Here is a 72,089-nt window from a genome sequence, read left to right on the forward strand (position 1 = left end):
CCCTACAACTATGATGTGCCGGCACATCATAGCCACTGGAGCTGGGGGCTATTGGAAGGAGACAACAGTATGTTGGATTATGATGTGTGAATAACGATGTAGTAGATATGGAAATGGCTTCTAATTTAGATAAGAGTAGTCATTAAGAGCCATTGAAAAGGGGGAATTTAAGAATGTAAGTAAAACATTAAAGATTGAGATAACAAACATTCTGCTCTCTGGGAGCAGAAGTAAGAGGCCCAAGAAATGGCAGATTCCCCGAGGTGAAGATGCACACCTGGTGTGTTCTAGGAACATCCAAGAAGATAGCTGGGCATGCCTCCAGTGACTGAAGAGATGTCACCCAGAGATGAGGTCAGAAGAGTGATGGCTCAGGAAATATTCAAGCAACTGGATCATTCATTGTAAGTATTTGGGTTTTGAAAACTTTTGAGCAAGATATAATATGCTTTCACTAAAATCAAGAACTGTGTTGCTGTGGGCCCTGGCTGGCGTAGCTCAGTGGATTGAGCGCAGGCTGTGAACCAAAGTGTCGCAGGTTCGATTCCCAGTCAGGGTACATGCTTGGGTTGCAGGCCATAACCCCCAGCAACCGCACATTGATGTTTCTCTCTCTCTCTGTCTCCCTCCCTTCCCTCTCTAAAAGTGAATAAATAAAAAATCTTTAAAAAAAAAAAGAACTGTGTTGCTGTGTTGAGAATAAACTATGGAAGAGGGGCCGGAATTAAAAATAGAAATCTTCTGGGAGGCTACTGCAATAATCCAAATAAAAGGTAACGATGGCTTAAACCAGAGAGGTAAATGAAGAGGGGTTGGGAATTAGTCAGATTCTGGACATATGCTGAAGGTAGAACAATTCCTGTGGTGTTGGACATGATACATGGAGGAAATGAAAGAATCAAAGATGACTCTAATATGTCGACCCAAGCAACTAAGAGAATTTTGTTGCTTGTCACTGAGATGGGAAAACTGAGAAGAGCAGTGCTGCAGAGAGTAGGGAACAGCAGAAGTGTTATTCAAGGCACATTATGTTTGAAATGTCTATTAGTCCTCCAAGTAGATACTATGTCGAATAGGCAGGTGGTATGCAAGTCCGCAGTTCAAGGGAAAGGGGTGAACTTGATAGTGTTGAAGATCATGAAGTCAAGTGGATGTACAGATTAAAGAAAAGAGTCACAGGACTGATCCCTGGGCACTCCATCATATAGAAGTCTGGATGAAGAAGAAAAAGTAGCAGCAGAGGAGTAGGAGGAAAACTAGCATTTGCTGTCCTAGAAGGAAAGGAAGTGTTTAAAGGAATCGAGAGCCATCACCTTTATTGCATGCTGATGATAGGTGGACCAAGGGAAGATCTAAAGATAGCTTAACAGTGTGGAGGTCGGCTGAGTGATGGGAGGTCACTGGGGGCGTTGAACAGAGCACTTTCAGCGGAAAAGCCTGATTGAGTTCAAGAGCGAATGGGAGGAGTTAAGGTGGAGAAAGTGAATCTATTTAAAACTAGGAGTTTTGCTGAAAAGGGAAGGCAATAACGGAAGGCAGAAGCTTGACATAGGAGCCTGATGTAGTAGAATCTTGGACTTTTCAGAGAAAGGTAAGTACCATGTAGTTTTACTTCTATGTGAAACCTCATAATAAAATAAGTGAACAAACAAAATTGAAACAGACTCATGATTACAGAGAACAGACTAATGGTCACCAGGGGGAGGGTGGTGGGGGACTGGGTGAAAAAGGTAGAGATTGAGAAGTACCAATCGGTAGGTACAAAATTGTCATGGGGATGTAAAGTACAGCATAGAGAGCTCAGTTAACAATATCATGGTAACTATGTATGGTACCAGGTGGGTACTGGAAATATCAGGGGAATGCCTTGCAAAGTATATGATTGTCTAACGTGTCTAACCACTATGCTGCACACCTGAAATTAATACATAGTGATATTAAATATAAACTGCAATAGTATTTGAAAGACAGAGGGATTTTTAAGATGGGAGAAACAATAGTATAGGTGTGCACTGCTGAGAAAAATTCAGAAAAGAGGAGAAAAGATTATGGAGAGGAAGAGAGAAGGGAGAATTCCTTAAGCAAAGTCTTTAAGTAGGTGAGAAAGCTCAAGTATTGGGGCAGTATGCCAGTCAATGTTCTCAGACACAGTTTAAAGGCTCAGTGACTTACAAGAGATATAGGGCATTCACCAGTTCTCTGGGCAGGACACCCCACTGCCCTGCTCGGATCAGTCCCAGAGCCTGGATGGGACGGCTGGAAGCTAGGCTACTGTGACCCCACAAAGCTGTCTACCTCTACCAGTGCCCTTGTGAGAGAGGACCCGCAGTGCCTGCTTCACCGTGTGCAGCGCCGCCTGATTGGGTGAGCGTATGTAGCTTACAGGTCCAAACAGCCGGAGAGGACATGACACACAGGCATCTGGCTTCTAATCTGAGAGGTGTGGACCACTCACATGTGGGCAATTTCTCATACTTCGGAAGGATGCTCGAAGATATCAAGCGGTCAAAAACCATAACACAGGCCTGTTCTAGTGTAGTTCTACTCTTTTGAGGCTTAAAAATTTATTGAACTTTTGAACAAAAGAGTTTAAAATATATTCCTAGAAGCCATACACATGCATATATTATATATATGTAGTTACCTCATATGTATTTACTGACTTATTTTAGATTACTTATTTATTTTTAGAGAGAAGGGAAGGGAGGGAGAAAGAGAGGAAGAGAAACATCAATGTGTCGTTGCCTCTTGTGCGCCCCCTGCTGGGAACCTGGTCCACAACCCAGGCATGTACCCTAACTGGAAAATGAACCAGCGACCCTTTGGTGTACAGGCTAGCATTCAATCCACTGAACCACACCAGCCAGAGCTATATGTATTTATATCTCTTTACATATATATATGCATGTGCATGCACACACACATTTTATATCTACATAAGGCTTGAAATAGAATCAGCACTCACACATGAAAGAATAAAAAGGGCCTGAGCAAAGTTTTATCTTGTCATTCTATATTGACGGACTTACGCAATTTTGGTTTAAAGTAAGCACATCATGTTAAACACATTTTCAGATGCAGTGTTGGTGCCTGTTTACTTACTTTATCTCTGACTGATGATCCCTGTTCCTAGAGCAGTTGGGAGGATCTGCAGTCATAGGAGTTGGTTTGCACAAATACATAGTAAAAATATTTTTTTAAACCTACAGGCAACCTAAGCAATATCAAATATCTCATTATTTTACTCAGCAGTCCTTCAACATAAAATTCCTTATTTAAACTTCATTTCTGCTTAAAATCTCCATACCAGCAACTGAATTAATATATTTGCATAATAGAATGCCTCTCTTTGGGATAATAAAACCTTATGTTTTATGTATTCAAACTTTTAAGAAGTCACCTTTTATATTTTACTCGTAGCCTAAAATAAAACTCTAATTAGAATAAAAGTACATTTATGTGCCATAGAATGATGTTTCTGTCAACAATGGACCACATGTACGATGTTGGTCCCATAAGGTCTTAACAGAGCTGAATGTCCTGGGAGAAACGGAAGCCTGTGTGGTTCAGGAGGAGTCTTTTCTTCTGGTGGGATGAGTATCTGCGGGACCTGGCCACAGGTTCCCTGTCACTCACAGCAGCTCAGTTTTGAGTGCACAGGTGCCGTCCCAGTCCGTCAGCACAGCAAAGCCTGTGCCCCCGGCACGACACCTTCAGAGGGCGCTGCAGCCCTCCCAGGTCGGGCTCGGTGGTCTCCAGAGAACACTGCGGTAAATGCTGCGTTGTGGACCTTCGGCCCTGTGCAAGGACACAGGTCCGCGGGAGCTACCTTAACAAGTACTTGGTGCCATCCCCACTTTAGTAAAAGCTTTCTGTGATCCTGTGGGGTTAACCTGTCCCTGTATTTAGGAAATATCTTCTGGCTGTAATCATGTAAATCAAAGATAAGTTTTATTTCTTCCATCAGTTTAAATTCAGAGGGAGCACTTTGTGCCACATATGGTCAATAGAACAAAATATATATATTTCCACAGTAAAAATATGGAGTCCTACATTCTATACCCTCTCCATGTGTAACACCCTCTTTTCTAAGGAAAACCACGGCATTCCTCAACGTGACCCCTGCACCAACATGCAATAGCCAAAACCACATGCTCATCACCATCCCCTGCGTTCCTTTGTTTCTCGATCTTGACTTCTTGTTCTTACTGATCCTCAGGCTGCCTTTCTCTCCCTCCTGACAGTCACTATTATGGTGATCTATGCCTTTCCCAGGCAGGTTCTGCTTTATATTTTCAATCCATTCAGCCCACACCCTTGTTCATGGAGCGGCATTGAGAGTTCTGCTGTTTCATTTCTGACTCTGTCAAAAGGAAGTGGCGGGGGGAAGCTTGCGGAACAGTGTTTATAAAGTCTACAGTAGTGTCCAGTGATGTCCTGGGCCTTCGCACTCACTCACTGACTCACCCAGAGCAACTTCCTGTCCAGCGAGCTCCATCCACGGTCAGTGCCCTGTACAGGTGCACCAATTTTTCTCTTGTACACTGTATTTTTACTGTACCTTTTCTTTTTTTAGATTTGTTTATATAGACAAACACTATTGTGCTGTAACTGCTTACAGTATTCAATACAGTGACATGGCGTGCAGGTGCACAGCTCAGGAGCAACAGGCCAGACCACTGGGCCGAAGTGTGTAGAAGGCTGTACCGTGTACATTTCTGTGAGTGCACTCCACAGAAATGTTTGTGCGGTGACAAAGTTGCCTAATGATAACTTTCTCAGAATGAATCCCTCTTGTTAAGTCATGCAGAACTCTATATTTTATGGTAGACCATTCATCATAATTTGAGCAGGAAATTTATCAGATTCTTAAATAAAATTTTGAAGGGTCAATATATTATTCTGGGTTCCAATTTCATTGTTAATGACTTTTCTTTGGTAGATAAATTCACTTGGCCACTTCAGTTAATTCAAATATTTCTACACAGAAGGACTTTGGCACTGTATGACCAAAGCAGTCAAATTAGCTCTATACATTCCTGAGACCCAACTGGTCCACACAGTTTGGAAGTTAGTTGAACAAGGTTTAGATACTGTGATAACCAGTCTCCAGTGGGGGAAATGTCAACATCAATTATCCCCTGCCACCCAGGGTCTTTAAAGATACAGCTGTACCCTAAACAGGATCAGCGAAGTGCTCTGGACAAAAGCCTAAAGTAGCAGACAGAAATTATTACTCCAAAAACTAACTACTGGAGATAAATCTCAGCAGAATACACATGCAGAGAGTTGGCCTAGACCAGATAAATGAGTGATAAAACATGTCATACGGATTATGAAAGGTTTTCTGTTGTCAGTTGGTGCAGAAAGGAAATTAGGAGAGATTAGGAGGGCCAGGGGCAGCTCAGACTCTGATAATTACAAAGTTCTGTGAATTGTGGACATTGTTAGCCAGACATATCTCTTTCTGTGCCAGAGAGTTAGGAGGTCCCTAATATCCCATTTTCCCCAACTCCAGCTTACACATGTACACACAGATACACTCCACAGATTTAGTCATTCATATTTGTTTTGGGTTAACTAACATAGACCGGAGGTGAAAATTATAGGGAGGACATAAGACAAAGAAATTAATTACAGCATGAAATTTTCTTAAACGTAGTATGATATAGAAGATTAAAAAAGTGAACAAAAGTTAGAATGAATAATTTCCCCTGAGGAGAATATATATATCAATGAGCGGTTGCTGGGGGCCAAGGCCTGCAACCTAGGCATGTGCCTTGACTGGGAATTGAACCTGAGATGCCTGGTTCGCAGCCCATGCTCAATCTACTGAGCTACACCAGCCAGGTGATCTGTTATTTTTTGATAGAACAAAAGTTCATCTGTAAGACAGGGATGAGTAGAAATCTTTCATATCTCAGACATGGCAGCATGTTACTATTTTAATGAGAGGTCCAAAGTACAGAAGGGAAAGGAAACATTTTTCTATGTGTTCTAAAATGGGGATGGAGTTCAGAGATGGTGTTCTATGAACAAACATCAAGAACTAGAACACTTGTGACCATTCGCTCATCCCATACTTGTTAGTCATTTCCCCTGGGCAAGCACGTGCCACGAGCTGTAGTTCCAGGGAGTGGGGGACAATAAGGGCTCTGATCTCAAGAGATCAAAGCCAGTCTAATGGCCAAGCATCTGTCTCTTGTAGGTTTGAATCTTGCAGATGAACATCAGTTTATGTATATAACTTGTATACATGCTTACTTACTCCACCCTACCCTTCCCCACCACCCACCAACCCATACACATTTTTGTATTAGAAAAAGGATCAAGCTATCAGCTACAGAGATTTTTATTAGTTCTCCCTGTATACAGGTCTAAAACACAGAATTTTAGAAGAGAGATGTATATATACACATATATATTTAATATATTATTAGATATCTATTTATAAGATAAATATTTATAAATAATATATGTATATCTTATATATATATATTCATTGTATTGGAAGAAAAGAGCCAACCATGGAATTATGAAATTAGAATAGGAAAATAATACTGAGAGTGTGTCTATGATGATAAACAAGTGCCAGAATTAAATTAACATTAATTTCTTCATCAAGATAATATTGCTGCAAAAAAAAAAAGAATGAAGAAAGAAATCAGCTAAACTAAACAGTTTATTTTTATTCCGTTGCAGCTCCTAGCTCCTTGTCTCATCATGCACTGGTCGCAAAGACTCAGCGGAATGTATTCCTTCCCATCGTAAGTAGTGTAGCCACAGAAGACAAGGCACCAGGGAATTCTAAAAGGGGAAGAGTGGTTACCCATGGAAAATGCTGCATAATTTAGGCAAGTTGAATGCTCAGAATACTTCCCCATACTTGGTAGGTAATGCCTGTCAATCTTTTAAAGAAGAGCTTGGAGAGAGAAGCCATGTCGACAGGTTGGCTTGAAAAGAATAAAAACTTATATGCCATTCACCTCTGTATCTTCTCATACTTGCATGATGACTGCTGGCTGATACACATTAATTACCTGACAAGCATTAATTGAGTGTAGAGGTAAAGAAATAAGAGGGTAGAGAATGGAGAAAAGAGCAACATATAAGTCACAATTTTGACACATGGCAGAGAATAGAAGGAGGGAACGCCTGTTGGCTAGAATAATTTAAGTTCTCTTAATGGAAGTATTTCTGAGCATGGAGGTAACAGAAGTGACTGAGTGACCCTCTTCACAGTTGAAAGCAGAGTAGGAAGCTAAGGGTGAAAATATTAGTTGGAAAAGAGTGAAGTGGGAAAGTGAGAAGAATGGAGTGAGATAATTATGAAGTCATTATTATCTTGCATCTGTCATTTATTAAACTACACAAGAGGTTTAAGAGAATTGGCCAACTGCAACTTTGCATACTATCAGGTAGTTTTGAAATGCAATAATATATTAAGGGTAATTACCATAATTGTACTAGTCAGAGGAAGAACCGTGACCACCCCAACCCCCACATACATGCATACCCAGACTGGTAATCTAGAGTTGGTAGTGGATACAGAATAATTTACTCAAAATACAAACTCAATTGAGCAAAGCAAAAGGAAGGGGCAGACCTTGAACCCCAGAGAGTTTACTGATTGTGCACAGAGCATAACAAATATGAAGGTGAATAGTTAGAGTGCCTCATTCCTTTCTAAGTGATTGATGTGTCTTAGATTGAACCCCAAAACTGATTTAGGTATATTTGTTACTTCTCAGTCTATTATAAGATGACAGTGAAGTGTGTTAATAGCATTCTAGAGCTATACTATTCAGTACGAACCTTCTGGCTTAAACATGAATTGGCCTATGGTGCCCTGGGCATGACTTAATTTATAGAAGCTCTATAAAAAAGGATATGGTTATAAGAGTATCCACTTCATAAGGTTAATGAAATTATTAAATGAGTTAATATATGTAAACACTTCAAAATGCCTGGCACATAGAACAAATTTAATAAAATGTTTGCTATTAAAACTGTAAATTTATAGCTACACAAAGTCAAACTGATCCTAATTAGCACTGCTCCCAGAGATTAATAAAGATGCGTAGAAAAAAAAAACATGATTTACCAATTCCCTGATCACCTCTAAATGCTTTGGCGTTCTTTATACCTACTGAACTCCTTTCTACCTACTTAAAATCATTTCAGAACATGGCATATTCCTTTTTTAAATCTCCCATTTGATTTTCTGAAGATATTGAAATTTATTGGATTTTCATTAAGAACCAGTCATTGCAGCTATAAAGCCCTGGTCAACAGCATGGATTTCATATTATCCTCATGAGCGGTAAAGAACTGTGTGTCAGAATGCCCTGAACTGAATTCACATGATGTTCCATGGTCGATTTGTTTTTCTCCCTACCAGTTATTCGAGAATGGACATATGTTCTCTAAAATTGATTTATTAATGAATGTTTCTCAAAGGGGTCTTTGAACATTAGGTGATACAGGCATGAAACTAACAAGGACTTCAACATTTTTAATCTCCTTTCCATTGCGTTCCAAAAACAGCACAAGGACAAGTGATGGAGGCGGGGTGGAAGGCAGTCAGAGAAGGCAAGAAAAGCATGGCATAGTTTTCAGCTACTTTAAAAGATTTGGTAGAAGGAAAACATCTGCAGAAAACCACAAAAATGACACAGCTTTTATTCTGTGTTTTGTCATTGTAATTAAATGAGATCGATGAGCATATTATTGCCTGGCCTGGAGAACTTAAAATCAAACACAGGATTGCAACCCTCTACAATCTTGGAGTAACAATTTTGACTAAGGGGGACAGGCAGGCTAGGTAGCCATCCTTATCACAGAGCCTTCCTTAGAAGAGTACTATGGAAGAAAAGAAAAGAGAGTTCATGTGCTTTAAAATATTAATCGGTACTTTGACATTACTGAGATGTGGCAATGTTTTGCAAATGCAGAAAGTAAAGACAAGAAATAATAAATGATTTACTTCAAGCCTCATAGCTATTTTATATATAAAACTAGTACTAAATCCTTTCGACTCATTAATTTAAAAATGATTTTTCATGAAATTTGCATTTAATTATTTTCAAAATCATTGCTACTTCTTTTATCCTCAGAAATCTTCATTCTTAATTTTTATGCATATCTCAGTTACCAAAAGAATAGTCTTAGTGTTATTTTCAAGAATATAATTAAATGTTATATTTTCTGAATGCTTGCAAATTTTCCAATCTTCTATATGAATAGCTATGTATAAGTTTCGTTTAGCTTCTTTCTTTCAAAATTCTGTTCATACTGCTTCACATATTTGTAGTGTTGAATCATTCTGAATATAATTCCTTTGTAGTTATTATGTTTCACTAACTGAATGCTTGAAAGGTTATTTTTTCTTTTCCCTTAAATTAAAAAATTCTCCAGGCTATAAATTGATGGTGTTACCATGGTATTAATATTTAATAACACTCTTATGAGTTTTTTAATTGGGACACTCAAGCTTTCTTTCATCAGCTCAAGAAAGAATTGTTTCAGTAAATTTTTGAATGATGTTTCTCTTCCAATTGTCTTACTGATGTATCATTATAGTTCTACTTACTTAATCCATGTTTTCTTTCACATGCTGAGAGAGTTTAAGCTTTTCTTTGAAAACTACTCTTTTCCTTACATCTATGGCTGTTATGGATGAAGATAATAAGTCTGTTACTCTTTTTAAATTTCACATTCAGTTTTTAAAATTCCTTCAAAATAGATCTTCTAATTTCACTTCCTGTTCTCTCCTTATAGCTTCTCCAATTTTGCATCATTTTTCTCTATATCAGGAACACATCCTCTCCAAGTGTCATCGCTTTGCTTGAGTAAATCATTTTCAGAGATCTGCTCTTCAGAGAGATATTCGTCAGTGGAAACATCTGGACAGTATTTATTATTCCTTTTCATTCACCATCATTTCAAAGACTTAGTGCAGCTTCTGTTTTCTGTTTACTGGTTCTTGAGTGGTATGGGATCTGTTTAGCAGTCGTCACTCTGGCTAACAGAGTGCCTTTTATCTCTCGTTAACATTGAGATGAAAATGAGATGCTTCTCCTCCTCACCTTCATCGTCTATGATGATGCTGTCATGTCTAATAGTCACCCAGGCATGTTAGTTATCTGTAGGATCTCCTTCAGTTTGAATTTTCCAGTCCTCTGACAAATCCCTTTAGTCAGGTAGAGGTGTCCACTGTCCAATAGGAACTGCTCCTAGTGTGCCTGTCTCCACCCCCAATTGTGATGCTTTCATCAGTCCCTAATCATCATAGACTCACGTGCCCACATCCATCCCTTCTAACCTTTTGCCTGTGTTGCATATTGAGAGCTGTAGTCAGGGGAAAGAAAGAAGTGGTAATTTAAGTTATGCCTTGTATAACTTAATATATATAAAATATATATATTTTAGCAAATATATATATATTTGCTAAAATATATATATACATATTTGCTAAAATTGTTCTAGCTTTGCCATTGATGGTTCTTTCCATCAGGCTCCTATGTCCCTTTAATATGTCTCCAATCTTTCATTTATTTGAACCTTCCTTAGTTTCTAGCAATAAAAGAGTCTTAAGACTCATTTTGTATATTTCCAATCTCAGCCTTAGAATCAATCATTTCTCCAAGAAGCCTGGTTCCTTTTATTGGAAATCCTATTTAGAAACCAAGACACAGGTGCTAAGTATAATCTTTCTTTAAAACAAAAACAAAAACAAAAGCCTATGATAATGAATGATGCTTGCTTTTGTGAATATCTGAAATTCATGTCAGCACAGACTCATATTTTATTTGTTCTCCTGCTAAGCTAGTCAATATCATGTCTTCACGTAGCAACAATCATGAGAGGTGAATCTTCTAGTTTAACATTTTCAAAAAGAATGTGATATTTTACTATTCCACCTAATTCAATTATTATCATATCGTGAGACCTGATGTGAACAAAATAACAAATGTAAAACATTTACACAAACTGAAATTAAGGAGTATAAATTTTCATTTTAAAATAATAAACCAAGAAATAATATAATGCTATTTAAAATGTTACGTATTTAAAATATCTTTATGTCTTAGTTTTTGAATAAAAGACCAGAAACAGAAATTTGAACTTGTAAAAGGAAGGATTTTTGTTTTGTTTTAAATTTGGCATTTATAACTTGACAACTATATCACAAAAATAACATAGCACAGCTTTTTTAGTATTTTTTATAAACCAGTAATAAAGTAACTAATGGAATTAGAGAACTATATAGAATCTAGAGAAGAGAATTAAAGTGGAATTAATAGAGCAAAAACTACTTTCATGGGAAGTTTAGAAGAATGCATGAAGCTCTAAGAAAAACCGTATTGTACTCGGAACTTAGATGTATGGGTTCAATTGCAACTCCACGGGCAGCTGTCTGTGTAACCCTGGGCCAGTTAGTTAACAAACCTGACCTGCCGTTTTCTTATTGAAAATTGAAAAGAATTCCCCATTCAGCTACTTCCCTGTATTCTTATGAGATCAAATAACACAATGCACATGTGAGCTATTTATAAGCTGTAAACTGCTATGCAAATGCAAATTACTTTTGTTAAGACGTGTTGAATATGTATCATTGCATTATAAATAGAAACTGAAATTTTTGTCCTGAAAGACAAAGTGTCGATAATAAAGTGACAGTCATGGTATGTCCAGGAACTCACAGCTCGTCTCTCTAATCCTAACAGTTTAACATAGTGTACAAGGCGGGACACCCCCAAAATGGAGGATATATATAAAAAATGTGTATTTATTCTCACTTGTTCAAACTTCGGTTACCTTCAAGGTACTCTCCATTTGATGCAATACACCTATAGAGATTTTTTTCCACTGCACAGAGTTTTTGAACTTGTTAGTTTTGATGCCTTCTAGTGCTTCTGCAGTTCTTGTTTCACCTCTTTCACATCGGCAAAATGTTTCCCTTTGTGAACTTCTTCATACAGAGAAACAAAACCAAAAATCGCTTGGGGCCAGATTGGGTGAATAGGGAGGGTGGGGCACAGGTCTCAAGCCCTTTTTGGTTAAAAATCGCTGAACACTCAGCAAACTCTAGGCGGTGCGCTCGTAAATCACCCGTCCTGAAATGAGCAAACGTGTTGAAAGAGTCTTCAAAAAATTCACTGAAGTGGAACACAGCAGCTCACAATGCCAACTGGTGCACTGATACCGATGGGTTCCCAGAATGTTCCTCTAGTGGGGGAAGCCCATACTACAAGGGGCCTGCCCGCCAAAAAATAATTCCATTTTGGAGGGGTTCTTCCCTCACAGCACTGATTCCACTTAGTAAATGCCTGGATAAAAGTGAAGAACATCAAAAATTGCAATTCTTCTTTTTCTGTTTGAGTTCACTGCAAATGTCCTCATTCAGCATGACCTGCTTTTGCAGTCTTCAAACCAACTAGCTCCTCCCTGTATTCCAACCAAGCAGCCCAAACAGTACTGAAGGAGTTATCTTTCTGAAGCCCAGAATTAGCCATGCTGTTCTATTGCTCTGCAATAATCAATGTCTCCTCATTTCTATAGAAAAAAATCTAAATTTATCAATAGCACATTAAAACTTCCAACTTACCTTTCTGCCTTTATTTCCATTATTCCATCCCACAAAAGTGATGCCTAAACTAAAATTGATTACTCCATTTTTGATGAATATACACTGCTTAAAAATAATAGGTAGTATTTATCACAAGCAAGGGACAAGTATGCATTTGTATCTTGCTAAATAGCACTACATCAACAATTGTACTTGAAAGAATGGGAAAGGAAGTTTAAGCAAATATCCTCAAATTACAACACCTGTGTCCACAGGTATGCATGATTCTGAAGCCAAAAAAAATAGGTAATTACTGGTTTAGGTTAAAAAGTTCATTGGGAAATTTAAAACGATTGCTGAATACTGAGAGGAAGCTCAAAAAGTAAATGATTTGAAATGGCTCCTGATTGATGACGGGAACATGTCCATGTGCTGTCCACGTCCACATGGATGTTCTCTTCAGAAGAGAATTTGGGAGCCAATGGGTGAAATTATTGTAGTGAAGAACATCTCACAGTTTTTATTTATTAACCTTTTCATTCATTCTTAATTCAGCAAATATTTAGTGTGCACCTCTTATGTGACCCTTCTCGTCCCACTAGAAATAAAGAAGTAAACAAACAGGCCTCATTTCTCAAAGAACTTCTGTTTTACTGAGGCAGACAGATCAAAACTAAGAAGCAGATAATATGTAATATGTCAGGGAACGTCAATACTATGAAGAAAGGTGAAGCAGAGGATGGTGATGGAGAGCATTGCGGGCAGCACAGGGTGGTGGCTGTTTTACACAGGGAAGTTGTCCCTGATAAGTCACCTCCCAGAGAGAGACAAAGAGACCTGCGTACTTGAGAGAGTGAGTCTTGTCCACACCTGGGAGAAGGTCAGTCGAGAAGAGAGGAAGTGCCAAAAACCCACGGCAGGAGCACACCTGAAGAGTTCTTGAACAGTCGCAAGTCTCGGTGACTGCAGCAGAGAGGGCCAGGGGAAAGAGTGTTAGGTGGTGAGGTTGGAGATGTAGCTATGAACACAGTCATCCAGGGTGTTCTGCCCAGCTGGTGGGCTTCGGATGCTATTCTAGGAAAGACAGGATGTTGGTAATTGGCACTGAGGAGGCAAGTAACACCAGCCTGACCTGAGTTTAAAGCAACCCCTCTGGCTGCTGCTGAGAATGGACCTTGAGAGGGGCAAGGAGAAAGCAGGGAGCAGTGAGGAAGACAATGAATTCAGGTAAGGCAAGCTGGGGTTGGCCCGGTGGTACCTGCAGAGAGGGTGAGACATGCCCCCCAGCGGTGTCCTGCTGCCTTTTGGGGTAAAGCAAACCTCCCACACTCAGTCTAAAAGCCTGTGTCACAAGATCCCTCCTTCTGTCAACGTATTTGTCCACTGCTCTTCTCATTGCTCTCCACACTACGTTATTGTGGCCAGTCTTCTAATGCAGGGTGATTTTATAGGTTATTTCCTCTACCAAATACTCTTCCTAGTCTTATTCACCTAGTTGATTATGCCCACCTTTTAAACTTTAGTTTTTCAGAGAAGTTCTCTTCAATTGAACTGATTGGGTCAACTTCTCCTCATCCAAGCTTTCATCCCATGTTGTATCTACACTACAGAGCAGTGACATGGTTGTAATTTTCCATGTATTTATGTGACCTTTTTTATTACTATCTGTGTGAGTCAGCAAAATGTGAGTACAGTTAGGGAAGGAACCACACGGTTTTGTGTGTGAAGTTAACCAACTTAATTCCTAATGTAGTGCTTTTATTTGTTGAGAAAGAAGGAATCAACCTCAAGGAGGGAGATGAGCCAAAGTCACATGAATGAGAATAAGTGGGTTAATATCAGTTTTTCATGTTAAAACCAAATGGCTTTGTTTTGTTCATTTATAGCATTTAGAATTTTTATGATGAGCACGTGGATTAATAGACTATAAGTTTACTCTAGCGTCTTTGATTTAAGATAAATAGCATTACTGAAAAACATTAATTATCTCTTTTGCTTATAGCATAATGTTTGCATAATTCTAAGGAACTAAATAACTGCAATTACATTTTTGTCTTTAGATGAAGAAGAACGAGTCTCAACATACAAGAATGTTAGAATTAGAAGAGGTTACCAACTAAAATGGATGCAAACTTTAAAGAGCAAATTGAGATAGGAAAGTTTGAGAGAAGATGGATCTCGAAGTTTTGGTAACTCTACACGTAGGTAGAACTGGCATCTTCATCTGGTGACATGAAGCATGTGGGCTAAGAAAACAGGATTTGGTGGCCCCCAAACAGTCTTTAGTGGATGGATTTGGGAGAATATCAGTGAGCTAAACAAATTTTTCAACAGTGGTCCCATATTAGAGCAAGCCCCTTGTGGCTTATTTAGTACCCAAGCAAGAGGTTGGTTTAGGGGCTTACCATGGAGACAAGGAGAGGCATCCACTCAGTTGTGTTCGAGTATATTAGAATCACCCTCAAGTTATGCTATTAAAGTAAAAACAGGACAGGAAAATATACACTGCAGATATTCCTCAGATTAATACCCTTTGGACATACAGGTTATGCTGGTGTGTGTTTGGGAGGAGGGTGATAATATTAAATGGGACAACAAATAAGTATTTGCTTCTAAACAAAAGTTTGAAAAGTGCCGGGATGAGGGAGACAAAAAAGAAAAATGCTTAAAAATACACTAGATGATTTTTTTCTTCTTCCTTTTTAAAAACTAAAAAATTTAACTATTACCCTAATATATACTATAACACCAATTGGTGGACACCAAACATCCCTTCTCTCATGCAGACACAGAAATTTCCCATCTTGTCAACATCCATTTCTACCAATGCTACTTGAAAAACTCATTGGCAACACCTATAATATAACACGTTCTCTCATTTGGAGAAATAAACAGTGAGGGTATCCGAACAAAGACAAGGAAATAGCAGCAGGATGATTAAAGGTGTGCACCCCTTTGGCATGTGCCAGGCTTGACAGCTAAGCTGAGTATAGGATATAGGAGTATAACGTATACATTAGTGCTACATTAAAAATGTGATAGTTTTGTGAGTAGCACCACAGTTTGGCCTTGGAGCAGGGGTATCTGTGTATGTTTAAATGGTGGCACATAATCTATTTAAATGAAAGCAGAGAAAGCAAAATGAGTAGCCACCTATGTGGCTTATCTCCTAGCAGTCTTGAGAAGGCTGAACAGGGCCTTGCCTTGGACTAGCACAAGCAGTGCCAGGTTTCAAGCAAGTCTGCCCACTTACGTGGCTTCAATTGGAGTTTGTTTCCCTATTTGCTCCAATTTCCAGACTTCCTGACTAGTTACTGCTGGGAATTCAGTAACATAACCCTTAGAAACAATATCAGGGACGTTTACTTAATATCCACAGAAAAGAATTCTTTTTGAATTGAGCACACTCTTTTGACCTCCCCTCCAATTCCTTTTTTCTCTCTCATTCAAACTATAGATTTTTTAAAATTCTACCAAATTTCTTGAGGAAGAAAGCTCAATGAAATTCTCCACCTGGCAGGATAACATTTTGAACCACTAAGCAGCAAACCATTTTTAGTTTCCAAGCACATACTATATATTCTTGTCATCGATACATTGTTATTGATAATGATGGTATGAACCGCATGAAACTTGATATTACCCAGTGAAATAAGAAAGAAAAAGGAAAGGAAATGACTTTAGCTGGAGGCCAAGAAGGGCTTCCTGTGGTTTTATAGAACCGAACACGTGGCACACATATTACCGACTCCAGCCGAAGAAATCTTTGTCTGGAATTTTCAAATTAAGATTATTTATTTATTTATCTATCTATCTATTTATCTACTTATTTATTTATTTATTTATTTATCTATTTATTTATTTAAGCACTACAACAGTCTTGGATTTACCAAAAACCTAAGGAAAGACACAGGGATTTTCCACGCACCTCTGTTCCCATTCATGTAGAGCTTCTCCCATTACCCACTTATTCAACCCGAGTGGTACATCCCACACAACTGATAAGACTACCCTGACACGTCATTATCACCAAAAGCTCATAGTTTACATTAGGGTTCACTCTTGGTGTTGTATGTTCTGTGCACTTGAATAAAGGTATAATCGCATGCCACCATTGCTATTATATGCAGATTATTTTCACTGCTCTATGCTCTAAAAATCTTCTGTGCTCCCTTTATTGGTTCCCCACCAACCCCTGGAAAACACTCATGTATTCCTGAGAGGTATGTCTAAGATTTTTTTAAAAATAACGAATGTTGGATTTTTTTCAAATGCTTTTTCTGTATGTTTTGATATAGCTGTGATTTTTCTTTTAGAGTCTGTTGATGTAATGAATTGCATTAATTTGTTTTTGAACGTTGAACCAGCCTTGCCCACCTGGAATATATTCAATTTTGTATATAATTGTTTTCATATATTATTGAATTAAATTTGTTAATATTTTCTTTAGGATCTATGTTCATGAGGGACATTGGTATGTAATTTTCTTCTTCTGCAATATTTTGTCTGGTGTTGATATTAGGATACTGCTAGACTCATAGGATGAGTTAGGAGGTATCCTTTCTGCTTCTATCCTCTGAATGAGGTTGTTAGAGAATTGGTATAATTTCTTCTTCAAACGTTTGATAGAATTCAACAACAAACCCATTCAATGCTTTCTGGGGTTTTTTGAAGGGCGTTAGGTCAGCATCTAGCTTCACGTTTATGCACATGGATGTCTATCTGTTCTAGCACTGTTTGTTGAAAAGACAATTTTTGCTCCATTTTGTCGCATTTGCTTCTTTGTAAAGATCAGTTGACTATATTTGTATGAGACAATCTCTGGGCTCTCTATGTTGTTCCGTACATCTAGTCATTTCTTCTTTTGTCAATACCACATTATCTGGATTACTTTAGCTTCATAGTAAGACCTGAAGTCAGGTAGTGTCTATTTTCCAACTTTGTTCTTCTCCTTCAATATTCTGTTGGTAATTCTGGGTCTTTGGCCTCACTATGTAAACCTCAGAATGATTTGCCAATATCCACAAAATAGCTTGGGATTTTGACTGACATCACAGTGGATCTGCAGATAAAGTTGACAAGAATTGACACCTCAAGAATATTAGGTCTTACTATTTATGAATTTGGATTAGACCTATATTTTTTAGTTATTTTTGTTTATAAGAGTTTTATCATATAGATCTTACATGTATTTTGTTAGAATTATACGTAAATATTTCTCTTTGGGTGGTGCTAATATAAATAGCTAAATTAAATATTGTGCTTTTGAATTTCACTTACTCATTGCTGGTTTACACAGAAAAATAATTAACTTGTGTATCAACCTTGTGTCCTGCAATCTTACTACAATTGCTTATTTCTTCAAGGCAGTTGTTGAGTCTTTGGAATTTTCTACAGTTATTTATTTTTAATCTTTAGTTCTATCTGGTAAGTACATTTAATTCCATTCGTTTCTTTTGTATATGATCAATGAAAGTATATTTTATTGATGCTATTACAGTTGTCCCAATTTTTTTCTCCCCTTTATCCCCATTCTGCCCTGCACTACCCTACCTTCAAGCATTCCCTCCTCCTTAGTTCATGTCCATGGGTTGTACGTATAAGTTCTTTGGCCCCTCCATTTCCTATACTCTTAACCCCAGCCCCATCTCTTTTATGCCTACCAATTATGCTTCTTATCCCCTGTACATTTTCCACCCCATTCTCTCCCTCCCCCTCCCCACTGATAACCTTCCATGTAATCTCTGTTTCTGTGATTCTGTTCCTGTTATAGTTGTTTGCTTAGTTTTTGTTTTTTAGGTTCAGTTGTTGATAATTATGAGTTTGTTGTCATTTTACTGTTCATAGATTTTGATCTTCTTTTCCTTAGATAAGTCCCTTTAACATTTCATATAATAAGGGCTCAGTGATGATGAACTCCTCTAACTTACCCTCGTCTGGAAAACACTTTATCTGCCCTTCCATTCAAAATGATAGCTTTGCTGAATACAGTAATCTTAGATGCAGGCCCTTGCCTTTCAGGACATTTCCATCTAAGCACTGATCTACTGTGTGCCTTGTAACTCTGTAAATCACAGTGAGATGTTATCATCGACATGGTTATATTTCTTGATTTATTTTGTCTTTTATTTTTAACTGAAGAGTCACATGGTTATACATTATTTTTAAAAACATATGCTACAGGTCTGCATTATTGCCCAATACATAACTTATTTGTTATAAATGATGCATTGAGCTTAAAACCAAATTAGTCTCTTTGATCAGTGTAGTTCTCCTCTGTTTAATACTTTGCATGTATTCATTACCTTATTCAGATCCTTAGTTTTTTGGCTTTTTGCTTCAGCTATCATTTTTTGAAAAGAGTTGTTCAAAAATCAAATTATAATAGTTGTATTTTAGGACTTCACCCTGCAGTTCCATCAGTCCTTTTTGATATTTTTATGTTAGATTTTTAGGTGCATATATTATGATAGCTATATTTTTATGGGCTATTCTTTAATTTACTAAAGTGTAACAATTATCTTTTACTCTTATCTTTTTTGTTTTTAATTCACTTTTTTAAGATATAAAATGGCCCCTGGCTGGCGTAGCTCAGTGGATTGAGCACGGGCTTCTAACCAAAGTGTTGCAGGTTCGATTCCCAGTCAGGGTACATGCCTGGGTTGCAGGCCATGGCCCCCAGCAACTGCACATTGATGTTTCTCTCTCTCTCTCTCTTTCTCCCTCTCTTCCCTCTCTAAAAATAAAGAAATCTTTAAAAAATATATATAAAATGGTTATCCTACTTTGCTTTTGGTTTCTATTTGGCTGAGGTATATTTTTTCCCTCTTTAATTTTTAACCTTTTTAAATTTTATTTTAGAAATATTGTCTGTAAGATTTGTTTCTATCTTTTTTAAATGACTTTTTTTCTATTTTATTTATTTGTTTTTAGACAGAGGGGAAAGGAGGGAAAAAGAGAGGGGAGAAATATCAATGTGTAGTTGTCTCTCATACATCCCCGAGTGGAGACCTGGTCTGCAACCCAACCATGTATCTTAACTGGGAATCAAACCTGTGAACCTTAGGTTTGCAAGCTGGCATACAATCCACTGAGCCACACCAGCCAGGGCTTTTTTTCTGTCTTTTAATTGTTTATATTGACCCACTTAACCCTCATGTGATATTGAATGAAGCCATGTTATTTGAGGACCTAATATAGATGTGGTTTAGGAGCCTCTCTGCAAAAACCTATAAATTCATAATTATCTAGTGTGTTACCAACTACCAGCATAAGGAGTATTTGCCATAATAGAAATAAATTTATTAGCTATATTCTGTAATCTGGAGTACATTTTAATATCTCTTGCTCTGAAAATATTTTGTGAGAGTTTTATGGACATGTATAGCTATTTTTAATACGTAGTTCTGATATAAGAAGTTATATAAAGGAAGGCATGGAAGTAGAGAAAAAATTTAAGGAAATACAAACTAATTGATATATGATAGATGATACATACACACATACATACATACATATGGGGTCTAGCAGAAATAACACCTGCTTGAGTGTGGTTGGTTATCACATGGGTATAATAATTTATAGTTTTAATTTGAATATTTCACTTGAAATGTCATATGGTGTGCTTGAGTGTGATATTGTCATGTTACAGAATTACATGCTTGTGATTTTGTAACTAAATATTTTGTAATAAAATGCGGCTTTATTTGTATGGGGCCATATCTATATCTATATCTTTATCAATTTATATAGATAAAGATATAGATATAAAACATGTAACACATGTTATGGATCATCTTCCTCCCAATCCCCTTTCTGCCATGCAGAGACTTGTAAGTTGTATTTTTTAAATAAAATTTAATGAAAGTAATACCTGGTAAGGCTTTTCAGTTCTTACAAGAGTTCCTTGAATGCCACTTTCAAGGCTTTGACTGGGACTGACACCAGAGAGATCACAAAACCCACATTAATGCCCCATTAAATACTTTTTCCATGCTTCCTTAGTTTCTGTGGTTCTAAACACGTAAATAAAAACAAGGCCCTGTGCTCTCTCAGAGAGTATGAGAATTTCGTCTAGATGCCTACAACGTGTAATAACAATACAAGGAGTGAACTACCCATTCTCCCTGCCCTTCCTCTGCAGGCTGGACCTCACATCTATGCACTTGAGCCCATCATCAAACAAGCAGTATTTTGATCTCTTTAGATTCTCGAAGATTCACATTTGTGGTAGATAGTTGAATTCATTATTGCAGTATATGTCACTGCATTTAGTATGATATAAAGGGAGTGAGATCTTTTGCTTGGTTTCTCTACTTTTTATAAGTTATTTCCCTCCGACTGCCTGCCAATGACCCAAATTGCACGCCGGCCCAGAGAGAGGAAGCAGCTCTCAGCTTGACAGACGAATCAATAATTTAAACATAAGTAAATAGGTACAAAGGAGAAAGAAGCAATAAGGCTGGTAATTAGGCCGAACACTTGGGACAGGTTAAAGGTTACTGAGAAGGGATGAGAAATTTCTTCAACAATCAGTGCAAAACTTTTGAAGATTTGTTACACAAATAGAACAGCATGAATTCTGCTTTAATAATTCATATAATGCAAATTGCAGTGTACATGAGATGTGTCAGTTTCACATTGCCCATGTTGTCATAGAACTAAGTATATCAATTAAAATGTATTAGTTCAGTTTGTTAATAAAAGCCTTCTTTATTAATGAGCGTGAAGGACTCAAATGCCCGAGTCAATGGTAAATCCAGGGCATGTGAGTAGGAGGTATATTACAGAATTGACATTAAATGTGAAATTTTGTTATTTTTTTTAGTTCTGTTGCAAGTGTAGAATTTTAATTTTTTAGCTCTGTTGTTTGTTTTGCAACTCGGTTAGTATTCTTATCATATATAATTGAAGTGTAAATGTCACAGTGTTTCCTTAAAAACAAATGCCAATTAAAGTGAGAGATGCTGGCAACAGGCACAGCTCACTTCATTTATTATAACACATTCTGACCTTTTCATTATTTCTGTGGTGATTATTCCATGTTTTTGCAACCAACAAAAACTCAGATGGATTATTTCACACAGCTCTCTTATTTAATTCAGAGTTCACACTTTTCCTTCTTCTCCTAGAGATCGCTGCTGACTTTCTTAACTGTATTTCCAAGGCTTCTCTAAACAGCACTAATGTATAGGTCTGCTCATTTAAATTTCAGGAAAAATAAAACAAGTTGAATGCCTTAAGTTCTCTCTCTGAATGACTGATTTACTTCTATTAATGCAAGTGTTGATATTTATACCGTTGCAATGTTATTACAGCTTTGGCCCTCTTTTCTGTAGCATACAAAGGAAAACTACTCATATGTAAGATAGTATCTTTTCTTAAAATTTTTTATTGTTAAAAATTTAACAATAAATAGTCTGAAGAAACTCTCACCTTTTACAATAGCATGGATGGATCTGGAGAATATTACGCTAAGTGAAATAAGCCAGTCAGAGAAAGATAAATACCACATGATCTCACTTATATGTAGAACCTAATGAGCACAGTAAACTAATGAGCAAAATAGAAACAGAAGCACGGATACATGGAACAGACGGGCAGCTGCCGCAGTGGAGTGGGCAGAGTGGATGAAAAATGGTGAAGGGATTAACCAGAGAACATTGATGGGTGACACATGGGCGTGAACAACGAAGATAGTATCTCATTCATCTTTTTATCTTCAACATCTAGGGCATTCACTGTTAGAGACAGGCATTTATTTAAATTAAATTAAAGAAGATATGCTTTTATCTGCATTCCTCTATATAACTGTTGCCAGAGGCCAGTTGGTCAGAGCCCAGGGTGTCTCCCCTGAACCAAGATGGTGGCAGGGGAGATTCTTACACTGAGAGTGAAGAAACCCCTTCCCCTCCTCTCTCTAGTACCACACTGCGGGTAGAATCATGGGAAGGCAGGTGTAAGCACCATAGAAGTCAAAATGGTGGCCGGAAGAGATGCTAGACCAAAGACTCCTGTCAGTCTAGCTTGGGAAAAGGACGGATTGGAGGAGAGGTAAATCAATCTGAAATGCATGCAAGTCCAGGAAGCTGATTGGTCATTTTGAGAAAGCTCCTGGTCTGTCCCACACCCAAGCTAATGTACACCCAGGGGAACAAAGAAGGTTCTCTCTATTTCTGGGTACTCTGACTCAGGACCTGAGCTCACATGCTATATTCGCCTGTCCTCTCCATGGGCCATGTGGCCTTAGCAGCTATGTGACTAATGGCTTCCAGAAGGGAGTGTCTTTCTCTCATATCTATCTATCTATCTATCTATCTATCTCACTCTTGCTGACCTGGTGATGTATTCCCTTGAGTGTTTGCATGACCTTGCATCTCTAGCCGCCACAGTGGCCCATGGCCATGAGTGGTCCAAATGCAGACTCCAGGAGGAAGCAGGAAATGGACAGCAGCTGGGAACAAGCTAAGCTACCCCACTGACTGCTTAGAAGCTGCCTGCGGGCTTCAGAGACTGTATTTTACGTGGGAGCAGGAACTTTAGCCACTGGCTTTTATTTTGATCTTTCTGAAGATACATGGATTTTCCCCATGGTTTTGCTGAGGAGATGAGTTTAGTGATGGGGAGTCCACCATTTTCCCAGATTATGCAGCATCTGAATTAATCCTCTTTCCCTTTTTCATCAACAACTGCCTCATGAGTATGGTTTTTGGTGGCAGGAGGCAGATGAACCTCATTCTTGGTCAGTAACATAACCATTTTTAGAATGCTGTGGGACCTTATCGAATACTTTTTCCACATCTGTTGATATGATCATGTGATGTTTGTCTTTCCTTTTGTTTATGTGATATATTACATTTATTGACTTGTGAAATTGTACCATCATTTTATCCCTGGGGTGAATCCCACTTGATCACGGGTGTATAATCTTTTTAATGTGTTGCTAGATGCAGTTTACTGATATTTCCTTGAGGATTCTAGCATCTATGTTCATCAGTGATATTGGCCTATAGTTTTCTTATTTTGTTGTGTCCTTATCTGGTTTGGGGATTAGGATGATGCTGGCCTCAGAAAAAGAGTTTAGGAATCTTCCTTCTTCTTGGATTTTTTTGGAATAGTTTCAGAAGGATAGGGATTAGCTCTTCCTTAAATGTTTTATATAATTCTCCCATTTATGATAAAAAACACTCAGCAAAGTGAGAGTAGAGAGAGCATAACTCAACATAATAAAGGCTACATTCAAGAAAACTACAGCCAACATCATACTCAATAGGAAAAAAAATGAAAATCCCACTAAGAGCAGGAATAAGACAAGGATGTCCACTTTTACCACTCTATTCCACATAGTATTGGAAGACCTAATCACAATGATCAGACAAGAAAAAGAAATAAAAGGCACCCAAACTGGAAAGAAGAAAGTAAAACCATCATTGTTTGTAGATAATATGCTAGTGTACATCGAAAACCCTATAGACTCCACCAAAAAACTATTCGACTTAATAAGTGAATTTGGAAAAACAACAGGATACAAAGTCAATATTCAGAAATTGAAGACATTTCTGTACATCAACAACGAAATATCAGAAACAGAAATCAGGGGGGAAATCCCATTTGCTTTAGCAACAAGAAAAATAAAGTACTTAGGAATAAATCTAACCAAAGAGGTAAAAGACCTGTACTTAGAAACTATACAACAGTGAAGAAAGAAATTAAGGAAGACACAAATAAATGGAAGCATACACCATATTCATGGATTAGAAGAATTGACATCATCTAAATGTCCATACTACCCAAAGCGATTTATAGATTCAACACAATCCCTATTAAAATACCCATGACATATTTCACAGATATAGAACAAACATATCAAAACTTTACATGAAACCATAAATGACTATGAATAGCCTAAGAAATTTTGAGAAAGAAGAACAAGGTAGGAGGGATCACAATACCTGATATCAAACTATATTACAATGCCACTGTAATCAAAACAGTCTGGTAACTGGCATAAGAACAGATATACAGATCCGTGGAACAGAATAGATAACCCAGAAATAAACCCATGTTTCTATCATCAATTGATATTTGACAAAGGGGACAGAAGCATAAAATGGAATAAAAATAGCCTCTTCAACAAATGGTGTTGGGAGATCTGAACAGCTACCAATAAAAAATAAAAAAGAAAAAAAAAACTCAACCGCCAACTTCCATCATATATCAAAACAAACTAAAGATGGATAAAAGATTTAAATATAAGTCATGATGCCATAAAAATCCTAGAGGAGAACATTGGCAAGAAAATTTCAGATATTCCACACAGCAATATTTTCACTTACATGTCCACTAGAACAAGGGATATAAAAGAAAGATAAACAAATGACATTTCATTAAATTAAAGAGCATCTGCATGGGAAAATATATTTGTCAAAGGTACCTCAGACAAGACTTTGCTGTCCAAAATATATAAAGAACTCATATAATTCCATACCAGGAAAACAAATAATCCAATGAAAACTAGGCAAAGGGCCTAAACAGACACCTCTTCAAGGAGGACATACGGAGGGCCCAGAGACATATGCAAAGATGCTCACCATCGCTAGCCATTAGAGAGATGCAAATAAGAGCTACAGTGAGGTACTACTACAAAATGGCCATCACGAATAAAACAACAGACCACAAGTGCTGGAGAGGAGGAGGAGTAAAGGGAACCCTAGTGCACTATTGATGGGAATACAGACTGGTGCTGCCATTGTGGAAAATGGAATGGAATTTCCTCACAAGGCTAAAAATGGAACTTCCTTTTGACCTGGCAATTCCACTGCTGAGATTGTAACCTAAGGATCCTGAAACACCAGTTCAAAAGAACCTATGTACCCCAGTGTTCATAGCAGCACAATTTACAATAGCCAAGTGCTGGAAGCAAACTAAGTGCCCATCAGTAAATGAGTGGATCAAAAAACTGTGGTACATTTACACAATGGAATACTGTGCAAAAAAAGAAGGAACTCCTACCCTTTGTGACAGCATGGAAGGAACTGGAGAACATTATGCTAAATGAAATAAGCCAAGTGGTGAAAGACAAATACTATATGATCTCACCTATAAATAGAACATAACTAATAAAACAAACAAGTGAGCAAAATGTAAACAGAGACATGGAAATAAAAAAACAAATGGACAGGGACCAGAAGGGAGTAAAGAGGGGGTTAACAGGGCAAAGAAGGGGAAGATTCATCAGTCAGCTCAGGGGAGTATTGAATGTGGGAGGTGAGGGTGAGTTGGGAGGGGGAGAGTAATGGGAGGAAAATGCAGACAGCTATAATTGAAGCACAATAAAAAATAGAATGCTGTTGGACGTTTCTAGAGAGTAGTTTTTCACCTATAGCCATGATAAAGCACTTTGCCTGAAATAAGTAAAATAACATTATTTAAATTTTTTTTTATTTTCTAGTATTTCTTAGCCTGACACTGGATAGTTCTTTTTTTAAAAAAGATTTTATTTGTATATTTTTAGAGAGAGGGGAAGGGAAGGAGAAAGAAGAAGAGAAACACCATGAGAGAGCAACATGGATCAGTAGCCTCTCATATGTGCCGTGATCAGGGGCCAAACTTGCAACCCAGGTGTGGCCCTGACAAGGAATCAGACTGGCTACTTTTCACTTTCTGGGATGATGCCCAATCAACTAGCCACCCTGGTCCGGGCTGGATAGTTCTTTTAGACCCGTGTGCATTAAAGCTCATAGAATTAACCAGTGCATTGCATTTTTAAAGCAGCAAAACTAAACAAAACAAACAAATAGGAAACAACTCCTAACAGAAACAAACAATTCTTTAGTTTCTGGGTAAAGATAAAAAATTATTTCAATGTGGTTTGCTGATTTAATAACCATTATTTAACTCTAAGGAACGCTGGCAATAGGGTCTGTCTGGATCCAGAATAATGAAGAAAACCTGTTGTGCAGAAAATCAGTACTAATTTCTGATTTCTGTACACATTATTGAGAAAACATGTCACAGAGATGCTAACTTTTAAGCCAAATAGAAAGCCAGTATTGCTGGAAGAATACAATATGCTCTAATGAAGAACAAATTCTAAGAGGGGAAACAAATCACTGGTTATAACTGGTAAGTGTGTGTATATGTGTATGCCCACAAGAACCAGATATAGATGGCTGTAGTGTATCCCAAAGGCTGCAATAAGACAAAAGCTGTGAGCAGTGAATGGGCAGCTGCTTAGCTAATAACAGTTAGGGGGTAAACCACTTGCCCACAGAAAAACACAAGGATTGAGAAATGCCATCCAAGTTGGGAATAGGTATACGGCACACATGAAAAATGCAAATCTGATCAGAGCTTAGAAGGAAAACAAAAATGCAGTCATTGTCCAGTAAATAACAATTTCCTTAAAGCAGTGAGGAGAAACCTTGGATTGTTATATTCGAGGTGGTAGACAGCACAGATGTGACCTGAGAGCACCCGGAGCCGCCCCCCCCCCCCCCGCACCCCCCAGTTAAGGCTGTGAACCATCTGTGGCAACGGCATTAGCTCTGATGAGGTTTGAGCTTCTTTTGTCTCTCTCTCCGCACTCCGTCTCTTTGTGATGCCTGGGGAAGCTTCTCACTATCAGTTAGAGACTCAAAACCCCTAGAAGAGTGTTGTTTTGTTTGTTTGTTTGTTTGTTTCATTATTCTTTCGATCTGACTGGGGCAAATCTCATAATTCATTAAAGGAAGTAGCAGGGACCAACAGAGATCCCATGTAAGCATGTAAACTTAGACACTGAATTTTGCTTTTTGCAGCTTTATATCAACCTACTTGGAAGAAATGAATGAGATAATAGAGGAAGTTTCAGTAATTCCGAGCTGTGGCCGTATCTTAGGTCAGTGCCTGAGCTTTGTGACATGAGGCATTGCGTACTCAACAGACTGTGCTCTCCTCTTTCCGCTCAAGCTTGATGAAAATTCGCCCCCATGGTGATGGTGTTACCTTATGCTGGAGCAGGCAAATGAAATAACGGTGCCAATTATTTGCATGATTTTGTCAGTATCCACATATGTAACTATGTATCTCAAATGTTCAATTAATAATCAAGAAATGATTTGACACATATGAGAAACACATTTCTTTAAACCAGGGGTTGGCAAACTTTTTTCTGTAAAGACACAGATAGTAAAAATGTTTGGCTTTGCAACAGTATAATTTCTATGGAAACTCTCAATTCCACTCTTTGACTGAGAAAGCAGCTATAAACCAAATGCAAATAAGTCAAAGGACTGTATTCTAATAAAACTTGATTGACAAAACAGGTAGTGAGCAGAATTTTGTCTAGGGACCATAGTTTGCTCAATCCTCTTTTAAATAGTTACTAAAATTTCCATTCAAATTCTTAACTTTTTATACAGGGGGGAGGGGGGCAAATAACCGGAATTGTCTCCTGGAGGATGGGCCCCTTTTAATTCAAACTTCCCCCATTAGGTGCGTGTTGTATAGAAACCCATCTGTATCAGTGTACCAGCTGGCATTGTTGTGAGAATCTAGTGAATATTTTTTGAAGACTCTTTCACTGTTTTTGCCCATTTCATGATGAGTGATGTACGAGCACTCCTGCCCACACCGCTCTGAGTGTTCGGCAATTTTTATCAAAAACAGCGTGACTCCAGTGGCCCACCCGCCCTATTCACCAGATCTCATCCTGAGTGACTTTTGTCATTGTTGCTTCCCTGGGTGGAAAAGTCCTCAAAGGCAAAGGTTATGCCAATGTACAAGAGGTGAAACAAACAAAAAAAAAGGCAGAAGCACTAAAAGGCATCAAAATTGATGAGTTCAAAAACGGTTTTGAGCAGTGGAAATAAACGTCTTGATAGGTGTATTGCATCAAATAGAGAGTACTTTAAAGGCGACTGAAGTTTAAACGTGTAAGAATAAATACACAGTTTTTATAAATATATTCCATTTGGGGGCCATCCCCTCTCATACTTCAGGTAACTTTCCATAATACTGTTTTCTCTAAGGTCACGGCAACTTTTATGTCAAGAATCATTCTCCCAGGACCAAAGGATACTTAAGGATAACCATTTAGGATGCCTACTCTGGTTCGTGTCTGTCCCCATGATTCCACATGAGAAGTGGGAAGTGTGGAGCATCCCACTCTCGGTCAAATGATGGAATAAGAAAGGAGAGAGTCAACAGGTCCCAGATCACCTCCCCATTTCTAATGAATCTGCTTGATTTAAGTGGAGAGGGTTGCCTTCACTAGTTGTAAATCCTGGCCTAAATTACTTTTAAACTTTCCATCTCTTTTTAAAAATTCTCGTGATGTGTTCTGTAACATAGATGTCACAGAAATAAATAACGTTTATATAATGGATCATTTGTTACACATAAATTAGTTCATCATTACAAAAGGAATCTAGAAGAACAAAAAAATGCAGTTTGTATAATTGTCCTGCATGCCCCATTTGATTATTTATTAAAAGAAGCATATATGATGAATTCACCCTGAGATATGTGTTGAAGTTAACATTTCAACAGGTGCTCTGCTAAGTACTAAGACATATGAGTTTTAGCCTCATGAAATTGCTGTTTTGAAGTGAAAACATAAAATATTGGCAATTTCATAAACCTAAAATGACAAAAGAGGATTGCCTTTGACTCTTTATGCAGAGCGTGTATAGTCTATCTTTTACAAGTAGCCATTAATATACTTAATTAATGTAATTAATGCTACCAACAAATAACTGTAGGGTGCAATGGGAGCTTAGAATGACGGGATTTAACTGGCTCAGAATATCAGAGAAGGCACCCTGAGTAGGGAGTGTTTAGGGGAGACCTAGATCAACAGGATTTAGAAAAAACAAGATGGAGAGAGGAAAAAGGAGCCAGAAAGGGAGGAAAAAGTTCACAATCTTTAAGAGTAACTTACCTCCTGACTCAGAGGTAGGGGGACTTGTGTATCTAATAATGGACAATAGAGTTTCCGTACATCATATTTCATATGTGTATATATACATTACACATATCTAAAGATACATACTAAATATTATATAATTTATGTTATATATTTATACATTATATGTAAATATTATTTACTAAAATATCTTAGCGTCACTGGGGACCAGGTCCAAAAGTCTGTGTTAAATCTCAGTGCTAAGAGAACTGCTGGTCAAAAGCAAGAACTCATATCCCAGTTTGTTTGGTCTCAAAATTGCTAGGACATCAAAATTGACAGATGAATATGCAAGCAAGTGTACCTCCAAGGCACCCTTCGAAATGGACGCTTTTGGTCAAGTGTTCCGTCTCTTCGGCCCCGCTCCGCCACTGAAGTATAATGAGGACTTCCTTCCGACATTCTCCTAACACTATATTAATTCCACCAGTGTACACTTTTCCATTTCCCTGCTTGAGTTTTAAGACTATATCTGTTTCAGTGTTCCAGTGTGTTAGTGAACCTGAGGGTGGAAGTGCCCTCGGGACATGTCTTTATGTGGAACACACACGCTGTGAGTCCTTGTTTCCCATTTTGTGAAGGTCAAACGATCACTGCAGCACCAAGCATAATGCGTCTCTCCAGGCGCGGGGACTCCCTCAAGCCTGCAGAACAGCCCTTAGGAACAATAGTCCTTGTATGTTTTTGCTAATAATTTTTGGATAATTCATGCTTACATGCATGATCTGAACATTGCTTGTACTATAACTTGTAGTGATCTTTTCAGGGGGTGTAGCTAATCATCCCACAAAATTTCCCATTGCTACCCTTTACCAAAAGTCATCTAAGAGGTGTGCCCAAACCAATGGAGTTAGGGCCAATTGAGGACAGTTTGTGATTCGTCTATGATTATAATATCCTCTACATCAATAGCACATGCTTTTTCTTTGGGGAAACAACTTGAGACAAAGAAGGGATATACCTTTGCAATCCTCTCAAAACCAAGCACTGTAAAATATTTTTATGGCAGCTTCACTTTGAAAAAAAAAAAGCAAACTCCTAATTTCCAATTTACTCATTTCCAATTTTTCCAAGCCCTCTTACACACATTTTTCCATTTGATCCTCGAAGTAAGGATGTGGCATTGATGTAATCTCTACTGTTTGATTAAAGAGATGAAGTAATTTGTGGCTACCCCCACCTCTCTCCTTGACTCCTACTCCTGTCCATTCCCCCAAATCTGTTTAGGAATGAGGGTTTCATTTGAGACGTCTCACTCTTGGAACAGTCCCTATTGACACTGTGTTGCTGTGCATTAAAAAAAACAAAATCCAGGGAAACAAATCAGAAAATGTATTGTCACCTTGGTCACTGATGAAAGGAAGTGATAGCTACTCTAAGGTTAAATCAAGGGCAGCCTATGTCTATTTGTTTTTAAGTAGTTCAGGCATTGAACTACTTAACCGCCTATTCTATTTGAATCAAACACCTGCATTTACTTGCCTTGAATAATGAGGAAAAATGGGATCTCTTAAATATAGCCCTTTGCTATAAATAGGCAATCCATCTTAAATTTAATTATTGCCATTGTCAAAGCATAGACTGAGAGAGGCAGAGCGGTGTCGAAAAAAATTTCCTCGACTGGAAGGAGGCACCTGGTCCCAGTTGCAGCGCTGGTGGTCATTAAGTGTGCAGCCCAGGTTGATTAATTCCCCATCTTCGGGGCCCTCTGTTTTCTGGAGTACCCATTCTCGCTCCATAATGGTTTTCCATGTGTCTTCATTTTCCACTCGTACTGAGGCTGCTTTTAGCAGGACCTCCTCTTTTCTTGCTTTGATTATCATAAGACACTCCTACCTGGTTGCCATTTTTCAAGTCTCCCATCTTTATACATCTCCGCCTCTGCCAAATCTATCTTTTATGTTGCTGTCAGTGGCAGCTTATGAAAATGTTAATCTCATCCTATTGCTCTCTCAATTAGTCTTTCAAGGGTTTCCTGAGGTTTTCTCCATGAAGAGCCGACTCTTCAGCTTGGCATAAAAGGAATTGCAGGAATTCAGGGTGTCTGTTTATTGCCCAAGAAGTTTCCTACAGTCTGATCAGTTCAAAAGCATTACATGGTCCTGAATAAGCTCATTCTGTTTAGCTCTGGATTTTATAATTTTGTGTGTCATATTCCTCTCTGCTCTTCTCTACATATTCACTTGGCTGACTCCTTGTTATAATTCACCAACAGGCTCAGACATTGCCTTTTTCTGGAAGCCTCCCCTGACTTTCCCAGTGTGGACTGGGGTCTGCCTGTTTGCAGGTGTCACACTCAGAGACAATCCAGTGTAGAGCTCCTCAGTGAACAGTGATGGTGACTACCTCCCTTTCGGCCCCCAGCCACTCCTAATTGAATGTGAGTTTTTTAGAAGAAGGACTGTGCTTTCATCTCTGTTTCTTCTGCAAAGGATCTGATACACGGCTGCAATGGCACAAATAAAAACAAGATGAAGAAATAAGAGGCTACTGGTTCACCCATTCATGACATCCCAAGAATGCATAATCATTCAAAATCATTTTGCTTTTAGAATTCACTGGTATGGTGTTTCATATTCCCTTTGGTGGGTATTTGTAGAATAGAAAGGAGTGCTAAATCTTAAATGTATACCTGTTATCAAGTGGCAGCCAACACCACACTCTCAAACAAACATCTCCCTGTCCCCCCGCTCACCAATTTCAGTTACAGTAATATCCAGGAGAGTCATGTTGCACAAGATGTAGGTTAGTAGATGCCAATCGCAGTTCAGTGAAGCTAAGTCATGAGCTTGAGAGCAAAGACGAAAATGGAAACCGATAAACGTAAAGCACTTTGGGTTGACCAGAATTAGAGTCATGAAATACTCACTAAACAAAACTTTTTCCCCTCAAAACCAATAACAACAAACAATAAAAAATTATAATAAAGGAAATACATGGAAGATGGTCCCGCATTTTAATACATTATTTGGGAAACAAGGGACACTGTAATTCAATTTGCCATAAGAAGTTAGCTCTACAGTGGTAAAGAAGAGAGAATACGTGGTTTGGAAATTAAGCCACTTGGATTCTGTCCGTAGACCTATGGTGACAGCTGGTGTGACTCTGGGTTCCTTCCTTAATGCCCCTGGGCTACTTGTTTTTTCTTGGCTGTGAACTGAGGGGGCCGACTTACATAATTCTGATTTTCTTCCAGTTTCCCACTTCATGAACCTGCGAACATCATGCAGCAGCAAACAATGAATCTAGTAATCCCTAAACCCCTCTTCTCTTTTGTGATAAGAGATGCTGGAAATTAGGAGAGAAATAGTAACCTCAAGGGGTGTTTGAGGAAGGGAAATGAAAATATAAACCATTGTGATTTGGCGATGCAGACAAACTTCTTAGGGAGGAAATCTCACCGGCTCCCAAGTGAAATGGGCTGGGAATTAACAGAGGAAAACAAGATGGGCATCGAAGCTCTCAGAAGTCATGGGCCTTTCTAGGAATCATGAATCTTTTTCCCTTGCGACGAGGTGGCTGATAGAGATGGCTGGGTGCAATTCCCTCACTTGATTTGTCTGAGTCCCAAGAAAGTGAGTGATGGCACAATCTCATGAGTAGGGAGCCTGTTTCACACTGGCCCCTTCTCTCCTGCCCTTTGCCTGCTCCTACTGCCCCGTGGTGCTATTCCTCCCACCCCACACCTCCCCATACACCTGTAGGTTTCCGATACTCCCTCCGAACGGGAACAAAATGAGTTCTCCGCTACCTATGGTGGCAAACTAAAATTTACTTTCCCCTTCTTACCTATTCAAATTGCTTTTCTCACCACCCTCTCCCCAAAAATAAGAGCCAAATTACCCAGCACAGCCTTCTTTAACTAGCACCAACAAGAAACGAATGTTTTGCACGTTTAAGCTTCTCAGTCTTTTAACGGTCACGGTTTCTACTGATGAAAACCATCTTTATTTAATGAAATTAGTGGATGATTTGATTTGACCAAGCCAAATAATTGATTTTTTTATTACCCATGATTTTAGAAAAACGTTAATTATCATTTTCAAATATAAAAATAATCACGCAAACCATAGTCATAAGCGAGATAACATGATCTGACCCTTCATTAAACTAGGTCACTTTGTGCTTCATTTTTTCCTTAAATGCTTTTTCAGCCTAGTCTTGTTAGCTTCTTACCGTCTGCAGTGTGTGCTTCCTGTGAGGGCACCATTCTCTTTCTGGTTTCCTAGTTTTGAGTATTCGAATGCTGTGAGGGCAGAACAATCCTGATTTCCTGCCAGTTTATCATTTGCTGATAAACGGGTCTAGATGCGCAAGCTTTTGTGCAACACTCCTTTTATTACTCACATATGTTTTGTTCTTCATCCCCACTTTTTAACAAAACACTACACAAAAATTAATAAATAGCACTAGGCACTCATGATCAAATTGCTATCATGTTCTCAGCATCTACTTGAAAGAAACAAAGTTGATGATACGGTTTGTATTTGCCTTAAAATAGTAAGTAAATTGAACATGGTGGCCCACACGGAAGTCTAAGAAGAAATAAACAAAATGAAGATAAAAAAGGTAAAGGAAATACTAAGTAAGAAGAAAGTAAAAGAACAACATAAATGTAAATGAAAAACAATTTGGCCTTAATGGATGGCGTTCACTCATTGAAATGGCCTTATTGCTGGGTTCCGTCTCGCCTACAACATGCTTCGGTCAGCACGTTTTCATTCTATTTTCCACATGTGCAAGGAAAATATAGTTGCTTTATTTCTCCATTTTCTTGGTTATATTTGATTTCATCTGTTTGTAGCTCCATAGCATTCTATTTAGCTTAATACATATGCCACCCATAAAGCTAGGAGAAATGACTTGTAAATAAAGACTTAAATATTTTAATAGGCTATCCCAAAATGCTTCTTAACAAGTGTTAACTGTAGTGGGGTCATCATGTAGCAGGCTTTTCCTTTTTTATTTGTTAAATAAATTAGCATATATTATTCTATGTTACAGGGTTAAAGAAGACAGTATAATTATTGAAATTAGATGCTGCAATCTTGAGATGGTCTGAGTCTTATATTTAAATTAACTTTATTGCATATCTTTACTACAACTTTGACAGAATCCACTTTTAGCTGATTGTGAATTATTTTAATAATAAAAATTCCATTTAATTGCTAGCAGACATTATTTTAAACTTTTCTCTGGAGCAGAGAAAGCTCAGCTGCTAAGTCAATATTGCTCGTGCAGAGAGTTTGCTAAGGAAAGACATTAATGCTGAGCTTTCCCCACGGCCTGTGATTATCGAGAACCTTCCTTCTCAGGACATCACCATGAAAATCATCTGACAGTTTAGATTGGGCTCCCAGGAAACTCATACTCTCATTCTATTGGGGTTCTTAAGTGAATTAATGACATGATAATGCTGCACGTGGGACATGACAACTAAGTTCAGGCATCAGTGTTGAGGAGTATATTTAATATATACAATAAGCAGTTCCTAATCCATGTTATCAGTTCCCCTTTTTAAAGAGAACACTACACATTTGATAGTGTTTTATTCATTTCTATATGCAACTGGAAGGAAACACTAAATATAAATTATATGCTAGAGATGTTTATGAGAATTTCCATGAAACAGTGCAGGGATGCCTACATTTAGATCCAAGTTTTACCATAGTGGAGTTGTGCTCTTGGTTAAGGCTTTTGTGTTCATGGGCATCACAGGTGATTTATGTTATGTTCTTCCTTTGCAGGTGGTTTAGCTGATGACTTTCCATGTAGTCACCAGACCTTCTGGACTGATTTTCATCCTAACCGTTGTATGCGCAAGCCTCCTCTCTTCACTCACCACCTACCAAATTCATCATCAATGCATTGCATGCCATAATGAAGGGACAAGACACTGTCATCACTTTGCAAAGATAGAATGCTCACATCAACCCCACTTCAGTCTCTGTCTTCTCCAGGTAGTGATGGTCTTCTCCCTCCAGCCTGGATTTCACTGTTCTTATTATCCAGACTCACAGAGCAGAGAGCCAGGGTTGCAGTGATTGTCAAAGTGTTGTACCTGAACCAGAGAGTTATTTGTGATACGTGTAAAACAGTCACATTTCTTGGTTGCTCTGCCCAACCTGAGTCAGAATCCCCAGGGCAGTTTGAACTCGAGTATTTGATGAGCTCATGTGTTTTCATTAGAACACTAAACTCAGGGGACCGCTGAGATGAGGGGAGGCACCTCACAGACAAGTTTTTATCAAACACCACAAAGTAGAAACTCCTATTGATGCTGCTGATTTAATGAGAAAATGGTCAGGGCTCTGATGTGAGTATAAAGCAGACATGCAATTCTGCACTTCTCCAGAGATAACCACAAAGTTGCAAACAGGGCTAAATTTTGAATTAAAGAGATTCAATTTCAATTAAGTCTATTTGCTCAGCAAATAAATAAAATGCATTAAACAAATCTATTTAAGCTACAATTTCCATGAATTTTCAGGATTTTAATTTTAATCTCGTGTCTTTATTTCCTATACTCTTCATTATTGTTACTAAAGAATAATATATACTAAGCACCCACCACAGTCGCCCCTCTTGGCATTTTATATGCATTGTCACATTTGATTCTCTCAACAAATTTACCCCAGTTTTACATATTAAAAAAATGAGCTTTGGTAAAATCCAGTAAATCATAGCTAACAAATGGAAGAGCTAAGATTCTAACCCAAGTCTGTATGATTGTTCATGCCATATTTCATTTTTATAAGCATTAAATTATTATTTCCTCTTTACATGGGAAGTTTCTAAAAGCAGAAGTCCTGTCTTCCTTAGCTTTGTATACTCGTTACGTTGTCAATATCAACATCACACACGCCAGACAGTGGTAAAGCCGAGAAGGCAAATATTTACCAACTCTATTCAGCACAAACTCCTCCCCAAATCCTACCTTGTAGATGTAATCAGATGACAGTTTCAGTCTGTGTACTTTTGGGTCCATAGATTCCGTCTAAGTGAACAATGAATGCCAATCTCATCAACTATTTTTGTCTGTAAATAATCCTGTAATAATAACGACAGTAATATGAAGTTGATACACTAAGTTCACAAACTAATAATCCTGGTGAAATGAAATGTCAAGATAAGTGATCATAATGAAATAAAACTTAAGTGAATGGATTCAATACGATTTAATTAGTTGTGTGGTTCATGCTCAAAATCCCACATGCTTTCTCTCACTGGATTTCTGCATTAATATTGTTACATCGGGACCACATTGTTTCAATAGATAACTGACTTAATATTGCAAAGTGATTGGAAATGTATAATTAGAAATAAAATGGAAAAATGAGTGAGTAAAATCCACCTCAATTGTAACTGGCAAGCATCTAAATGAAATTTCTCTAAAAGCAAATTTTGCTCTATCTATTGATTCAGAGTTGGAAAGGAATTCTAAAAGTCAAAAGATTCAGCCTTAAGCTTCCAATCAATCTAAATCACTATCCAGGATACTTATCAGTCCCAGTGTTAATGATAATCATTCTATTCATTCAGGGAAATAGTCACTAGACACATTGTAAATACACAATACTTATTGCTAACTTTAAGCACTCTGCTGTGTAGTAGACCTACCCATTAAACAATATCCCTTTCCCCCTCCCCTGATAATTGCCATACTGTTAATTATTTCTATATTTCTGGCTACTTTAGATGCTTTATATATAAGGAATCAGCAGTATTTACCTTTCTGTAATGAACTTATTTCACTTAGCATGGTGTCTTTCAGGTCCATCCATGTTGTCACAAATGGTAGGAGTTCCTTTTTAAGGCTAACTATATTTCATTGTAACAATATACCACATTATCTTCATCCATTCTTCTGTTGATGGACACTGGATTGTTTCCATATTATGGTTATCATGAAAAATACTGCAGTAAACTTGGAAATTCTTTGAGATCTCAATTTCAATTATTTTGTAGTATATACCCAGAATGGGATCGCTGGATTACATGATAGTTCTATTTTTAATTTTTTGATGAACCTCTATAATGTTTTCATTATGTTTCCATCAAATGTACATAGGGTTCTCATTTCTCCATTCCTATACTGACACTTGTTATCTTCTGTTTTATTGGCAATAGCCATCTTAACAGGTGTAAGGGGACAGACACCTCGGTGTGGTTTTGAATTGCACTTCCCTGATGATTGACCATCTTTTTTTTATACCCATTGGCCATTTGTATTTCTTCTTTAGAGAAATGTCTTTTCAAGTCCTTTGCCCGTTGTTTAATTGGGGTGTTTGGCATTTTTGCTGTGAGTTGCTCCTATGTTTTAGAAATTAACCGCTTATCAGATATATGGGCTGCCTTTTTCCCAACCCATAGGTTGTGTTTTTACTCTGTTGATTGGTTCCCTTGTTGTTCACAGCCTTTTAGTCTGACGTCATCCTTCTTGTGCATTTTTGCTTTGGTTGCCTTTGCGGTTGAGATGTCTTATCCAATAAGATAGGACATCTTATTATTAAGAATAATAGATGACATGTTAAGTGTTGGTTACCACAAATCAAACAAACAAATAAAACAAAGGGAAACAGGGAAAAGTCAAAGATGATGGATATGTTTGTTACTTCAATTGTGGTGATGGCAACTTGCATGCATACATCAGTCTAAACTCGTTAAATTGCATGTATTAGCCATGTGAAGTTTTTGTACATCAATATACCTTGATAAAACACCTGGGAAAAGAGCTCTTAAAAATAGTCATGTGTACCTAAAAGCATTTCTAAGCTTCAATGCCTTCTTTCTTTCTTCACTCAGGTAGTGTCTAACCTACCAATTTATAACCGACCATATGATTCAATGTATTCAACCTGCTCAAGCTGATTATAGGTACAGCAATAAGCATAAAGTTATAGTGCTGATCAGTGTTAAATTACTTATAAATACCACTCTGACTTATGCACTGGGACATACATGTTTATTAAGCCATCAGATAGCTGACATTGGTACAGCACTTGCATTGACAGCCTGTTGACCTTAACACGAAAAGGTCAGCAGATACTTCTCTAGCGAAACGGTTTCACTTGAGAGCAACAAAGAATTGCAGTCGGGAACATGCAGCCGCAGTGGGCCACATGCACATCCGCTGAAACCAAGCGGAGGAAACTCTTCTGTAGAGGGAAACGGGGTGTGGTGGGGGCCACCGCAAACAGAGATTAACCCTTTGTGCTCTGTGAAGAGCCAGGGCACGACAGCTTCCCCTCGGACCTCCCGACTTCATTTTAAGTTAAGTTTCTATTTACTAATTTTTGTGCAGCCCCTAACAATGGCCTCCCTGTAAACAGCCCCTTTCACCTGTCGTTTTCTGTCCTGTAGCCCCCTTCTCACGCAGACTCTGGCTCAGCTACGTGATTGTTTTGGCCAATAGGATATTAGCAGTCTTGACACAAATAGAACCTGCAAAAATCTTTTGACATTATCCTTCTATTTCTCGAGTTTCTGCACGTATAAAGGACCCAGGGGCTAACACAACAGTGGGGGTGGGGCATTGAATGTAGGGGGTGGGCGGGAAGGACAAGGAAGAGTAATGGGGGGAAATGTGGACAACCATCATGGAACGACAGTTTAAATAAATAAATAAACAAACAAACAAATAGAAAGGAAGAAGGTATGAGTTTGTTTGAACCAGCCCAGGAACAAGCCTGAGCTAGCCAACCGGCGGATGGAAGAGCACGTGGAACGCAGGCAAACCAGCCCAGCCGAAGCCTGGGAGTGCGCAAGGACACAGCCGTGATCAGCAGAGCCGGCTCCCCAGCCCAGCCGACAGTGGACCACAGGGAGATCACCTGGGCCCCGGGATCGTGAGCAGTCGTAAGCCGTTCGTTTACACCACTACATTTTGGGGAGGTAGTATAGCTGGTGCACGTGCAAGGATATTTTAGGAAGGATATTTGAAATATACTCATTATACCATCGATCTCTCTGTCATGGAGGAAGTTACCAAAATGCGTATACTTGAATACAAAACTTGAGATTGCCAGTGCACCTGTGGTGCTGTGAGGGGTAGTAGGTATTATAAATCAGAATGACCACACTAACTATGTTACAAGACAGGGTCCTGCGCAAATAATGTCCCTTTTTTATTACAAAACCTTTTAGGACAAAATCATAAGCATGCAATTCTGCAACAGAACAATATCACATTCAAGCACACCATATGATATTTTAGGTAAAATGTTCAAATTGAAACTATAAATTATTACACCCATATATTACCCTACCAACCACACTCAAGCAGGCTTTACTTCGGCCAGACCCTATGTATGTATGGAGTGGATTTCCAAATCAAGTCAGAACATAGTATTTTTCTCATCAGACTTGTTCTTGATAAGACAATAATAGCATCAGAAAATATTTTTGTAATACATTTAGGAATACAAAAATAATTTAGGTTCATTCTCTGCAGATAAATAATTTTGCATAATTCTTTCAATCTTAGTAACAGAAATTATAAAAATTTGACATTTCTCTTTTAAAACCCTGCCCTGTACTACAAACAGTTATTGGCATTTTTTTTCTTTCTGATTTTAACCCAAGTTGAAATAGATATTTAATTATGCCTCTGCAGTTTGTATGTCCTGTGGCCAAATGCAAATATGACATCAGATTTCTTACGAAGAATTTTAGTCATGCCTGGAAAACTTCTGTTTTATCTCAGTTCATTTTCTATTACAAGTTATAGAAGACAATTGCATAAACATGTTTGTAAGTCTTGAAGATGTCAATGATGAGCTGCCTGACCTTGGGCAAGTAACTTCATTTCGGTTTGACTCTGTTTATGCATCGGTGAAGACAGGCTAAGAGCCGACAATCATTCATCTCAGTGATTTCAGGAAGCAAATTAGAGATTTAAGAATATGGGGCTTAAGGCCTGGCTGGCGTAGCTCAGTGGATTGAGCGTGGGCTGCGAACCAAAGTGTCGCAGGTTTGATTCCCAGTCAGGGTACATACCTGGGTTGCAGGCCATGACCCCCAGCAACCGCACATTCATGTTTCTCTCTCTCTCTCTTTCTCCTTCCCTTCCCTCTCTAAAAATAAATAAATAAAATCTTTAAAAAAAAAGGAATATAGGACTTAGAGACAGCCACACTGTTCAAATCCCAGCTCCAACATTTACAATGTTATATTGAACATTTTAATCTTTGAGCTTCTGCTTTCTCATTTGTAAAAGGAGAATCATAGATATTTTAAGGGCAATAGACAGATAAAGATACTTTCGTCTTCGATGTAAAACTTTGGTCTTTAAAAGTGCCCCCAGTAGATAGTATCTCTCTTGTTTACAAGATTTTGAACATTTTGAGAAATGAGACAAAAAGTAGCTAGGGGGGCAAAGAAGGTGGCTATCGATGGGAAGAAGGTATCCTTGAGAGACAGCCATGTGAGTCTCCTGAGTAAAAGCCACAGCTGGGCAAATGTTACCCTCCAATCCCTCGTAGAGCTAGAGCAGAACAAGAGTTAACAAAATCCAGGTAACTTTTACCATAGAATGGAGCACAGGGAAACTTATGCTTTCCAGGAGTAATTTTGTTCCCAAGTGAAATAAAGGGCAAGACTGAGCCAGACATGCACACATCACAAATTAATAATTAGATAAGTCACTTTGTCTTTTCTTGATCAGGATGAAGGAAATAGCAGAGAGGCCAATAATGATAATGATTGAATTATGTGTCCAAAAGGAACGTTTTAGAATGGGTTAGAAGTATGCTTGTCAATATTAAGCAACCAATATCCAGTAATTATTGTAATTATTTTTTGAGATGTTACATTCATTTTTTTAAGACCACTATAATTTTGTTTTGATCCTCTTGATCTGCAGTTACTTTCGCTTGCATACGGGAATATTAGTCAGGATTTGCAAAATTAACTCTTAATCGGGCCCAATTGCCTATTTCTGACAGACTTCTTCCCAGAGTGTATTACAAAATTCTGCCCAAGGTATACCAAACACTGCCTAAAGTTATTCTTATATTTTTCCATTTTAATTAGAAAGTCATTTTTAGGCTATTGTGATAGACATTGTATGTTAGGACATCTCAAAGCATCTATAATAAAAATAGATAAATGGCAAAAGTTTGGGAGAGCAATGAAATGTGGTAAAGACACATGGATCAAGACAGATTAAAAGCTCTCAAATGTAATATGTGTCATTCTTGTATATAAGACCAAGACTTCTGCAGCTTTTAAATTTTCTGAGATAATGCAAAAACTAAAAATGTATCACATTCACAGAAACAGAGCATTTCCGATTAGCATTAGACAGAGTAATCGTAATATCGATTTGCCCAAGAACAATCCTTAGGAAGAAGATCCCACCTGAAGTCTTACACATGCAGCTATATTCGTGTTTTTAGAAGAAATCTCCCACTGGACCCCTGAGTTAAGCTTTCTTACTTTCATCTCCTGTGAAGTTCAGTAACATTTTCTGTCCTATCCCAACATTGGGTCAAGGGACAGATGAGAGGACACACAAGACTGTGTCTCCTCTCAGTGTGACAATAACAGCACAATGAGAGGAGAAGTGCTTTAAATAGTACCAGTACTAACAAACTCGTGGAGTTGTTTTTAGATGTGATTTCAATATTTTCAAAACCAAATGCCACATTCCTTATATCCTTTAATGATTTTTTTGTCACTGCTTGAGGCTGACGGTGTAAAGATCACCTCATACATTCACACAAAGTATGATATGAAAACCACCTGAAGTGAGTACCAATGGAGAATCTACATAAAACCTATTGTGAAAGAGAGAGCATGAATGGAAGCATTGCTGTCTTGTCCACTGGGCATGCGTGTATGGAGGTGATGGAGGGGGCAGGAGAGGCTGGAAAGCCACGCCCTCAACATTGGCAGCACTCACTGAGAGGGGTAGAGACAGAATCAGTTTATCACCCTTAAGTGCCCAGGTGAACTTCCTTCTAGGGAAGCCCTGTCAGGAAGGGAGACAACGTAGCCCCACTGTTTCTATACACAGTTAAATTGTCCTCCAATCCAATAAAGCTGTCATAAGAATAAAATAAACCTTCCAAGTGAAAAGAGTAGGGAGTTGTTCTAACGAGAACTCTTTTGGCAAGAATAAGCTAGGACTGCCCTGGCTGGTATGGTCCAGTGGATTCAGTGCTGGGCTGTGAACGAAAGGATCACCAGTTTGATTCTTAGGGCACAAGCCTGGGTTGCACACCAGGTGCCCAGTAGGGGGTGCATGAGAGGCAACCATGTTGCGCGTGGGTCACCGGCCAGCAGTGACCACGGAACGCTGTGGATGGCTCGACGATAAACACGCGAGAAAAAACACACACATGCACAGAGACAAACTAGTTTCTGTGGGGGAAGTAGGGACGAAATGGCCACCCCCCCTAGTGGGGAGCGCGCTGATTTACCGTCCATACCTGCTTTTATTGGGCTCATTTTGCATAATAATTCAGGTAAAGTACAGTACTCATTAGGGGAAGTAAGGAACTATAGAAAACAAAGAACTCTGCTGGTCTATTGAGTTGGGGTCAAAGAGCTGTAAGACTGAGGAACTAACTTCCTTCCTCCTAAGACCCTTCTCATTCAACTGAGAGCATTCTTGAACAAAGAAGGTTTCACAGTAATTTACATGTTCTTTCTTAGGCCTGATCACCCCGGGAAATCCGCACTTCTCAGTACCGAGCTGCACCACCCTGTCATTGTTTTAGGCTTAGGTGGAACAAGGGAACTAGGTAACCAAGAGATAAGGAGATTTTCTCCCAGACGCTGAGAACTCAGGCTATGTCAAAGCCGAGGAGCGAGGGTCCATCACCCCCTTTTGCTGCAGCCCCCCAAGTCCTTCTTTTGGGGGGCCTCCCAAAAGTGATCGTGCCTGGCTTAGGTCGTTCTCCCCGTGGGGAATCTTACCCGTCTTTGGCTAACTGACCAAGCTTTTGGGGGTTCAGTTATGAATAAAGCAGCAGAAGCAGCATTCCTGCCAGGGAGATAAGCTTTTGTCTCCTTGCTGGCTTACGGTTCCAAGGGCGTTCCCTTAGCCTTAGCTTAGGCGGGGGTTTCAGCCTCTGATACCAGTCAGGGCGGTTCCCAACACAACCACACATGGATGTTTCTCTCCTTCTCTTTCTCCTTCCTTTTCCCTCTCTCTAAAAATAAATAAATAAAATTTAGAACAAAACAAAACAAAAAAGAATAGGCTAGGACCTGTAGTCCCAAGCAGCTTTAACAGCCGTAGGCAGAATGGGGAGGAAGAAATAAAAGTCTTTCATTCCCCATTCTCCATTAAAGCTACCAAGATGCCTTTTGATAGGAGAACATACTGTAATTTTGCTTTAATGTCTTCAGTAGAATGGTGCCATTTAGTTCGGCTTTTAATGTGGCCTTAAATTGCTATTTTATTACTCTTGTTGACATTCCGGAGGCATGAAATTAGCAAATCACATTAAAGAAGCAAACAAAAAAGTAAGAAACCCCAGCCTAGTTAAACAATGCCAGCATAAGCCACAAGTTTGAATAATGTTCTTACCTTAAAACAGGGAGCATATATTTATTTGAAGGTTTCTTTTTCATAGCCAATGAGTTAGTTCTATGAATAATTGCATATTCTATTACATTGCAAATGCATGCACTCATGGTGACCTTGAACGATGCTGTGTATTGTGTGGGAGAAACAAGATAGTTTGTAATAACAGAAGCATTGACTCTACTTGAAGAAAGCATCCTGTTCTTAAAACGCTTGTCAATACTTTTGCTGCTCCACCCAGCAGGCACATCCTTCTGTCATATTCTAACAATGATAATTTTATTACAGAGAAAAGCAATTTCACAGGTACAAAGTGAAAACTATTTCAATCAGGGTATCTGGATTCTGTGTTATAATTCAAAATGTAGCTAATTGTGTATACTTTCTTATCAAATTAAAAGTAGAAAGGTAAAATGCATTTGTATGTTTATCTTCTCTGGTCTTATTAAATTAAGGTGACAATCTCAAATATTCATTTCAGTGAAGTGTGATAAGTAAAGGACATGCTTTTTATAGCATACCTTATTTCTTTTTGGCTCTTTGATATCCCCTTTCTATTAGAGTCCTAATTTCATTATGAGATCTCAGCTCTTTCTCACTGGATTTAGGCTGGTGGGACTGTAATTTGGGTTTCTTCCTCTGCTGGCCAAAAGGGGGAAAGAGACCTAAAAGAAAGCTGATCTGATGATCATGTCACTCAGTTTGCATTTTGAGCAGACCAAAAAGACTGAAAATTCTTGGAGTTCCTCTAACAAGGGGTATCAGTGTTCTACAGACCACAAAACCCACCTGCCAAGCTAAAAGCCTAACTCTATCACTTATCAGGCGTGTGGCATTGGACAGGGAGTCTAACCGTTCTGTCTTCGTTTGCATATTTCTAAATGAAGAGAATAGCAGCACTGGACTTACAGGGTTGTGATGATGATTAAATGAGCTAACAGATGTAAACACACAGTAGCTGATGCATGTGGACAAGTAGGATTATTTGTGCACGTTCCGCAGCAGCACCTCGAGCATCGTGCTTTTCTGTGACACTTCACCATTTATTTATTTATTTTTATTGGTTTGACTCCTCCTTCCCAGTCTCCCGATCTGTCTTGGTGCTCCTCCTTTTCTAGTTGGTTCTCCATCTTTCTGTTGATTCTGAGTCCTTGATGACCTTCTAATAAATTATTTTGTGTTTAACTTGTTCAGAGTTATGCTCTGATGTTTGTAACTAGAGAGATTTTTCTGATGCCCATTTATGTTAAGAAGATGCCATTTCTAGACAACTCTAGAACAGATTATAAGGTTTTAATTTTTAAAAATTAAGCTGTAGAAACTGGCACATCTTAAAGAGATTGATATTTAACTCCTAACAGTAAGATTTATATGAAGTCTAAATATAGAAACTTGGAAGGTATCCTTTTGGTTAAGGTCTCTTCACAATGACGTAATTAATTATCAGCCACAATCCACAGGGTAGTGTGTTTCTCCTTCAAGTAACTTGGAGTCCATGAGATGTGTACATATATTACCAGAAATTCTCCTGGGAGTAGCAATGCTGTTAAGGTCATACCTAAAGCATTATTTCATCTTTGGGGTCCTATACTTCAAACAATAAATTAAGACTTTAATGAGGCCCAGGGAATGTATGAATAAATTATATAAGAAAAGTTGAGAAGAATTGAAAATTTTCAGAACAATAAAGTAAAATCCTATCAAGTGCTAGCTTTAAATAAATACTGAGTATTATTTTATGAATAATGAGGCTTTTTAATTTCAGATATATATCAATTAATCATTATGAAAGATAGGTTAGAAAGACAGAAGGCTTGTACACTCTACATTTTATGAGTAACATAAACAGAGACTCAAGGAAAGTTTAAAATATAACTCTTCCAGAATTTCTTCTAGAGATGAGCCTCTGACATTGTTGGCCCAGAGAGACCCCAGGGCCACAGCTACCCTACCTAATTTGTAGGTGTGACAGACTGTAAGGTCCTCCTGCCTCTACACCAAAGTTTATTATTTTTTATCCTCATCTGAGAACATCCTTTCATTACCTTACACAAAGAGAGGCAGGGAGAGATAGAAACACTGATATGAGACAGAAGGACCAACCCGTTGTATCTCGTATAAACCCTGAACAGGGATCTTACATGTTCCAACCAGGGACTGAACCTGCAACCTAGGAAGGTGCATTGGCAGGGAATCGAACATGCGACCTTTCAGTTATGAAACTCTCCAGCCAACGGAGCTACACAGGCCAGGGTCAAAGCTTTATTATTTAAGTAAGCCTACCAACAAGTTCAAGGAGTCTTTTCTTCCGTACTCCATCCACACTGGGCAAGCGAAATGTGAGTAGGCTTGAAGTGCGTATTCACCTTTTCCTAGACTGGATCGGCAAACAAACAAAAGAACATTCCAACTGGAGGTCTACCTAGCTAGCAACTTTGTGATGCTTTGAACTAAAATAAAGATTCTGATTCTCATGGAAACAGGCTAAACATCATGAGCTTACATGTGAGAAACATTTTTAGTTTGTTTTAATTTAAACTGTCTCTAAAAGTATCTTCTTTCTCCATTGGTATCTTCATTTTTTTCAAGCATTAGCTATTATTTTTATTTTTTATTAAATTGATTGGGGTGACATTGGTTAATAAGAGTATACAGGTTTTAAGCGTACTTTTCTATGATACATGATCTTCATATACCATTATATGCCCACCACCCAAAGTCAAATTGGCCAACTGCCTGGCCAGACCAGTGGGAGCACACAGCAGGCAGGGCTGCATTTCCTGGGTAACCGAGTTGTGTCTTATGAAGGTTCCACCACTGATGTTAGAGGTTCTTCTCCTGCTGGCAGAACCCCTTGCCCCTGGACAAGACGGGGTCCAGGGGAAGTATTGCACTGAGCACATGCCAGGCTGGCCAGAGAGTTGGACAGAAGGAAAAGCCCTCCTACCCCCTTCTGGTATCTCACTGGGAGTGGGTAACAGGGGAAGGCAGGCACATGCCATATAGAAGCCAGAATGGTGGCAGGAGGAGGTGCAGGACCAAAAAGCGTGTCAGTCTGGGCAGGGGAAGAGAAAGGATTGGTCAGTGGGTAGACCCTCCAGAAGCACACAGAAGTTTTGGAAGTTAATTGAACACTTAGAAGAAGCACCTGATCATCTTATACTGGAAACTTATATAAACCCAAGGGAAGGAAGGGATGTGCTCTTAGCCATCTGGCAAATGTACCGGCTGGTGCGTTCACGGGACCTAGTGGCCCCGGAAGCCACATGGCAAATGGCAACATCAGCCCCATACGTGGGTTCCAGGAGGGAGCCTGAAGCAGGACAGTGGCCAGGAGCAAGCTGTGCTTCCTGGATGACCACTCAGGGGCCCCCTACAGATCCAAGAAGAAAGCACTTTAAGTGGGAGAAGGAACTCTGGATGCTGCCTTTGCTTTAGGTCTGGCTGAGGATGGTTGAGCTTTCCCCCCTGGTTTCCTGGAGAGGCAGGGTTTGGGACAAGAGTTTGCCATTCTCTCAGATTGTGTAACATTAAATAAAAACATCTTTCCTTTCTCACCAGCCTCTGCTTCTAGAATTTTCTTATTGGTGGTGACTGGCAACTGAACTCCCACTTTGGTCTGGTTGCAAAATCATCTTCTGTCATCATATAATTGACCCCCTTTAATATCCCCCACCCCTCTTCCCTCTGGTAACTACCATATTATTTACTGTCTGTGTCTATAAGCTTTCATTTGTTTGTTTTTCTTGTTTGTTCATTTGTTGGTTTCAGTTTCAGATATGAGTGAAATCCATTTTTGTTTTTAAGGTACATGTAACAATTTAACAAATGTTTGGTGGAAACGAGTCAAGTATGAAGAGAAAGTGGTTATAATCCACATTCTACAGTTAAATGGTTCTTATGACTTTGGGGGTGGTTTGAGGTGTCGGTTTCATCTGTATCATCTAGAAAATGAGCATGACAACAAAGGCTTCCTCTGCATTACCTTCTTTAGAGAGTTACTGTGAGGAGGAGAGTGCGGAGGTTGCCAGCTGTCCGAGTCTCATAGAGCACCCTAAATATCACAGTTATTTACGATAACTAGGATTCTCAAATACTTTTTAGAATAGAATTCTTGTTTGTGCTAATAAAATAATAAAAATTTAAAGTCTAGAATAAAGACTTATTTTTTACAAATACTTACACAGTGCTTCTAGCCACTTCAAAAATACCTAAGTTAGTCATCATAAGCAATCTATGAGGCAGGCCTTATTATTATTATATGCATTTTACAAATAAGGAAATTGGGGCCTAACATGGTTCAATAACTGTCCAATACTACACACCCAAATGAGGTGGAGTCAGATTTGAACCCAGGAACTCCGGCTGCCAATTCTGTGCTCATAACCACTATACCTTCTGCCTCACTGGGACATGGTCAAGGGTAGTATAACTTCCAAACGGGGGACGTTAATCCAAGGGATGCAGTAAACTTGGACCTGGTGCATGGCTTTCCCAGACAACTGAAGATTTCTTCCAGACTATAATTTCACAATGTTCTGTACTTGACATAGTGGAGGCTGACATACTATAAACTGTGACTTATGTGAGCGAATAATGTTCACAAAGCTCTTATAAGACTTTTTAGTCTAGGTGCTCGCAGTGCTGCTTATACTTCTGTTCCCTGCAAAATAGCAAAGTCAAGATGATCTGCTCTCTGTAGGTGAAATTTTGAATTGTCAGGTTGTGAGTGACAAAAAATGTGTTTTTCAGGAAGTCTATTGTAACTGTTGACATTGCACACCAAAAATCTGGGTTGCTGTCCAGAACTTATATCTGGTATAAGAACCTGAGGTTTGTGAGATTAAACAGGTACATAATGGGAATGCAGAAAGCAACCAAAGAAACAAAAAAAAAAAAAAGAAGGAAAATAAATCTAATGGAATGTCTCTTTCTAATGCTGGAGTATAGAGAGTGACCTGAGGTGAGAGTAACAGGGTTGAGTAAAATCCCACTACAGGTGAAGTTGGGCCCAATCATACAGCACTTTTAAGATGCCTTCCCAACCATCAACTGCTGATACTCTGAAAACAATAAAGGTATACCGAGTTCCATTTTCTAAAGTCATTTCATACAACCTTGCTGAGAAAAGCTGTGGAAGGTCAAATTATTTTATGAATATAAACTTCTGGGAAAATCCCCATCTCAGAAAAAATTAGCACCATTATTCATCAATAGAGTTGACTCTGCAAAATATTTAGACCACACCATGAACCAGCTATTATTAAGTATTATACTTTCTCCCCCACCCCTTACTGCTCTTCACTCTGGAATTCCTGATTGGAGCTTACAGTCTAAGCAGAGGATACAATATGTTAATGAATTAAAATTTAATTTTAAATTTACAAAAAAATATTATATAATAAGATACAGTGTTCTACTTGAGAATAATAGGTAGAGGAGAGGTAATGGAAAACATTGAAGGTTTCCACGAACAAATGACTTTTTTTTAAACAATCTTTTTTAATATTTTTATTTATTTTTAGAGAGGGAAGGGAAAGAGAAAGAGAGAGAGAGAGAAAGAACCATCAATGTGTAATTGCTGGGGGCCATGGCCTACAACCCAGGCATGTGCCCTGACTGGGAATCAAACCTGTGATGCTTTGGTTTGCAGCCTGTGTTAAATCCACTGAGCTACACCAGCCAGGGCAACAACTTTCTGTTCTTAAATACTTCCTTGTTCAGAGACACCCTTTCAAGTGATTAAGCAGCACACTTTAACTGAAGGAACAGGAGCATTCAAAATTAAATAGTCAGGCATCAAACCAAAGTCTACAGTTCGGGCAAGTTATTTTACCTCCTTGATAGTCAGTTTCCATGTCAGCAAAATGGAATCATTACTACTACAGAGGGTTGTTCAGAGAAGTGCAATGGCATCAAGTGCCTGGCACATAGCAGAAACCCAATAAATTATACAATTATGCCTGATACCATTTTTATTACTGTCAATGACAGCAATGAAATGCATTTGTTAAGTCTTGAGCTATCTGCCTCTAAGGATGTAAACATGTAAATCTTTAAGCTAGTCTATTGATTTATGTTGCTAAAATCTTACACTGCCAAATTACTTTAGGGGATATATAAATATGGAAACTGTCACTGATGGAGTTTTTTTCATGGTAAAATATGAAAAAAGGCAGAAAGACCAGCAGTTTCATTGGGAAGTTAGACTACAAAGTAAGTTAACTCTGATTTCAATATTTTATTAGGCTTGGTGTTAATTGTCTGTGAAAGTGTGAACATGAAAGATAATGCAGTTGTCATCACATAAGTCTCCATGTGATTTCATGAACAATTTCATTGAAATAAAACATGTCACTCAAGTCTCTTGCATTGATCTGTGCACAATAGAACCCAATATAGCTGTTCTCTTCTTGAAAACTTTCATCACACGCAACAATTCTGACAACTCCACTGACTGAGAATTATTATTTTTTTAAACCTTCGGTATTTTTAAGGGGGAATCGGTAAAGTGTTCTAGTTAAATGTTTACTGCAGGCTTTAAAAAAATAACTATGAGGAATAGAAACAGGAATTGAAAGGTTTTTAAAATAGAAATAGAAACAACCAAATGTCTGACCCTGCTTCTTGGATGGGGAAGAAGACCGGGGACCTGGTTGTAAGTGATCTGGAAACTTGGGTTGGTCATGAAGGAAAAGATCTTCTGGGGTCAATTGTATTTTAAGAAAAATGGAGTCTGGGAGCAATTAACCAGGACTGAGTTCTGAAAATTTCCATTTCACACAGGAAGTCTAACAGGAATTTGTGCGAGTGTGGTCCATGATGACATGTTTCAAAATGATACAACTGAGTCTCTTAAAAATTCCTGAGCTTCACCAAAGAAAACTATGCAATTAGATTCTCTGGGGGTAGTTCCCGGACACTTGCTTTTCTCACACATTCTCTGGGTCACTCGTAAGCATGTCAGAGTTTGGGTGGTGTTTAGGTAGGCGATCTGGACCTAGCTTACCAAATCCATCCTGCGAAATAAATGTGGCCAGGGATCATGAAGAGCAGATGTGTGTCAGTGTTTGGAGCAGGCTTTACAAAAGAGAGACCAAGACGATTTTCCTGAACTGAAAAGCAAGCACCTTCCTTAGAAACGTATACTAATCTGCAGACATGTTCATACACTGCGTGGTTAAGTGCCCAGGACTGGACAGACGGCAGTAAACTAGGAAAGGCTTTCCACTAAGATGGCTTTTCCTGTCTTGCTTACTAAATGCTTTTCAAGCAGGAGTATTGAGGGCATAAATTATATCAGCAATTTTTTTCCTGCCAGCATGTAATTTTGAAAACATCTTGCTTATAAAAATATGTACCATAACGAAGTTATATACCTAGCATATTTACTAACCTGGTTTTTAAATTGCACATAGAGAAGGAAATGCACCCGATGTTTGTTGAAACTGGCCAGGATGACTGAGAATAAGCTCAGCTTCTTTGAAACAGAAGGTGAGAACACTGTTAAACAATGAATGAGCTGGGCTAATGAAAAAAGCCCTGATGACTTTTGGGAGGAGGGTGGTCAATGTGATTAGACCATCTGTGTTTGCTCCTTGTTTTTTAAGAAGTCAGGCTCCTGCTCTACCGCAGAGAACAGGAGACCGGGGCCCTATCTTTCTTAACAATTACATTTCAAAGGACCAGCTCATTTTTTTTCATTTCTTTCCTTGATGAAGACATTTTTGAATTAGGGAAGATTCACCTTTCAAAGGCACAGAGAAAGAATTTACAAATTGCAAGGTTTTTTTTTTTATTTGTTTGTTTTTCACTGTTGATGTTTCGAGGGAAGGGAGGTCTGGGAGAAACCTGTCTAAAGTTTCGTCACATTGAAGGGGTAGTTCAGGTCCTCTTATTCACTGAATATCAACCAGAAAATGCTGTCTCCTAAAAGTCACATGGAAGTTTGTCTCTTACAGACCCTTCTGGGCCAATCCTTGTTTTGAACAGTATCACCCGTCTCCCCACTGTGCATCGTTACTCTTATCGGAACAGATACCTCAGTTCTTTCTTAGATCACCACCATGTATGAGTGACACATGGAAATACTTTACTTACGGTTGCTCCTTGGGTTTATTTGGACCAAAAAAATGTTAAATGTAGAGGTCAAACATGAAATATTAATCATCCCGATGTTCAAATAAAATGCATATTTAGCTTTGTATAGCCCAGTGATTGAAGTTTTCCATTTTCATCTGAAAGTGTAGCAGAATATGTAGACAATGGATCTTCTCTTTGAATTTGTGGACAATGGTATGAGAAAGTAGATTCTCGGTGTCTGAGTATCATCTTCTCTGACATGCTCTGGGTGTCAGTTTTTGCTTCAGGAGAATCAAGCAATGGAGTGAAAGGCACCCCTTAAAACAAAGCCCAGCACACTTGACTATGATTCAAAATATGGGTCCTAATTACATATTTTCTGGGAGTGTAGTTTTTACCGGTTCCATCCTTGAGTGCTCTGCGTGCTCCGCTCTTTTCCCAGTGTTTGCATGTAACGACACCTTTGCCACTTAAGTGTGAGGTGCCGTCAGTCCCGCTGGGTGTCTGTGCCAGCTCCAAATTTCCACAACATCCTGCAGAAATCAATGCAGAGCTGCCTGTGCGTAAATAAATCTGCAATTAAGATGTAATGAATTTTAAATGAGAAATGATTTCTTTTAAGTGTGACTGAGGACTCTGCATTCATAGTGAAATGAGAGTAGGACGGTAGGAACTTGCCTTTGAGATCCAGCGCCTGGCTTTGCCTTCTCCTTTCCAGGGTCTTGGAATGAAAGGAATGATACTCTAAGGAGATGAACGGCAGGCTTGGAGTTGGGAGGAACAGAAGGTAAAAATGGTAACATTTTAGGCTTCACAAAATAAGAGGAGGAACTGAGGGAGTAGAGAAGATGGCAACTACATGTCTTCATATTACAGAACTGAATTGCTTTACTGACTGGCTTGTGGTGGGAGAGGATCTTGGAGTTTACAAGTATGAATTCTGTACATTTTTCCCACCCCCCCAGTTTATCTATCATCTAGGCAAGAAATACCTGGTAGACTGGACACAGCATGAATTTGAGGACATTTTTTAAAAGGTCAAAAGGTAAATTTTGTGATTAAAAAACGTCTTGGGATAATTTGTAAGTCCGAAGGCTGGTGTATCTCCATCTAGACAAGTCATCATTAGGGTAATTTTATTCTTGTGTTTCTATGGTGAGCTTTCGAGGACCAAAAATCCCAGCCCAGTCTTTAATGAAGGCATCAAATGTTACTGATTATTTTCACAGCTTAGTGCATAGTGTTTAACATTCACATCCTTCTGTGAAGAAGACAGGAGAGAATTTTCACATCTCTAGAGCAGGGATCACTTTAGGAGTCCAAGAGCAGCCGCTGTCCTTGGTGAACCACCCCAGGAAGAGCCACAGTGCGACTGTCCCGTTGCAAAGGCTGCGGGACATGTTCCCCGATCATCCATTTCCTCTCCCACGACATGCCAGTCAGTAAAGCAATTCGGTTCTGGAATATGAAGACAAGTAGCTGCCATCTCTGCTCCCTTGGTTCCTCCTCTTATTTTGTGAAGCCTAAAATGTTACCATTTCTACCTTCGGTTCCTCCCAACTCCAAGCCTGCCGTTCATCTTCGTAGAGTATCATTTCTTTCGTTTCCTTATTGAAAATGTTTAGTAGCTTTCCATCATCCAACACGTAAAGTGTTGTTTGGTATTCAAAGCCTCTGTCACCCGGTGCCAGCCTCCTATTTGACAGTGTCACCTGTCATTGTCTTCGATGAAACCACTAAAGAAAGAGTTGCCCACTGTTCTTCCCACCTTTAGAGCAGCACCGTTCTGTGTAGGTCTACGCTGTAGCTGTCCTTCCAACTTTCTGTCCAAGTAATGACCTCCGACACCTTTGCTGACGCCTCTGACATGCCATGTCTAGAGCTGCTAGACGCCATCTCCTGTCATTTCCTTGGTGACTCTGGCATTTTATATTGTTGCTTAGAATGTTTTATTTCTCTTCACACAGTATAACTCCTTCAAGGAAGGACCATGCCAGATTGGTTTCTTGCAAATATTTGTTAATGTTCAGCAAAGTGCAAGACACGGTGTCTCTCATCTAGGCTGTTCTTACTGAATGTGAGCGATACTGTGATGAAATGTTGAACAATAAACAATAAAGTATATATAAAAATGTCAGTATTGTATTGGTTAAAAGCAAGTCCTCCTATACTTGTTAATTTTACTTGAATGTTAACTTCAACTTACAATTATTTTGGTGACCATTCTTTTTATATTAAAATTTATTTCAAAATCAAATCAAGTATATTGTATTACCTTAATGCAGTAAAGATTGCTTTCCTTTCCATCACGCTCAAACCCCAAATTCTTAGTTTCCTGGACAATTTTAATGCTTAGATTCCATTTCCAGCATAAACCACCAGAACTGCATCATATTTCCAGAGAGCAACACATAATTCTCAAGCATTCTATGACATTCAGTATTGTACCAGCCCCAATTACATCTACTTTGGTGGATGGCGGAAAAACTCGATCATTTCCAGAGTAGAAATCATCTCACATAATTCAGAGAATGGACTTTCATCACTCAAAAGTTTTTCTGATAAACAAATAATGAAAGTTACATTCGAGGTGGAAAAAAAAGTATGCTATACAAGGATACTCATGTTCTCAGTCACTCAAAAGAAAATGTCAGTTCCTCGTGGCTGTGATAGAATTTGTAAACATGAAGCCGATGATTTATACTGTCACTGGTGCGACTCTATTGAATCGTCTCTAAAATATACTAAGCTCCAGTTAAGTGCAGACCGGCCATTCCGACCTCTTTATTTCCTGGTTCATTGTGTTACACACACTTTGGAGGAAAAATGAGCTCATCCATCAGATAATAATGTTTACCCATACTGTTTTTTTCTGAGCTGATGACTTACGGTAGCAAAAATACATGAATAACTTTGTAAGCTTTCTGGGATAAAGACTGTGTCATTTCTATATGATTTATAGGCAAACGGTCTTTCATTGCAAACACATAACCTTTCTGCTAGTCCAATCTGACCAATCACAAATGCAGAGGGACTTGAAACATTCAAGGTCTCCAATGTTATTTGATGTCAAAAGCTCTTGTTGAAGAATGCACCTGGTTTTGTGTGTAGAACATGCTGCCCTGAGCTGTGTAATGACTTTCTTTAGAAGAGGGCTGCTTTTGAATTAAAGTAGGTGCACACTTTTCATTCGGAGCATCACCATTTTGCTGTATCTGGAAAAGAAAGTGTTTCTTGTGGAAAGAAAAGCTCTGAGAAAATATATCTAACATTGGCTGTCCTCACGTCAGAAAAAGCCCCCATTAGAATGTAACTATGTGATCAGAATCTGCTCTCGCCTTCGCAGCAGCCTCCTTGCATCTTCTTGCTTTCTGCTCCTTTCTAAAAAACAAATAACTCTTAGATTCATGTTTCTATTTTTATGCTATTCCTTTATGTATCTACCTCTGTTCTAAAACCATGATTGGTTTCTTGTTTAAAGAGCAAGTTTCATATTATGTGTCTTGGTGTTCCAGGTCCCTTTAAAACTTTCCCTAAGCCCGTAGACGACCCCTATACTCCAAGAACCAGAGTGTCTTTCCAAACTAATTTTCTGAAATAACTTACATTGATTTGCACGTGCCACTCATCTTTCAAACAGGCACTTAAGCTTTGTTTTATCCCTGTGATGTCTGCCTTCTCTGTGTGCAGCCCCCTACCCCGCCCCCCCATTTGGACTGTACACCAAGACTTATCCCCTAGGGATCACAGTGCTGGGCTGAGGTAGGCCCTCAATGAATATACAAGGCCATGATGATAGCGTTGTAAAGTCTCTTTTTCTTGCAAGAAATGCAGGATGAAATAATCGTTTGCTCTACCATTTAATTTTAGACCCTAACATGTGAGTGTATGGTGGCGGGGAAGGAGCGGGAGTGTGGGAAGAAAATATTAGCTTCCAATCCAACTGAAAATATATAAATCAGATGTTTACACAGGGCCTAGAATTGAGTAATAATTCAATACATGGTATGTCAACCAATGTAGGTTGATATTGTTTCTCTTTTGTTACCTTCCATTACAGGGATGGGCATAAACAGGTTTACAGGTGTAATACTAATAAATAATAAAATAATAAATAATTGAGCCCTGGCTGGCATAGCTCAGTGGATTGAGTGTGGGCTGTGAACCAAAGTATCACAGGTTCGATTCCCAATCAGGGCACATGCCTGGGTTGCAGGCCATGACCCCCAGCAACCACACATTGATGTTTCTCTCTCTCTCTCTTTCTCCCTCCCTTCCTTCCCTCTCTAAAAATAAATAAATAAAATCTTTTAAAAAATAATAATAAATAATAATGCAAGAAAAAAACTGTCACTTCCATACTCATAGCTATAAACCTAGCTTTGCACATGCCTGTATGGTTAAAATCACGGAACTTTTTTCCAGCCTGGATGGTTTGGGGAAAATATTCTGGAGGTGTCTGGGAAATCTTTACTTCCCTTTGTTTTCTGTACTTAAACATGGAAGGGAGGTAGTTCTTCTTAGACCAGACCAAGAGAATCACAGAGAATAGCATCTATGCCAGCATGCACTTAACAATTGGTGGTGGTATTTCATCTCACTGGCAATCAGAACAACAATCTGTCTCATCTGGACCACAGCTACTAGATTAGCTATTTGTCTAGGAATTTCTTTTTGCCTGTGGACGAACTAATGAGCCATGTACATATCAAAGTACGGTGACTAAATTGATGCTCCATGGATACGGGATCCATATGAGGTCTTGTATTGAGTGAATGTATCTACTATAAATGAAGATCATTTCCTTTTCACAAATTTGTTTAAATACCAGAAAGTGGGCTCTTTAAACATTCTAATGTGGGAAAATAAATTATTAAGAGAGAAGACATGATTTTGCAGGATGAGGCTACATATATGAATAACTGATATTAAAGAGCACTGAGTTTATTCTAGGGAAGCAGTGAGCCAGACATGTTTGAACGCCATCCTATTTGATCATTTCCAATGCAACTACACGCTATGGTCAGTACTGCAAACTGGTACACAAAGGAGGAAATTGCCTTGAAAAGTTTAGTGTCTCGTTCAAGGTCAAACAGACAGTTGCAGAAGTGGGAACCAAATGAGTTTGTCCAACTCTAAATCTGTCATCTTAAACATTTTAAAATGTTCTCTCATAACACAGTCTAATCCAGAGAATTAAAAATACATAAAAATCACTACTCATTTAAAATCTGTTTTGTTATGTATTGTTAGCTCCAAAATAACATATTTCAAATGTGTCTTTTAGTCATTCAGTCGATGCTTACTTAGCATCGTACAGAGTGGCTACTCTGTACAAATGCTAGAGCCTGTTTAATCTTAAACAAACTATTCATAGTTTCTTCCTTTACCAAATATACAAGTTACTAGAAAAGGTAAATGTTAAAATAAACATTAACTATTAACATAGGTCTTGTGTGAGAAATTAGAGGTCACTTATACCCACTTTGTAGCATTAGAGATTCTTCTGAATTATCTAACCCAGTGCCTGAAGACGAATAGTAACACGGAAACCAAAGGAAAAAGGTTCAGATTCTTTTTTGTTAAAGAACATCATTTGTGACATTTAGGTGAAAAAGTAGATCTAGATTAGACGTAGGAGTCAAATTGCAGTGGGGCATGAGAGCTTTAATAATTATTTATTTATGTACATTTTCAACTAAAAGAAATAGAAGGTATTAAAGTAAGCTTTAAGTGTCAAAATAACATGATCAGATTTGCGTTTTAGAAAGGTCACTTTGGCTTACAGTGTTGTGAATAAATTAGAGGCATTCGCCTGAAAGCAGCAAGAGTTCCTGTTTATTTGAATATCTCAGGTTAGCAGTGCAGCGGTACTTGCAATATCCCATGTGAGACACGGTGATGAAGTCCTGGCTTGGACGGGCCAAAATATTCTGGAAATGCCAGTATCAGCAGACACCCTCTAGTTCCTGGACCTCCAGTCAGCAGGGTCTAAAGACAAAGCAGCCGTTCAATACGTCTGCTGGTAGATGTGATGCATTTGAGGGAGTCTGAGTGCAAGGAGGCATTTGATGAGAAGTTTGAGAACATCAGGGTGATTTTTAATGATATTATGTGAGTTTCATTGTATAGAATGTAAGGATAAGAAGGGCAAAAGAGAGAGAAAAGAGAGACCCAGTAGAGGAGGGGTCAAATCAAAGCAAACAATGAAAACTGCAGTGTTTTAGAGATGGGAGTCTAGGAGACTATTGACAGCTTACAATGATCTAAACATTTGCCTGTGACCTTGGGAATTTGGGGTCAGATACCTGATGAGTTGACTTATAATAATTTAAGTTTGTGAGACAAAATCCTCCATAGTCTCTTCTTGGATGAAAGATAGTTAAGTACCCTGGGAGTGAACTGTGACTTCCTTCCTCTGCAGCCCCCACAGCGGCAGCTGTATGAAGCCTTGACACCCTCACGGCAGCTGTATGAGGCCTTGACACCCTCACGCAAGGCCAAGCAAGACTGAGGGGTGCAGAGAAGAAAAAAACAACAGCAGAAAGAGAGGCGTTATAAACACAGTTCCTGCCTTCAGAGAATTGACTATGAAATTGGAGAGAGAGGAGATGCTTTTTTCCTGAATAATTACTTATCACTTTTAAAGGTGTTATAATCCATTTTTTCCCTCATGTCCCATGTTGCTGATTAGCTGGGCTTTTCATTTTTTGGCCTAGGAACAAATGTAGAATGTCCTAAATCCAGTCCATTATCTTGCTCTGTCTGAGGAGCAGAAGACCAGATACCTTGGTTTTCGAACTGACTGAGAACGCAGCAGCTTTGTAAATGAACACCTGGAACAGGGTCTAGGCGCCAAGGGCAGAAATCTCAATGGCAAAGTGTCCTGACCTAAAGGTCTGCATGTCTCCGACACGAGGAATGTGGTTTGTAACACTGCAGACCAACACTCTCCACTAGAAATGCAACCCAAGCTGGAAATGCAAACCGCATATGCCATTTCGCATTTTCTAATAGCCACATTAAAAAAATAAAGAGAAGCACATGAAATTGATGTTAGTAATACATTTTATGGAATGCAACATATTCAAAATCCTATCCTTTGAATGTGCAGTCAACATAAAGTCATTATTAAGAAAATATTTACATGACACTTTATTTCATACCGGGCCTTTGAAATCAGGTGCGTATTTTAGACATCTCAGTTCAGAGGAGCCGCATGTGAAGTTCTCAACGACTACATGTGTCTGGGACCTACTGTATCGGATGGCTATCATTATCTTCTTTTGTATGGGCTGGCAGAATGCAAATCCAGAAAAGTTTTTATTGTCTTTAATATTTTAAAAGGTTTGCAAATTATATATGTGCTTCACAAATAAGTTAAAATGTATCAGTTTCCAACTCCAGACTTAGTCATATAGGAGAATTCATTAATTTCTATAAACAAGGCATTACCAGGTACTGAACTAGGATTTCTAAAAGGGTTTCATAGTCTAACTAGGGAGATGGAAATTAAAGCACGGTGAGTGCTGTCTGCATGACACCAGACTGATGACAGGGTCCATGTGGGCAAAGAAACCTGGCCTGTGTTATCAGAGGTGAAATTAAAACAAAAGCAATATTGTCAATATCGTGCTGTCATTCCCATCATTTAGATTCTGTTACTTCTTGCTCAATACCTGAAAATGTAAAGTCTGTAAACCGTCCTATAAGGCCAAAAACAATTTGCTCTCCTGCAACTCTCCCATTCCTTCCCCTTTCTCACCCTCCCAAGGGTACCCTGATCATCTAGGCTGGTCCCGCACTTGGACTTGACAACATCAAGCATATTCCCACCCCAGGGTCTTTCATGTGCTATTTCGTCTGCCTGGAACATCATCCAACCAAACAGCCAAGAGGCTTCTACCTTCAAGCCTCTGCTCAAAGGCTACCTTGTTAAAGAGGCTGCCCTAGGTCATCCTAACTAAATAGAACCTGTCATCATTTACCTTTATACTCTATCCCGGTTTCCCCCATCGCCCTCACGACTACTATGCTGATTAACTCTGTGTGTCCACTGGGCTGAGTCGTGGTGCCCAGATATCTGGTCAAACAGCAGTCTGTATGTTTCTGTTAGGGTGTTTTCTTTTTTTGGGGGGTGGGGGTGGGGGATTGACCTTTCTCACAAATATAGTTTACATTTACAGATATGAGAAAGGGCAAGTAGACAGCTAAACAATCGCATGGTTAAAATCTAAGGGTGACTCGCATGGCTTTATGGAAGTGCTATTGCACAATCATTTGCATATGGTGGCAGGTAGTGTTAAAAACAGACACCCGTTGCAAAAGATTAGCGTTCTTGTTTCTGTTCACTGGCCAGAGTAAATGGAGTCTGGCTTGCTGGGAGGAACCGAGCCTGAGCGTCAGGAGATGGGGACTCGGTTCAGACACTGCCTGAGGGCCATTCTAACACTGTGCACCGCGTGTCCTCGGATTAGAGTTGGAGGATGGCTTCCAGCTCTAAAATACTCTTTAATTTTATGAAATGACTTACCCAAATATGCTGTATTGAGGAACTGCTCCTGTTTGAAAAATGTCCTGAATACCAAAGTCACAATAGGCCAGAGATTGCAAGGACCATCAGGAATAACTTTGTCCAAAACCTTCCTTTTAGAAATAAAAGTATTCATGAATAGGAAAATTTAATGGGTGTATGATTTCTCATTATTAGCAGTAGATCTAAGCTTCTGGCTTATACGCCAGCGCTTACTCCACATATACTTTGTTTTTTAGGAAAAAGGATTCATTCATTTATTTCATTCTTCCCCATACTTTTTTTAAATGGTAGAAGTATTATTCCAAAGCCCTCAAAACAATTTTGAACAAATTCCTTTTTACAGAGGACCCTTGATTTTTAAATCCTCAGTTGTCAGGCTATGCCAACTGGAATGGAAGCTCCTCAGAGTCATTTGTAAAAGTGTCAAATCGAATCCAAATACAAACAAGCCTATTGATGTCCATTTGCATAGGAACCTGTATTTTAGAAATAGTTTTTCATGAGACATTGTTTCATGATGACACTTCTCCTTCTGCGCTACTTTCAGTTTAAAGATCTAGTTATGTATTAGTTCATTATAGTTCTTTAAAAATATAAATGTGTTTTAAAGGACTGGCTCTCAAGTTTGAACTTAGTCCAGATGCAGAGAAGTACTTGAGGGGCTATTTTGTCCAATGGGATAAGAAGGAATGCAATGCCAATTTCATGCATTATGCACTTTAGAAAATAAAACCTCTTTAAATTTCTACTGTTGTTTTGTTGTTGACTTATTGCAAAAGAAATATTTCAGTATATTACACTTAAGCCACCCACCTGGCCACCTCACAATAATAGAAGATCATGCTGTATTGCTTGTGCCTTTGAATAATTACTGGAAAGCATCTATGTAAGATCCCAGCAGAGTATGAAAGCTATTGTACACAACTAATAATACTCCTGCTTCCCCCACTAGGCCTCCCTAAAACTGTGACACATGGTTGAGAACATAAAAGGGAATCTATGAAAATACCGAGTAGAGAGTTAAGTATGAAAGAGAGGATGAAAGACACAGATACAGGCATAGTGGGGAACTTCATAGGAATTCTGAAAGCGAAACCCGGAGAGAACACATTCATTCATTTACTCATTCATTCATCAAATATTTATACAGTAAGTAATATAGCGTCAGTACTAAACAATAATGCATTCTTGGGAATAAAAAATATAGCCTCTACCCACAAAAAGATATGATTACAATATCAAATGGGAGCTTAGGAGAAAGAAAAGTTCATGTCTTCTAGAGAGATCACTATAGGGTTCACAAAAGAGATGACATGAACACTCGACTGATCAAGTTTTATAGGTAGACAGAGGAAATTTGAGGTTTAAAGATCCTTAAAAACTAAGTAGGATTAAACAAAGAAGGACACTTGTTTGGGTAGCCTATTTTGTTTGTTTAACTTAAGAACAGATACCAAGTATTGAATCAGAATGCAGAGGGGTCTGGTCTGGGTCCTCAGCAGAGAAGAGTCCACACCAATTATTTTCTAATTGTTTTATTGCATTTTTTTCATTACCATTTAACCCCCTTATACTCCCTCCCTCCTGGAGTCACCACCCTGTTGTCTATGTCCACCAGTCCTTTGCATTTCGTGCTCTATCCCTCCACCCCATAATTGTCACCCTGCTCTCTATCTGTGAGTCTGTCTCTATTCTGTTTGTTAGTTCAGTCTGTTCATTAGATTCCACATACAAGTGAAATCATATTGCTCATAGCAATATTTTATCTGATATATCTCCCCAGACAAGGGAAACAAAATGGATAAACAAATGGAACTACATTAAACTAAAAAGGTTTTGCACAGCAAAAGAGACAATCAACAAAATAAAAAGACAACCCACAGAATGGGAGACCACATTTGCCAGTACATCTGCTAAAGGGGTTAATACCCAAATTTATAAAGAGCTTAAAAAACTCAACATAAAAATATTCAATTAAAAAATGGGTAAAGGACCTGAGTAGACGCTTCTCTAAAGAGGATACAGATGGACAATAGACACATGAAAAGATGCTCGATGTCACTAATCATCAGAGTTATGCAAATTAAAACCACAATGAGCTGTCGCCTCACACCGTCAGAATAAATATTATCAGTAAATCAACAAACAAGTGCTGGAGAGGATGCGGAGAAAGGGGAACCCTTTTGCACTGTTAGTGGGAATGCAGACTGGCGTAACCATTGTGGGAAATTAAAAATGGATCTGTCTTTTGACCCATCAATCCTGCATCTGGTAATATGTCTGAAGAAACCCAAAACACTAACTTGAAAGAACATGAGCACTCTTACGTTCATTTCAGCATTATTTACAGTCACCAAGATATGGAAGGAGCCCAAGTATCCATCAGGAGATGAGTAGATAAAACAGCTATGAGACATGTATACAATGGAACGCTGTTTGGCCATAAAAAAAAAAAAGAAAATTTTACGTTTTATGACAAAATGGTTGGACCTGGAGAAGATTATGCTAAGTGAAATAAGCCAGTCAAAAAAAGACAAGTGCAATGCCAAGTTTTGAACACCAAGTGACACAATCAGATTTCTTTCGTAAGGAATGAGGACCAGGTATGGGACAGACATGCGACATTGAGACTTGAGAGCGGGGTTTTGTAACAGTCCAGAGCAGTGACTGACGTCAACCAGGCATTGGGGATGAGCGTAGAGAGCAGGTAAAGGTTTGGACGGGAGACCGCACTGCTTCTCACGTGTCACACACTATCACCATGCCATTTGTCTGCTGCTCTATGCATGTGTGCCTGATAGAACACTGGGCATGACTTACATGTCACTGAGTCAGCATAACATACAGACCCTCACTGAGGACCTCTCCTGAGAGCTGGTGGACCTCGGCGAAAAACATGCACTGACTGACGCATCTCTCTCCCAAACCAGGTTCCGCCTGTGAAAGAAAAGTCCTTTCTGCCTGACATTTGCAGATCTACGGTCAGAGGGTTCTTCTTGCTGCCATATAGCCTCCCTTCCCCTGCTGTAATATTCCTTTCTGATAACGTCTCTACCTAAATTTAGATTTGCTTTTTATTTGATAGTTTAGTGATTCTTATTTGTTCAGATTTCTTAATACTCTTTTTTTTTTCCTCCTAAATCCTCTCTGTGCTATATACATTAAGCCTCTGGAATGTGGGCTTACTTTAAGAAAAATATTTCCTTTAGCATCTATTTAAAATGCCAGCCTTTCAAAGTAGCATGTCTACGTTAAGGCAGAAGTTGCACAGTGTAAATGACATGATACAGGTAAAGCACTCAGTACAAGGCCTGGCACAGAATAGCCCCAAATAAGTGCTGGCTGGTTACTGTTATGTTACTATTATGAATGTTATTATATAATGCAAATCTTAGCTCATCATTTTTTTCTGATAAAATGCTTGATCCCAAAGTTAAAGATAAAATCTAAACCTAACGTAAGTCACACGGTCTTTTACAGTGAGTATCCCCCTACTTATTCTACCCATGGCAGTAGTGAGTACTTTAGTCCCTTGATTGAACTTCCAAGTTTTCCAAATACCAGAACTTCTTATTCTTACAAAAGGTATTTCAATGGCTTCAAATGCCGTATTTTCTCTTCCCTCAATTAATGTGAAAAATAGTTCTTGCAGGCTATTGATATTTGAACATTAACACTTGTGTCAAAAACAAGTCAAAATGACCATTCTTAGAGATTATTATTCTTAACTTTTTTTCCCAGTTTTTCTTTACTTGGGATCATTTTATCCCATTTTATTAAAAAAGCAATGCTATGGAATAAGCATTTCTATGTAATTAAAATATTATAAATATTATAAATATTTATAAACATTATTACCAGTGCTTACATGATAATTCATTTATGTAAAATCTGTTATTTATGTGACTGATGTAATAGTGTTTAGCCTTTTATGTTTTATCTATTTTCTGTATTATTAAAAAGATTATAATGAGTGTTTCTGCACATTTCTCAACATTTTTGATAACTATTCACACACTTCAATTATTTTTAAAGAATCATTTGACTAGATCAAAGTAAGTAAATATTTTGAAAATTTTTACTCCTAAAAGTGCATGAAATTTCTGTTTGCACTGCACCCACCAAGATTACATAGGTTCATTTTTTTATCTTTTGCTAATTTATTATTACCAGGTACCCTACCAAAACAGTAATAGCAGTGATTTTTGAGAGCCAAGTATATTCCAGACTCACTAGGAAATGCTATAATTAAACATTATTTATGTCATATTCAAAGTTACATTTTAAATAATTACTTATCATATTGACTCTCTTTTTTGAAATATTAATTCATATTATTTCTTCATTTAGCTAGTTTGGTCCTAGTATTGTGTTTATCATTTTATATGAACTTTTTAAGTAGTAAACTATTAATCTTTTGTTTCTCATTATATTATGGGCATTTTAATTTATTTATCATCAAATGAATGTTTATTTATGTTTATAACAAAATGTTTTTGAAAATGTATAATATATAAGGTTACTAGCTAGATAATTAAATTATCTATAAGCCCATATGTGACTGATCAATCACTTAACACTTTAAAAATAATATTTAATCCTCTTTCTAATGAAAGAATTCAGTTTATTGTATAGATTTTCTTTGTAGGTATAAATATAAACATTTTTCACTTAAAAACTAACTAAATAAATATTTTTTTAGTTCAGTGACTGTATCTTCATTTTCTTCTGAAGAGCTAAATGAATGTAACTTAATTTTTATTTAACAATTAATCCTGTTATTAGACATTTGTGTGAGTTCACTTCTGTTTTTCACATTTTAAAGATGTCATAAGTATCCTTGCATGCAAACATTTGGGTTTTTTCTGATTGTATCTTTACGAGAAATTTTTGGAGAGTGAATTATGAACTCGTATAAAGGGATTTGGTACAGAGATCCGGCTTTTCGCAATCGTAGGAGCTGGTTAGACAGTCACCATCATGACTGTTTCCTGCACATCTGATGCTGGATCTTGCGGTCTGCAGGGCGGTAGTGAAGAAGGGGGGAGGGGTGTGGAGAAGTCGGGGAATGCAAGGCAATCGAGGCCACAGCACTAGGATAGCTACACATGTGCATACACTCCAGCGCGTCTGCCTCTCCTATCGAAACCTGACTGATAGACGGAAAAACACCAGAGAAAACAGAAAGTCAGGAAATGTAATGAAAATAATGGTAACATTTACTATATACAGGCACTTTTCTTTTTTTAAAAGATTTTATTTATTTATTTTTAGAGAGGGTAGGGAGGGAGAAAGAGAGAGAGAGAGAAACATCAATGTACAGTTGCTGGGGGCTGTGGCCTGCAACCCAGGCATGTGCCCTGACTGGGAATCCAACCTGCGATGCTTTGGTTCGCAGCCCGCGCTCAATCCACTGAGCTACGCCATCCAGGGTGCACTTTTCTAAATGTTTAATACATAATACAATATTAATCCCCACCAAAAGCCCTATAGGACAATTACTATTCTTTTTATCCATGAGAAATTTTGAGGCTCAGAGACATTAAGTAACTACTGAGGGGCTCTTGGACAATATGCTTGCATCCTAGGAAAGTTTGAAACTACAAAAAAAATACTGATACTTTCATTTGCTACTTTGTTTTTGTTTTGTTTTTATTTTTTCTTAGTACATCCTATTGGCAAAACTTGATTATAGGCGAACATCTGGTGTCAGGCACTCTGAAGCAGAGTCAGAAGCAGGATTCAGGAAAGGTTTAGAGGCTTTCTGAACAGCAATTTCTGATGTGGCCTCCAGCAACTCAACTTTCTGGAGCTCTCTTTTCTGTGGTGTTGAGTGGTTAACTTATTGGATCCATGCTGTGTTAATTGCGTATATGTTATTGTTTTGAAACACAAGGGAGAACAACAGGGAGAAAAATGGGGACAAGTATAACTGAACAATAAATTTTTTTTAAAAATTTACTCTCAAAATCTTGAAATTGTTTTCAAGGCAAAGAAAGCTGTGTGGTTAGGCTGTAAAATGTCAAAGAAGGAGGATAGGAGGGGAGAAGAAAGTTTCTTTTTGACATGCATCAAAAGCATTCATTGAGCTTTAGTGGTTCTATTTGAACTCGCTTTATCTTGAAAAAGGCAATCTATAGTGAGAGAGCTAAAACAATCAAAAACCATTTATTGTTACTTAACACAGAATAGTAAATTAATTAGTTTTGAGTGCAGAGAAGCAGCCAGACTAGAAAGAGCAATAAGAGCATAGAAATTAAGGTAATGTCTAGGGATTCAAAATCCATCGATTGAGCTGGGGGTCCAGCACATCTGTGTGTTCCAAATGCCCAGACATGCCCAAAGTGCAGCTGAGCTGGGCACCGTCACTCTAGGCATCCGTGAAGCTCATTGAGGTTTTTAGTCAGTAAAGAATCAGATTTGCACTTCAAAATGACCTCTTTGCCTTCTAGAAGAATGGATTAGAATAGAAAATAAAAGTCTACAAAACTTTATAAATTCAAGATTTTTAAAATTCCCTGAGGAAATAAGAGCAGATTTATCAATATTTTTTTTAAAAATTACATTAATATGTGAAACATACATACATTATTGTTGATTCTCAAAACTGTGCAAAGTGGATCTTTATGTTAACCTCCCTTCACAGGTGAAGAAGCCCAGGCTTTCTGCCTTTATGACTCGCCTTCCCATAAAAGACTTACAGCTTCTTCGTTAGCAGGAACATTACAGCCGGCAAACACAAGTAGGTATATGACTATCATCGCTTTAGCTTTGTGTTCCAAGGAAATACTCTTAAACTTAAGTCCCCAGTCTCTAACTTTATAAGAGAGGGGAATAAAACAATATGTTTTAAATTACACATAAGGAGTAATAAAATAGAGAATATGCTTAGCAGGTTTTTGATTTAGAAGATTATAACTATAATTGAGACTGAATCGGATGGTCACAAAAGTAGCAAATACAATATTTAAGACCTTATTTTTTTACAGAAGTTTTAGGTTTGTAGCAAAAGAGAGAGAGAGAGAGAGAGGTCCGGAGCCACCCCAGACACCCCCGTGCCCACAGATGCCCCGTGGTTCCCGTTGTCAGCATGTGCTCCTCAAGGGAAGGTACATTTGTTAAAACTCGTAAACTACATTAATACATCGTAATCAAACAAGCCTTCCGTTACCTGAGTCCACTTCTGGTGCTGTGCGTTCTAGGGATTTGGACGAATGTGTAACGACGTAAATCCATCTGATGATGTCATGGCAGAGTTCTGCCATCCCCCAAATGCTCGTGTTTCACCTGTTCCTGCCTTTCCCTCTTCAAACCTGGGAAGCCACTGATTTTTTTAAAAAATAGAAATGGCTTATATTTGAAAATATATTTTATTGATTATGCTATTATACTTGTCTCATATTTTCTCACCTTTATTCCCCTCTGCCCTGCACACCGCTCCCAGCAGGATTCCCTCGCCTTCGTTCATGGCCATGGGTCATGCATATAATTTCTTAGGCTTCTCAATTTCCCATACTATTCTTAACCTCCCCCTGTCTATTTTATACCTACCATTTATGCTTCTTATTGCCTGTATGTTTTCTCCAATTCTCCCCTTTCCCACTGACAACCCTCCATGATAACCCTCCATTTCTTTGATGCTGTTCCTGTTCTAGTTCTTTGCTTAGTTTGTTTTTGTTTTTTCTTACTATCAGTTGTTGATAGGTGTGAGTTTGTTGTCATTTTCCTGTTCATAGTTTGGATCACTGATCTTTTGACCGTCTCCATAGTTTTGCCTTTTACATAATGCCATAGAGTTGGAATCATACAGTGTGTGGCCTTTTCAGGTTGGCTTGTCATGGCTAGAGTTGTGGGAAGGAAGGGATGCATAAGCAGGGGACAGAGGATTTTTTAGGACAGAGAAAAAATTTTGCATAATTTGAGACTGGATATGTATTAAATGTATAACACCCTCAGAGTGGACCCTAATGTCCACTATAGACTTTGATAATAATGAGTCAATGTACATTTATCGATTGTGACAAAGGGGCCCGTTGGGGGATGCCGATAATGGAGAAAGCAGTGTGTGTTGGGAGGCAAAGGGTATGGGGAAATCTCTGTACATTCTGCTCGATCTTCTGTAACCATAAAGTACTTTAAAAAATAAAATCTAGTAAAAATAATAGTGAAATAATTAGACACAGGAACAGAGTTGGAAACATAGAGCTAAAAATGATGTATAAAATAGAGAGGAGTAGCAGTGCATGTATGTTTGTGTGCATTAATATTGTGTGTGTGTATATTCATATATACATACATATACACATACATAAACATATATATGTATATATATTTCCACAGTTTGCAGAAAACAATATGAATGACCCTCATTGGAAGTTGCAGGCCACTCACACTATCCTCCGACAGAGTCTGCCACCAGGTCAGCCAGCTCTGCTGTGACCTTTTCTAAACTGGAAACTAAACATAATTCAGTGTTCATTTTTATAACCCTTTCATTTCATTGTAGGAAGTTCTTGCTTGAGCTGAAACAAAATTGCATAGGTTAAAGAAAGTCCGACAATTTTCTTTGTGTAACATCTTAAAGTTGCTGATGGTGGGTCCAGGTTCAACTGTGGTATAATTCAAAAGGGAAAAAAAGATGATGAGGAAGAGTAAAGAAGAGAAAGGAAATGAGGAGGAGATAGGAAAGAATAAAGGAATAAAATGAGAGTGAATGGGGACAGAGGGGGATGCAGAAATGAATTTGAAAATGATCTTGAAGAACCAGAGACAAGTTGACCTTCTCTCCACCTTGCCCATCACCCACAATGGATCTCACACACACAGCTCCCATGGGTATTATTTTAGTATGCTGACGAATGAAAAGAGATGCAGGTAATACTTACATTTGAGTCATAAATACATATTTTTACACAATAATAGCTGAGCCTTAGACTGGAACTGAGAAAAATGTTTAACTCACATAGAATTTAATTTGTAAATATGCAAATTATACACAATTTGAATTAGTAATATAATCATTAGAATGTTCTTACTTCAACGTTCATCTTTGCTTGTGACAATGTTGACTTTTATCGGAGCTATGTGTTCCTGAAAAGCAGAAACAATCTAGATACTTCCCCAGCATTTTTGTGGCTAATCACAAAGGACGTCTCTGCCCCCACATATTGGGTTGTCGGAATCACCTCTACTCTGCCTCAATTATTTTTATAAAACTCATAAAGAAGACCCACCTTCTCTCTTCTCCATGATGGCCACACAAGTCAGTGATGATTCTTGTGTCTCTCTGCCTTGATAAAATCCCAAGTCCCATTATATTCTTTGAGATGGGCCTCATTAATGAAACTTCTCCAATTATAATAACCTGAACACAACCATACCCTTAATTTCGGGGTAAATTATGTTTTTATACTCTCTCATCAATCTCTATACTTAGCATCTGTGGAACTCCTTAGCAGGCCCTATTATACTGCACTATTTACCACTTCACAGCTGCTCCTGTCTTCAAGGGGCAATTTGTTGTGTCTATTTTGTTTTTAGTATTTGCATCATTGTCCTGTGCACTTTCACATGTCTTTAATCCCCAGTACAATCTGAGCTTCCTGTTTAAGAAACAGATGCTAATATGTATCCTTAGAACCTATCACAGTACCCAAATCATAGGTGTTTCTGAATGCTTTGTGAATGAATAAACGCATGTGTGCACATGGGTTTATGCACAATGCTATAGAACAATCTATGTAGTTGACATGAAATGTTTGGCAATAAGACATGCAGTGTCTATAAGTGTTTTCAGTTCTCCTTTGGGAATGTTGGTTAACTGAAGAAGAACTCGTTATCCCAAACAAACCTCTTACTGGTAAATTGTAATTAAAAGCATTCTGTTGTGCTCTGTAGTTACTCTAGATAGTAATGATGGTTGCCTTCCCAAGTCCTAACTAAATTGGTAGCAAACAGCAAAAGACAGCTGGAAATTACTCTCATCCTCATGTATCTGATATCCGACATTGTGTAATGACCTAAAACACAACTTAATGGCTTAAAATAATATTTATTCAACTCAAGCAAGTCTATGAGCTATTGAGCACTTCTGTTTATTGGGTGTGAACTCAATCACATATCTGCAGTCAGCTGTGAGTCCTCTTAGCATCTCTGCTCATTTTGCCTGGGCTTGGCTGAGCAGTGCCGGCTTCGGCTGGGAGCCATTCACATGCCTGTTGATTGGCTGGCTGCCATTCTTTGTGTGACTGGCATGACTAGGTCACCTGCCTTGCATCTTCCAGTAGGCTAGTTTTGTCTTGTATTCATCGCATGGGAGGACTACAAAAGGGAAACCAGACACACGTAGATTGCCTGGAGCCCGGACTTGGAAATGGCACACAACTGCGTGCTGTCGGCCAGATTAAAGCATGAGGCCAGCCCAGAGTCGAGGCTGGGTAAACAGAACCATCTTTTGATAAAAAGAGCTACAGACTTACATTTAACAGGGTGTGCACGCAGGGAGGAGTGAAGCATTGGTACTATATCTGCAATCAGTCTATAACACATCATTTGTATAAATCTGAAGAACTTTGCTCTCCCTTGGGGTAAGTGAGTAGAAGCCAATTCTAGAGAAGTATTTTAACCCAGAAGATATTTAAGACTACAACGGAGACACTAAAAATGAAAAAGAAAATGAACAGTAACGTTTTTGATTACCTACTTTGTATGAGTTTCAGTGTATGCTCAGCACACTTGACTTATTAGGTTATAAGATTTTCACTATAAAGACCCCCCAAAATAAGACATAGTTTTCAAATAAAAAAAAGCTGGAGTAAGAGAATTTTAACCATATTGCTCAATGTCATAATCAAATAAGTGGCTGAGCCACGATTCTGATCCTATTCCAAATTCACGTTCTTTACTTGACCACAACTGTTGCTCTAGCCTGCTCCTCTGTCTTTCTGGTTTATTTAATTCCCCAAAAGTACAATAAGCCTTAGAAGACAGAGACCTTGCATCCTTTTCAATCATCCATTACTTCTAATAGAATAATACTATTGGTTTACAAGTATGAGTGCACTCAAATGTCTTATTATTAAAAGAAAAAAATCTCAATTAAACTCAGAATAAAAAACAGAAAAATCTGTGTCTACGGTACCAAGAAAAATAATGAAATATTCTTGGAATCAACAAAGACACAATGATAATAATTCTCTCCCTTTCATGATTTTAGTTCCGAAGGCCATTAACTCCCCTACAATTTCCATGAATAAGGAGCAAAGAGAGTCGCTGGGAGGGTGAGGAGGGATGGAGACTTTCACTTTGGTTTCATACTGAATAATTCTGTAATAAGACAGTGAATAAAAAATATGTTTTCATCAAGTTAGTCTATTCACAAAAGACAAATCTTTTCAATGCGGTCCCCAGGAGGACAGGG

Source organism: Phyllostomus hastatus, unplaced genomic scaffold (assembly GCF_019186645.2).
Source record: "Phyllostomus hastatus isolate PE091 unplaced genomic scaffold, TTU_PhHast_1.1 phas_scaffold_501, whole genome shotgun sequence".
In the NCBI taxonomy this organism is placed as follows: domain Eukaryota; kingdom Metazoa; phylum Chordata; class Mammalia; order Chiroptera; family Phyllostomidae; genus Phyllostomus; species Phyllostomus hastatus.